Here is a 72,089-nt window from a genome sequence, read left to right on the forward strand (position 1 = left end):
GCAGATGTTCCTTTTACTAAAATAGTTTAATATGATATGAATATAAGTTCCACAACGCGGATATGAAAGTTGAATGACTGTAATTTTGTATGATTTGTGACACCAGAGTGGATGAACTTGCGTGAGAACATCTCAGAAGATGGTAGCGTGTTAGTGAAACTTATCTTACATATGAAGTAACAACAGTGACTAAATTCTTCTTGTAGTTGTACCAAGAATATGAACTCTCTATCTATATGGCGTCGCCTGGCGCCCCTGATTACTTCACTACTTCTTGGAGTAGAGTCTGGCTCACGGTGAGCTCTTTAATGATACATATTTACCTTGTTGCCTTCACCTGTAGGAGTCAATGGTTCATGGTTATGGCTCATCCTGTTGTCTATGTCACACAGACCTGAAACTCTTCTCGAATATATGTGAAAGTTCCAAAGATGACAGTGGTGTTATTCATTGCCCGTGTTATAATTAGCAATAATTAACGTTACTTCTGACAGGTTGCAGTCAACTGTCATGAAACAAGAAACATGTCTCAGCCGCACGAATGTGTACTGCCTGGGTTATATTCTGTGTACTGAACATGTGGTCACCTCCTTAGATTTTTAATTTCACGTGGGGATACATTACTTAGATAATTATCACTTGATATAGACCCTCGTCTCGGTTATCCATCCGTGACAATAAATACATTCATGAGCACAGTATCACCACATAAGGTACTGTATTTTCTCTTGCCTCACTGTTTGTACTGTATCGTTTTCTTCAATGGTATGGTTTAATGGCGTGACAAAGAGAGTGGTCACAGCGTTTTCGGACCATCGAAAAGTGATCATCAAAAGGTTTGGAACAGATGAGTGGGAAAAACCACAGGGAGGTGTGCAGCCCTGTGAACCCAACATAGCTTAAATACTTCCGTTAAATGGCAGCTTGGTCAGTGCACATGGGAAGAATATTGGAACCCCCAATGTGGGAAGCCCGTTAGTCCACAACAGTCAAGATTATTACCATTGATAGCAAATTTCAAGTACTTTTGCGATCAAAACGATTTTATGATCTCACAAGTCCGTGCGTAGCTTTCACGAGCTATGGATGACTTGCGACTACTGCCCGTCTGAGCCGTCTTCTTGTTTATGGTTGGACAGGTGACGCTGACAATACTACAATGAAGTATTAACTTCTCGTCATGGTAGAGGCGAATGTGGTTCCCTTCGCTGCTCTTAGAAAGTTAATATAACTATAAATAAACTTTCCTGCTCTTTTATGAATTGTAGCTGACAGGTATATGAATGGAGTCGAAGAAACAGTGAGACAGTTTAACAAAAGTCACCCTCTTCTCTCAAATTTATACTTTTTTCTCCATTTACCATCTTACTAGTCGTTGGGGCGATCGGTCAATGCTTTTGTTATTTTGTTTCGACTTTCATTTTCTAGTATTAATTATATCACTATCATCTATGTTAATATTGTAAATTATTACGGTTCTTATGATATTGCTTATGTTTATGTTTTGTTGTTAACATATGGGGTTCTGTTTCATCATTTTCCTCGTTGTCTGTGATGTTGGTTCTGTAACAACACAAACCTTCACTGCTCCATAAATCGACTGTTTTCACATCGTGGACGATTTATGAGACACTGTGGGGCGACATTTAACCAGACTGGACCAGCTTCTCCGGTACCAAGGAGGTGTCGTGATATATAGTAAATAACAGTAAATTATATGTCTACACTCTCAACAATATCACCAAGGATCCTGTATATCAGCGTTTATTATTTTATGTTTTTTTTGCACGACGTTACTGTTTCAGTTATATTAATGTAGACTATAATAAGTATAGTTATCAAGAGTACAATGTATGCCTTCTTTAATGTGTGCTCTGATTTGTACAATAGAAAGTATTTCACATAATTTCGAAAGGTGTCAGGAATTAAACTGTACAGTAGTATCAGTAATTCGTATCATTTATTATCACTGAAAAAAGACAGATTTTCATTATTGAAATGGCTTAAAAAATATTATGTAGATTTAGATAAAAACTCTATTTCAGTGCAGTGTGACGAATCTGTTGTTTCACCAGATTCTGTTGAGTCACAATTGGCGCTGTTATGAAGTTGCGCAAACACAACTTTCTTTTACGATTTCTCTCTCTCTCTCTCTCTCTCTCTCTCTCTCTCTCTCTCTCTCTCTCTCTCTCTCTCTCTCTCTCTCTCTCTCACATCATAAGATCTGGGTTGGTTAATGGTAGACTGGATCCAAACCTTTCTCATAAATGGGGTCACCAATCACCATTGCCTTGACATGACGAAACAATGACAAAGACACCTGTTTGTGTTCATCTGTGACCATACTCTGCCCTAAGTTGGTGACGTGTGCCAACCTTCACACACATACACACACACACACACACACACACACACACACACACACACCTCTCCTCGTCTATACATCCCTCACTCACCCACATGTACTCTCACTCTCCTGCGTACCCAAGCCCCCTTCACTCACTCTCGTTACCCACACCCGAACCACTACCCACACCTGCACCACTACCCACACCTGCACCACTACCCACACCTGCACCACTACCCACACCCGAACCACTACCCACACCTGCACCACTACCCACACCTGCACCACTACCCACACCTGTACAAACAGATAAATTAACGGACACACACATAGACCCACTGACGGACGTACTGATAAAAAGTTAAACAGCTGATGTTCAATATATCTCGATTTATCCTTAAACAAACTGGCGGTGCACATGGCCTTAGCGACAGACCCACGTAAACCCAACACAAAAAGAAAGAAAACTCACGAACCAGGGATCAACTTTCATCCACCACCCCGACAGTGAGTGAGAAGGAGAGGGTGGGGTGTGAGGGTGAGGTAGTGGGCGGGATGGGTGTATAGTATATTCGGGTGAGGGTGGTGGGATGGAAAGGAGTTTGTCACTGGCGAGTTTGCAGGTGGATGTGTTGGGAGTATGGGTGGAATGAATGTCTGGATAAGTGATGTGGATAGTGTGTGTGTGTGTGTGCGAACATACACCATAATAAGAATGGGTATACCTTGAAAGAGCTCTCATGAAAGACAGAAAGCGTGTCAAATCAATGCCTGTGTCTCAGCCTAAGGCCTGTCACGGGCGGCTGGCGACATGACCATCCCCTTGTTCACACTCCAGAGGTAATCACCATCTAATTTAGCGCAAAATTGCTACTTCTACACCAGTTAAAGACTAAACTATTGAGAACCTGATTCATGTTGTCTTTAGCTACGATGACCGAACGAACTCATGTCCTCATTGTTCTATTACCCGAGAATATCTTTATCATGCTAAACTAAACCCGACTTCACCATTCACCAATATTTTGAAATGTCATCCTCTTTTGCGAATTAAGCAGTGAGTTATAGGTGTATAAATTGAATACCTGAGTAAGAAAGCCTTTAGGAACGCCGGAAAATATTCACACATAACTCAGTGAACAGCATCAGCTATGGTGACCCTTTACGATAAATGTGAGACTCTTCTGCCATTAATGTGTCTTGGGACCTCACCACCACCAAGTTACCCTCTTCTGATTGTCATGCCTAGGTAATGAGATTTGCTGAATGAACAACAGATGAACCTTATCAAATCTAATTAAAGATAGTACAGTAAGTAGGTTGGCAAGTATATGGCTCTCCTGCCAGTGGAGGTCTTGTTGAAGGTTAAAGAAGACAAAGGAAAACTATTTAATTATTCTTCACTTTCTATGAATCTATTATGGTTCAGTTCAAAGGAGTGAATCCATGAACTTTCTGTGTGGAGGGAAAGTTTTGAGAAAATATTGACGAACCACCCACTCCTCCTGACGAGCCACCCACTCCTCCTGACGAGCCACCCACTCCTCCTGACGAGCCACCCACTCCTCCTGACAGCCACCCCTCCTCCTGACCAGCCACCCCTCCTCCTGACCAGCCACCCCTCCTCCTGACCAGCCACCCCACCCAGCCACCCTCCTCTGACCAGCCACCCCTCCCTCCTCCTGACAGAGCCACCCACTCCTCTGAGCCACCCACTCCTCCTGACGAGCCACCACTCCTCCTGACGAGCCACCCACTCCTCCTGACAGAGCCACCCACTCCTCCTGACGAGCCACCCACTCCTCCTGACAGCCACCACTCCTCCTGACCAGCCACCCACTCCTCCCAGCCACCTCCTCCTGACCAGCCATCCACTCCTCCTGACAGCCACCCACTCCTCCTGACCAGCCACCCACCCGCTTTACCAACAGTGATCACTTATTCATCCAGATACTGTACCCGGCAGCTGTCATGGTCACCACTAACAAGGCCTTACGGGTGTATGACTCGTACCTGACACCAACCTGTCCTGCGCACACTGTCTTGCACCGGAAAGGATGACAGGTGTTGGGGGGTGAAAATGACAGGTGTTGGGGGTGTAGAGGACAGTTATTACTTAGCAACCTACATACACACACACACACGCTCATTCAGAAGACAATGTATTAATCATGTCAACAATGTGTCCCCTGGTTTATGCTGGTGGTTAGGTTGCGACACAGGTGTATTGATCATTTAGAAGTTCATCGAAACAGATAATTTTTTGATGGGTTGTACACAGGTGCTCTGATATCTCACTTTCTGCCTCACGTGTACAGTAGAGTCAGTCAGGGGTGAGGTATAGAAATTTGCCTCATAGTTTGCCATATTTCGTCTCAATCTTCTTCTCTTGCTCTCTCTCTCTCATTGCCACGTGCTTTTTCTTTCTCACTCTCACTTGTTGTCTCTCTCTCTCGCACTGTTACGTGCTCTCTCTCTCTCTCTCTCTCTCTCTCTCCTACCTGCTCTCTCTCTCTCTTCCTCTTCCTCCGTTGTTTTATGATGTTTATTTACTTTCTCTTCTTTACTTAGTTGCCCCACTTACTCACGCTTTCACTTGCTTCCTCTTCCTTACACTTACTCCCCCTCCCCCCACCCACAACACCTGGATGAAGCTCTTGAGAAGTTTCTGTTGTTTACAAGTTAACTCAGCCACGATGGTTCTCCGGGTACAGTAAACACACTTTCCTACATTAACATACAGCCAGTAATGTTCTGCCTCGTTGCTCGTTTTTTTTTCACTTCTCTCTTTTGTCTATATGATTAAGTTTACTTTGGTCTGCGTTAACTTAAATGAGAATTTTCGACTGATTTGTAGATTAGCTTTGACCCCCCTGGCATCCCTCTCTTGCTAATTTCATCTGAAGACTAACCTACCTAACCTAACCTAACCTAACCTAACCTACCTAACCTAACCTCACTTGACTTGACCTACCCAAGCCTAATTTCCCCAGGAAGCGTTAGGGTGGTTAATCATCAGGTGAAATAAGCTGGGGTGTGTTTAAACTTCAAGTGCTCCGGATTTTCTATCTTCAAAGATACTGGGACTCGTGAGTGTCTACCTAACCTAACCTAACCTAACCTAACCTAATCTAAACAATACTCGTATATAGTTTTTTCTACGTGTCCGTTTTCACATGTAATTTATTTTGTTATTCTCGGAGAAAAATCTGAAATATTAATAGGCTTAAAGTATTCAATCTTTAATATGAATAAAAAAAAGTCAAGTACACGATATAATTTTTTTTACTAATTCCTGATGACTTTCGTCTATAGAAGATTTACAAAACAGTAGTTATGTGTGTGTGTGTGTGTGTAATAATATAATAATAATAATAATAATTAACGGTTTATTGAAGAGCTTGGCAGCCAGAAGGCTGAAAATATACAGTTACATATTTGGGGAATGGGTTCAATTACAAATAATATACAAGTAACATAGTGACAGTGTAAGGAGCAGTGTTTACTGGGAGTGAATACACTGGTTTATTACAAGTTATTGATAATTTTACAATGGTTGGGACTGGGCTGTTCTTATAGCGATTAGTTCGTGCACGTATGGGCTGGATGCGGTTGTGGTGTCGAACAGCAATTCTCGGACAAGGATCTCAGGTGGTAGTAGGCCGGTGTCGGGGATGGTGTAGAAGCTTCTTACCAAATTTGCAGATGAGGTCGTGGTGATGGTCAGTGAGAGTCGAAAGGGTCAGTGTGTTGAGCGCTTCTTGATATGTGTGTGTGTGTGTGTGTGTGTGTGTGTGTGTGTGCGTGTGTGTGTGCGCGTGTGTGTGCGTGTGTGTGTGTGTGTCTGTGTGTGTGTTCTCCCCAACCTTGTGTATAGGTCAACAAGAACAACAACACACTCACCACTGATCCCAAGAATTAAGTGCCAATATTTGCTTGACTCCTCAACTGGTCTGCGGTGTATGGGGGCTGGATGTTAAGGGGAGGGGGGGGGAAAGAGCGGTGCCACACTGACCGAGAGAAAGAACGACCACCTTGGAGGCAGGCCAGTCACTCGCTACTCTCCGTTCTCTTCACACGTTCTCGCGGTGTCCCTCTCCTAGCCAACACAAACCCAGCTGACTGGAGATAAACGTCGTTATTCATTTACTGGGATTGTTTAGTGTTTGCTGAAGAAATATCGTAATTAATCTAATGTAAGAGGTGGTATTTTACTGTGACCTGAAGGAGTTAGTGTGAAGTGACAAGTGTGTGTGTGTAATGATGAGCAGCGTGGCCAGGTTGACAGGCCTCCTCCTCCCACCTGTAGTGTACTCTTGATTTTTACTATTGTTGTAGTGCCACCTGTTGACCAAACACCTGCCTCCCACACGCCACATCTGCCGCCCACAACCGCACCTGCCGCCCATACACCACACCTGCCTCCTATGTGTCTAATCTGCTCACCTACCAAGCCGACCAACACATCTGTGCACACTTGACCGAATATCTCTGACTTCAGACGAGGACCATAGGCAGTGTTTATACAATGTGTGTGAGTAGTTGACGGTATCACAGGGCCAGAAGAAACCCGTGAGTGTGATGGTGCAGGTGAGGTGTCTCAGGTAAGGCCCAGACAGAGATGAAGGCAGGCACTGTATTCACCTGCCCAGAGTGTTGCCCCAAGTGCAGGTACCACGTTTCCTCCCACTTCACAGGTGTGTGTAAACAAGACCTATGAATTCAGTAAAAAAAAAAAAAATTATTGGTATAAGGTGAAGTTAAGTCTGGTGGTGAGGCTACCGTATGTGGCTCTTAATAATACCGATTCAGATTCAGTTACGAGTATATTTAGAAAAAAAAATTGTATTTTAATGGGAAGAAAATGTAAGCTTAACAAACTATTAGTCTTGTATACTTAGTCTAAAAACCATTATTGTTAAGCTTTATTTTCTGAAAGTTTGGAGTCGTGTCTCTTGGAAAGTTGACGTGTTCATTGATGTGTTACCTGGTAGATTTTATTTTAGTATTCTAGATGAAGCTGATCAATACTTCATATAGGAAGGATAGACAAATCTGAGTACCGACTTTTTGTTGACAACACTAGATACATTTCGTCTTGTTAAGCCTCACGATAGCTCCGTCAGACAAGACTCAACACTGCAGGAGGAGAACGGCTTCTGCAGCTTTCCAATAAATTTTGTAGTTTACTGGTACCTCGGTGTTTGTTTTTGTTTTTTAATGGACTGCGGTGGAGGTACACTTGAACGTGTGGCCAGGCTATGATCTATGCACAAGGTAGTCCTATCTAAAACACCATAAGATTTGCGGGTCAGTGTGCGTGGGCTTGGCATTTCATACAATATGGTGTAGGCATATCTACCACTATAGTCCGGGTGTGTGTGAGCCACTTGGGTTTTTCGATTTGCCGGTTGTACCACTAGTACTGGCGCCTGGCTCACACCGAATATCAGTCACACATTCGTCAAGATTAGAATTTTCACTCACTGTATACCTTTGGAGTGTTGAAACTCGTACTTTTGACAAGAGACAAAATAATTCTGTTACATTCTCAGACGGTAACGGATTTAACTACTGTAACAAAACACTGCCATCAAAGGCACGAGCTGCCCCTCCCCCAGCTGTCCCTCCCCCAGCTGTCCCTCCCCCAGCTGTCCCTCCCCCAGCTGTCCCTCCCTCAACTGCCCCTCTGGTGGTCATCCTATGCTCAGCAATAACTTCCAGGTTGTGAAGCCACTTTGTTTTGTTAAGAGTTACCTGAGGTCCTTCAACTCTAACAAGAACTCACGACTGTGGGTCCAGTACTCGCCAGTGTGTCACAAAGGGATCAGTGATACTTGAGAGAGAGCGGTGCCGTCTGCCTGTACAAGTTCTTCTCGGTTCCACTCAGGTTTAACTTGCTTTATGAGTTTCTTAGTGTTCTTGCATGAACTATTGGCTTCCCTGAATTAAGGTATTTTACATTTCTAGTAGCTAGGTTAAGGATGATTTCTTCGGGTGTGGCCGGTAGGGGTTACTGCTCTGCTGCCTTAGATCAAGTTGCTTCCTGAACCTTGGGAAAACTGTATTTTACCCGAGATTTAATTTTTCATTAAATTTGTTAGAATGAATATTGCCGACCGTTCCCCCGCCCAGTGTTGGCGAGGAACGTTTATATCTTGTTCTTGTGATTTATGTCTTAAGTCCTTATAACCCTCGTCCTACCGTCTGGTCTAATGTATGTTAGGGAATTATAACAATCTATCGTTACCTGACAGGTGTTGTTTGGGTGAGTTTGTGATGGTAAACATAAAGCTAAATCTAATTGGCGAAAACCTCAGTTGTGTTTTAAGTCTTAACCTGTTAATTATCACAATTTAGCGTGACACACACACACACACACACACACACACACACATACACACACATATATATATATATATATATATATATATATATATATATATATATATATATATATATATATATATATATATATATATATATATATATATATATATATATATATATATATATTCCTTGTGCCAATTTTCGTTCTCACGCTCCATAAATGTTGTACTCCAGCCACTGGCTACGTGTAATTAGTCAACACAGGTACACACAGGTACACACACTGTGTACTTCAGCCTTATACGATGTCCATGTAGGTCACAGTGTACAGCTTAATGTGCTGTATGTACTAAATTGAGACCTAGATAATATATGTACTGTACGCTGGTTGTCCTGTTGTTTTACTTGTGTTATCTTTAATAGACATTACCTAGAGGGCCTGAAGCTCCCAACACAATAACGAGACGATGTGAGGAAAGACCGGGAAGACTTGTCAGCTGCACACCTCTGGGTGCAGTTTTTATTTTATTTTAATTTAATTTGTTTTGACAACGATGAAATAATATTTCTGATTATTTTATTTATATTTTGTGCGTATACACGGTGTGTATTGTACGTATGTCTGTGTGAGTTGAAATACTTGTGCGTGCTCATTGGACCTCATCTATAACCACATCATTAGTGCACTAATAACATTCGTACCTACACAAGCACCACCTGGTAGCGGGTCAGCGGACTGCACCACCAATTAAACCTCTCCAACACTTCTCTCACACCTGGATTTGAAATGCGTAACGGCGTTGTCCCCAGCACCATTACACACCTGGCCTCCCAAACACCTACACCTGGCTAATTATGTGAAAACTCGAGTCTCCAGTGAGTGTGATCGCGTAGGAGAGAGAAAGCGTTCTCAAAGGTGTCAGAATTTCTCTCCTTCAGCGAGTTAGATTCATGAAAAGGGGATGACGGCTTCTTCATCCAGATGTTGTTAAGAAGTTATCCCCCAGGTGTGTCAGGTGTTGTGTAGGTTAGGTTAGGTTAAAGGGTATACGGAAAAGTAACGGGGTTTATTTCATACTTGTACACGTCAGCAACTGGTAGTTTGACGCCTCCTTTTTCTGCATATAATGTATTATATTATGAGATGTGAACTACATGTCCCTAAAAATATTAGTTATACAGTACATGTAAAATAACAGACTAGTAAGTAGGAACACTTTCAAATACTGTGATGAGAATAGGATTTAGATAAAGATGAGAAACAAAACCAAAACAGAGGGATTGTTGGCATAATCACTTCTCATAGGTCGCTGGTATGAAAAATAAGTACTAGCTAATAGAGACAAAGAATAGAGCTTTACAATGACATTAGGCAACCTATCTTATAATGGTAAACAACGTCTGAAATGAAGAGTAAATTTTATTATATAAGAATTAATTTCCATATGGGTTCTTATTTAAACTTATTGGCGACCATCCTTATACACACACATGTCAGTTCAGCCCTGTGTTTGCCTTCCACCCATCAGATTCACTTGTCATCATAGATCGATCTCATGTATGTACAGTATATCTTGGTGCATACTTCACCACATGATAACACTCACTCCTTCGTGCATTACTATAACAGATATAGCCAATTATAAATTATTCAATCACCTTTAACTCCCATACCTTAATAACTCACCATAACAGTTGCTACAATACCTACGAATTTGTTATTTTTTTATACAGTTAAGAAGAGACCTATAGATTATAACTGTACCTTGGGCTGCTGGACAACTATCCACTAGGGCGTTGAAGTTTCCCACCAGACTCGGAAATCCTTGCCATTGTTTCCGTGGATCTCAGGTTTTCTAAAGGCGTCACAACACCGCCCGCCATCTCCACTCAGGCGTACACGAGAGTTTTAGTAACAGTTTCATTGAGTAATAACTTTAGTTTCTATGTCCAAAATATTGTTTGTGTGCGTATTTTATTATCGTTTATGAGTCAAAAAAACATTATTATTATTATTATTATAAGTGGTCGTGGTAGTAGCGTTGTTAGTTGCCAGTATTAGTACGAATGATAATGGTTGTAGCAGCAGAGGTGATACTAATAAATGTAATAGTAGTAATGGGTTCTGGAGAAGAGAAAGAGTAAGAAAGTAGGAAGAAACACCGGCAGGCAGTAGAGTAGTAGCGACGGTAGCAGTCAAGGTGGAGAAATTATAGTGACGAAAGAAAGTCCTAACACTAAAGTAGTCTGAGGTGTACTCCTGTATGGTATTTACTTCGTCTCTTCCGACCATACCTCACTTATTAACCTCAGTGTAAATCCACAATAGCCGAATTCTTCAAGACTAATTAATACATAATTTTTCTCGTTAGTGATACTCGAAGTGCTCTCATAACTCACTCACTTTATATACAACACAAAGAGAGCAACAGTTTGTCTTAAGAATTACACGTAGATTGTTCATGTAAGTAATAAGAATCCTGACCGAGGTATGTGGCAGGGTTAAGCTATCCTGTAACACACTGACTCCATAAAGTGAGGGGATAATGAATGATGTTTGTCGTAAGAAAAAGTAAAGAGGAAGACAAACAGTAGAGGAAAGACTTCATAAGCCACAGTAGCCGCGTTGCTCGCTTGTTTTATCTCTCAATGTTATTCCTGATTACAGTATTACTTGTATTTTGTGTTTGCTTGTATGGTGATGTGGTAGAGGCGTAAAACAAAGGACAGGCCCAATAGGAAGCACGGAGGAGTTACAGTTCGTTAACCCATGCACGCTGCCCCAGAAACAAAAGCTCAACAAACACTGGGAGTTAGCCGGGTCGCTGATCTCTTTGTGCAGTTCCACAGACTTAAGCGGCTCCTCGGTCGCTTTGCACTTACAAGCAAAGACGGATTAATATGCGGTGTGTATGTAAATATATAAGCTGTAGCTAATAATAACTATGATTACCTGACTGACCACTCACACTAACAATTACTTTGATTTTTTTTTCACTGGCGTTTTTGTAAATTATGATTTTTGTCAGCGTGAAATTTATCTTGGTATTTATATCTTGACTACAGCCTTTGGAGTCAACTGTCACTGTTGTGCTCACCTGCCTGCACTGACACTAAATATATCGTGTGATTTTTATTTCCAGAGGTGTTGAATATCCTTACTATGAATTTTATTCAGGCTGTGGGATTCATTTAACCCTTGACGAACACTTCTGGAATGAGCGTCTTGGATATCTTATCACGGAAACAGTCCCGTGAGAGGCGTTTGATTTCCAGGGAGAAGAGGAGAAACGACAGACGAACTAGGTATCAGAGAGCGACACATTTGTACAGAGAAGAGGAGGAGGAAGTTAGAGATGCCAGATACCCGAGTATAATACGTCGTGAGGGAAAGAGCTTGAATGCTTGGCTACAGCATTACTGGCCATCCTACTTCCAAGAACTTAAGGAAAAAAGATCAGGTGGAAATCCAGTGTCAGAAGCTGATCTTCAGAGGAAGTTCCTGGACTGGTTGGAAATATACTTGGCTCGTTCTTACAGAACTCGCACGAAACGCTCCAATCTTAAGGATAACAAGGGAACTCAGAGCTTGTATAGAAAACGGGGGTTCAACTATAGAGGATTAGTATCAAAGAAAATGTTGGAAAAAATGAATCGACGCCAGACTGATGTAAACCCGATTGAGATGCACTTAAGACCGATATACCTCGATGGAAGGAGAGACACATTTCAAGATTCAAATAACATAAAAGTAAACAAATGTGAGATAGGAAAATCATGCGATACACATGATGCAAAAAGAAGTGTTAAAGATAAATGGGGTACTGCAGAGAGAAGCGAATACCATTCACTCTCCAGACATACTTCGGCTGACAGGGAAGAACACTTCGATGTAGAGAATTACACTAAAACTACCACAGCTTCGGAACATGATGGGCGTCACGCAAACCGTAGCCTCTTCCCGCGCAGCGCCTCGTTTAAGAATGTGCCGGGTGTGGGTACTGGCAGATGGCAGAGGTCTTCAGCCCCAAAGAACCCTACCATAGACAAAGTTGACACACCAGTCCAGATACTGGAGCCCCACTATGCTAATATCACACGTAAATTACCTGAACGACAGAATCTCTTCACACAAGAAATAGCAGAGAAAGCCATGGAGGTACAGCTGCAGAAGGTGATGAAGCAAGAAGACCCGAAGGTGCCTCAGGCAAGCGATGCCTCACAAGATACTGCAACTTGCAGATTCCGAAGGTTTTCAGAGTCAGACTGGAGTGCTTTGTTTGGCAACGCTGAACCCCTGCTCAAGCTGCCGGTCCCGGTGTTGCCGCCTCAGGTGAACTCTCCTGCCGGTGCTGCCTCCACCTCTGCCAACCACAACGATGATGAGGGTTGGGTTATGGTAGGAGACGTGATGCCAACTTCAGGTGTCCTCAATACAACTTCTGATAAAGCCATAGATGTTAGGTCTGCTGCTTCTGTCTTGTCTTCTTCTAGTCGGGATAAAGTAGCAGCTGAGGAAGACACGGAATCTGTCTTACCAGAGAAGCCAACAGTGAATGAAAATCAAGTTAATCATGGAATCGGTGATAATAAAAGACAACAGCAACAGGAGTTTAGTTTCTACCCATCCCTCACCACCTCCCCCAGGGACCCTCAGCCAACCAGAGAGGAAAGTCTTACTCTTAGTTGTGATCAGCCACCAGTCCCAGGCTCTCAGGCCACCACTTCATACTTTAAGGAAGCAACAACACCAGATGTAACTCAACCCTTCACTTCAGTTCCTCAGCGATCAACGAGACTATTGTCCACGTGGGGCCATAAACAGGGAGCACCTTATCCCTCCACGTCAGGGTTCAGGGCACCAGAGTCTCAGCCATCTACGTCTGGCCTTAACAGAGTAACATTATGTGCACCTCAGCCATCCGCATCCACCCCCCAAGAAGGTGTGAGGGAACAGTCACTCTCATCTGTCGAGGATCTGACGCAAGACGGAATAAATCGCAGACGTAGGTTAACTGACGAAGGAATTCAAGCTGATTGGGCTCCCATAGAAGACCTCAGCTGTGGTCAAGGCAATAAGAGTTTATCCTATAACCACAAATATCATTCAAGGTTTCCTCAGAGACGTCCAAGTAGGAGTACGATCTACCAGAGTAAACGGAGGACGTGTGATGATCCGTTGAGTTCCTTGGATGTTGATGACTTTCTTGTAGAAGACATTAAAAACGCGTTGTCTGACGTCACGAGACCAAAAAGACTCCGTAGAGTTAAATCATTTGGACATTTAGATTTCAGGCATCGAACGCGTCCCAGATACGTCAGCATAGTCCCTAAACACCAGACAGTTGATGTTCCAATGAAGTACCAGAGAGGCAGCAACTACGGAAGAAATCTTGGCGCCGAGGCTCCGCTGAGTTACCAGAATGTTGACAGTTATCTAAGGAACAAACTTGCTAACGTTCACCCGCACAGGAGTCAAAGTTTTACGTCTGAAGCCTCACACTTTGGTAAAAGGTTTCCGTACGAAAAGAAACCTTCAAATATAACACAAACTGATGCACAAAATGTAAACAATATGTACTTCATAGAACCAGACATTTATACTGCGATGAGCTCTACGTCCATGAATACGACGCCACCTCGACGCAGTCGATACAACCCCGATACTTCTTGTGAGATAGACATAGACAATTCTGATCCCTTTAGTGACCCGTGGGAGGAGACTGAACTGCCGGGAATATCGCGTCGTGCTGCCGCTATGTTACTCAGTAAGCGCAGAGGGAGAAGTGGATCTCTCGGTCGTTATGCTACTGGCAAAAAGTCTGTCAGCTTTACATACAACGAGACATCGTCAGACTCAGAGATGAGTGAGGTCCCTCAACCTTACTTCATGCTACGGACAGCCACCAGCGTGCCTAGTGAGTTGTGGCGTCCAACACCCAACGACCAGGGACCTGTCCCACGAACTTCTTCGCCTCGTCTTTTCAGAGGCCATGAAAATATCGTTGATGCTCCTTTCTGCAGGGAATACCTTGACGATACTCTTAAACCCCCCGGTCGGTCCAGGAGCCACGAGTGTTTTGTAGGTACGGCCGCCCCCTCCAGGGAACACCTGCACCTCGAGGATTCGGTGTCAAATGTTAACAGTCAAAACATGGCCTCGACCTCGAACTACCCTCTCAAAATAGGCATCCGAGAAAATTTTCAAAGAACTGAACTCATAAAACTTCAAAAACTTCATCAAAAGGTGAGAAAAAATAGGAAAAAAGAGGCCGAAAAGTCTAGTATTCTGCTGAACTCTCACCTGATCAGTACACAGACTGGAGTTCAGCAACAAGATACTCCACCCTCAAACATCCCCAGCCCGCCGCGACGGACACGAAGACCTGAACCAGTCGTAAGAGCAGCCCCTGAAGGTGTTCCCGACGAAGACTGCCGCCACGGGGACCTGCTGGAGGCGGGGGACAAAGACTCAGGACCAGGTCAGTACCTAAAGCCCTCGGCGCAGTAGAGACGGATGCTCCTGGATAAGGTGTGTATTTACTATCTGTTGTTCACCGTTCATCTTCTGTTGTGCACCGTTCATATTCTGTTGTTCACCGTTCATCTTCTGTTGTTCACCGTTCATCTTCTGTTGTGCACCGTTCATCTTCTGTTGTGCACCGTTCATCTTCTGTTGTGCACCGTTCATCATCTGTTGTTCACAGTTCATCTTCTGTTGTGCACCGTTCATCTTCTATTGTTCACAGTTCATCTTCTGTTGTGTACCGTTCATCTTCTGTTGTGTACCGTTCATCTTCTGTTGTGTACCGTTCATCTTCTGTTGTTCACCGTTCATCTTCTGTTGTGCACCGTTCATCTTCTGTTGTTCACCGTTCATCTTCTGTTGTGCACAGTTCATCTTCTGTTGTGTACCGTTCATATTCTGTTGTGCACCGTTCATCTTCTGTTGTTCACCGTTCATCTTCTGTTGTTCTTCGTTCATCTTCTGTTGTTCACCGTTCATCTTCTGTTGTTCTTCGTTCATATTCTGTTGTTCACCGTTCATCTTCTGTTGTTCACCGTTCATCTTCTGTTGTTCACCGTTCATCTTCTGTTGTGTCACCGTTCATCTTCTGTTGTTCACCGTTCATCTTCTGTTGTTCACCGTTCATCTTCTGTTCCTATTTTCACTACTTGGGATCTTATGTGGTATGATGTTCTTCTCTCTTATGTTCTTTTCTTCCCATTTGTTCTTTACCAAAATACTGAAGGTTCACGTCGACTCCCATCTACCGAGTTAACTAATCCAGACCTCACTACCATAATATCTCCCCCATAACTTCTCCCTACACCACTATGACCTCTCGGACACCACCATGACCTCTCGGACACCACCATAACCTTTCCTACACCTCCATAACCTTCCTACACCACCATAACCTCAACCTACACCACCATAACCTCTCCCTACATCACCATAACCTCTCCCATACCAACACAACCTCAACCCCACACCACACCACATAACCCTCTCCCACACCACCATAAACCCTCAACCCACACACCCCACCATAACCTATCCTACACCACCATAACCTCTCCTACACCTCCATAACCTCCCTACACCACCATAACCCTCCCTACACCACCATAACCTCTCCCCACACCACCACATAACCTCTCCCACCACCATAACCTCTCCTACACCACCATAACCTCCCTTATACCACCATAACCTCCTACACCACCATAACCTCTCCCTACACCACCATAACCTCCCTACACCACCATAACCTCTCCTACACCACCATAACCTCTCCCCTACACCAACATAACTCTCTCTCCCCACACCACCATGTCCTCCTACACCACCATAACCTCCCTACACCACCACATAACCCCCTCCCTACACCACCATAACCTCCCCACACCACCATAACCTCAACTTACACCACCATAACCTCAACCTACACCACCATAACCTCTCCTACACCACCATATCCCTCCTACACCACCATAACCTCCTACACCACCATAATCCCTCCAACACCACCATAACCTCTCCTACACCACCTGCTAACCTCTACACCACCATAACCCTCCACACCAATTACAATCTCCCTACACCACCATAACCTCCCTACACCACCATAACCTCTCCTACACCTATAACCTCTCCTCTTGACAATTCACCATAACCTCCCTACACCACCATAACCTCCCTGTCCTACTTCCCTTCCAGCACCCCACTTCTGTTTTAGCACCAGTGACCTGAACCTTCCCTCAATTCCTCCCTCCCTTCCCCCAATTCTCCCTCCCTCCCTCCATTACCTCAGCCATCCAACACCTGCCGCGCCGTGACCTCTTCCCTAGGCCCCCCCCTCCTTCCTCCCTGTCTCACCTCCGCATTCCCCCTTCCTTCTTCCTCCTCCCTTCCCTATTCGTCCTTCTTTCTTCTTCCCTCCCGTCCTCATTCCTTCTCCTCCTTTCCTTCCATCCGTTCCCCATTCCTCCTCCTCCTCTCCCCCATCACCATCTCACCTCCCTCCCCCTCCCAGGAATAACGGTGTCATCGGTGTTTTTCAGTGAACAGAATTAGTCAACAGAAATATGTGTGAGTATAATGTTTGACTTGATGTTTAATCTTGCGTAGTGTCTTAATAAAAATACAAAACATTGAAAAATAACACCTTTAGTTTATGATCATTTTAGAATAGCAAAGGTGAAGTTACAGGTACAAACGCAAGTACAGGTAAGGATGTAAGTATACTCAAGGGTATACATACAAATGGATATGCACGGAGTTGAATTAATACATATGTTACTCAAGGTTAATGTATAGTATTATGGAGCCTAAACTTGTACGGGTAGGAAGAACGTGAGCTAATGGTCTCAGTCATTAGCTGATTGATAAGGTGAACTTTATATAACACTCTATCATAGTATACGCGCTTATGAAACACGCACACACACACACACACACACACACACACACACACACACACACACACTTGCAGGTGAGAGTCAGTGTGTGTGTGTGTGTTATGTCACCAGGTGTAGTAATCCTGTGCTCGGAACACTAGAGTTACCTTTGGTATTTATTCCTTTAAAGCAATAACTCAACCTCCAGCTTCTGTTACTTCACGTTATTTAAATATCATCGCCGTGTTTCTTTGACATACACTATTGAATTATATATAAACCCCTTGAGTACGATGACTTAACCCCTTGAGTACGATGACTTAACCCCCTGAGTACGATGATAACCCCCTGAGTATAGTGTCATCGTAGTTAAGGGGTTTAGTCATCTTACTCAGGGGGGTTAAGGCATCGTACTCAGGGGGTTAAGTCATCGTACTCAAGGGGTTAAATGCCTTAAACTGAAACTGTATCGCTAATGTCGACGTCTGGTGAGTGGATAACGTTACTTAAGTGTGACGCGTCCACACCATTTAGTCACCTCATGAAGGAAGACAGTGTTATGTTACTTAGTATGGCCGGACCTCGTTACGTCTCACTCATGGACCTCTTATGAACAACACATAACTGAGCGGTGTGTGTTGTACATCGTCGCCTTCTTTATTGAGTGGTTCTCTGTTGCTATGTCCAGCTGTGTATCTCAAAGTTCAAACGAATATTTTAAACGAGATTCTGCACAACCATGGGAGGATGTCCTATAACACAGACACATCAAGGTAAGAAGTATGAACATGTGTTTGGTGCCAGGATAAGTTTAAGGTCGCGTAACGGGGACAATGGGAGCGAGACGTGCAGGTAACGGTGTGTGTTCCTCTGTCACGGTAAGAGGATACAGTTCTTAAGCCACAAGTGCGTTATGTATTTATCATTCTCAACCCAGATTTTCTGACAGTAATCACGTATAAAGTTTTTGTGTGTGCGTGTGAAGTCCCAACTTCCTGTAGGTAATACCTCTTACCCCAGCAGCGCCCCCGTCTGTCTTATGTTATTTAGCTTCTTGTGGTGGTGTTGTGGTGCTGCCGGCGACCTCAAGCTTCGGTTACACAAGTATAGTATTAAGATTTACGTCTTTATTGTGAAGGTTTACAAGGGCGAGAGTAGCGGTAGCCTCCGTGGCTGCCCCTCGCCTTGCCATCTGTTTCCATACCTGTACAGAAAGAATGATTAACATATCGGAACTGTGGTTGTGTTGTATTATGCCAGGTGAACTGACGACAGTATTTAGATCGTATGTAGATATAATTTGTCTGTCTGTCTGCGAGTCTCTATATATACACGTACAGTACATCCTAAAGCGTACTCTCTCTCTCTCTCTCTCTCTCTCTCTCATATATATATATATATATATATATATATATATATATATATATATATATATATATATATATATATATATATATATATATATATATATATATATATATATATATATATATGTATGATTGCTTTCTTGTCTGTCGGTCTGCCTGTTAGTCTGTCGAGTGGGTTTGTCTGTACTCAAGATTTCCACGACTTCTTACACGGAAATTAAGAAAAAAAAATTACTCACCAAGCTTGGTGTAGATGTAGAATATAAGAAAACAAGAGGATAAATGTTTACTTGATAATTTATATATTTATTTCCGTTACTCTTCGTCCCACAGAAACTACTGGACGGCTCTTCACCAAACATTGTGTGGGTTGTGAGGACAAGAAAATATTGTACATTAAAATATGTTTGTTAACATAAAAGATGGTTGACTGGAGGACATTTAATTCCTAATATTTTTTTCAATAACGACCGGAGACCTTACAGACTTACCAAACTTGGCTTGAATTCAGAACATTCTAAGAATTTGTACACTCTTGTGAGGTACACCACAACTTATTGACAAGCTTCATTTTTCTTATTAATAAACTCTTTTCATGTTAGTTAATATCAGGGTGTGGAGTTGACTGCACCAGTGGTTGTATTATACCGCTTATCACTTAGTTAACCTAACCCAACTTAACTTGAACAACACTTAATTATATAAATGTTAACCTGATATCTCACCCCTAGGTAAGGTGGTCGAGTTGATTTAGTAGTTAAGGGACTGGGAAGACACCAGAAAAATGTGTGTGTGTGTGTGTGTGTGTGTGTGTGTGTGTGTGTGTGTGTGTGTGTGTGCGTGTGTGTGTGTGTGTGTGTGTGTGTGTGTGTGTGTGTGTGTGTGTGTGTGTGTGTGTGTGCGTGCGTGTGCGTGCGTGCGCGTGTGCGTGTGTGTGTGCGTGTGTTTCACTTGAATGACAAATAATATACAAGTAACATAAGTGATACAAATACAATGTGTGTGTGACAGACAGACAGACAGCTGTGGCTGATGAAATTCCCGTAGTGACAAGTGGGCGCCACAAACACTCACACCTCTCACACCTCACTATGATATCAATCTGTTTGACCAGATGTTGTGTGTTATTCCCACCAACAAACACTCACACCTCTCACACCTCACTATGATATCAATCTGTTTGACCAGATGTTGTGTGTTATTCCCACCAAATCCCACCCACCCCCCCTCCCACACACACACACCCCCCGTCCCATCTTCCTTCTCATACACTCCGTCCTCCTGTCTCTCCCTCCCACCCTCCTACCCACCCACATAAGGCAGATCAAAGCATAGAATCTCCTCTTGTTTTCTATGATTCTCCATCCTCACCACACTCGTGCCAATATTCACTTGTATGCTTTCCCCCTCCCCTAACGCACTCACTTACCCTCCAACACACTTATCCTCCCACACACTTATCCTCCCACACACTTATCCTCCCACACACTTATCCTCCCACACACTTATCCTCCCACACACTTATCCTCCCACACACTTATCCTCCCACACACTTATCCCCACACACTTATCCTCCCACACACTTATCCTCCCACACTTCCCCACACTTATCCTTCCACACACTTATCCTCCACACTTATCCTCCCACACACTATCTTCCCACACACTTATCCTCCCACACACACATATCTTCCCACACACTTATCCTCCCACACACTCTATCCTCCCACACACTCATCCTCCCACACACTTATCCTCCCACACTTATCCTCCCACACACTTATCTTCCTGCCACACACTTATCCTCCCACATACTTATCTTCCCCCACACTTATCCTCCCCCACCTCTATCCTCCCACACACGTATCCTCACGATCCCACACACTGATCCTCCCACACACTTACCCTCCCACACACTTACCCTCTCCCCCCCCCTCCCACAGTCATTATGGTCGTCGTAACTCAAGTACAGAGCCGCGAGAGTTGGTGTATGGATTCAGCTTGCAACGTTAGGTGAAAGGGTCAGTGAAAGAAGTTTTATATCAATTAGCTAAAGCATAATACACTACAGCTAGATACAAAGAGTGAGATAAAGCTAGATACGTACCGCTAATTTGCAGCTAAATATAAACAAGCTTACATTTGACCTTTTTCTTAGTGATGTGTGTGTGTGTGTGTGTGTGTGTGTGTGTGTGTGTGTGTGTGTGTGTGTGTGTGACGCTACACCACGACTAGTGGCCTTTGTCCAGGTGGTCGCCTCGTGTGTGGTGGATATTCCTTAATGAGGCAAAGATTTATAAAAACGGGCGTTGTCAGTAAGGCTGTTTATCCCCCCCACACACACACCTCGCAGGCTGGACAGATGGTTGAAGATCATAACATCAGGTGGGATTATGTCCTCTACGAACTCACAGTATGAGGTGGAAATTTATCGCCTCCATCAGCTATCAGACCACTAAGAGGACTTTTGAATCTCTCTTCCTTCGTGTAGCCTTCTGTGGATGTGTTGTTTACTTCTGACGAAGGAAGTTTTCTCGTGTGCACCTTCTGCTCGAATTCGTACTGTGTTGTGGTTGTTGGGAGCAGAACCAAGGAGTGGCAGGAGAAGGCTGGGAAGGTCAGTCCGACGTTGTTTTCAAAAGCATCAGTGTGTTGGGGGATGCTGGTGATGTTGAGAGTCCATCATGCTGTCCTTATATTATGTTACAGACGCTATGTCCCGGGGTTGAACGGCGGCCCCAGAGAGCATTGTTAGAAATGTCAGTCATCATGACGTGCAGAAGTTGACCAGTTTGCCATAGTATTGTTCCCGGAGCGCCTCTATTCTCACGCGGTGGAGACAACCTCAAGGGTGATCTGTAGGATTTGATGTATAACGTTTGTTTCCAGACGCCTGTGAGGTGACAGTAATAATATGAACCAATGACACAGCACTAAGATCCAGTATGAGACATAAATTCACTTGACCTCCAAGGGCTCCAAGTTATTAAGCGTTGCAAGGAGACAGACTAAAAATATCAAGAGGAGGAAGTGGCCTTTAAGAGGACGTAAACAAGCACGGAAGATGAGGACGACACATCCATAGTGGGAGCGGAAGTGTTGTGGTGGAGGAGGAGAAACATATGGCCAGGGTGAGGTCGACCAGACTCATGTTAATGAAGACCAAGTAAGATGCCGCTACCAGGCTGACTATACTGCTGCCGCCACCACCACCACTTACACCACCCACACCACCACCACCACCACCACCACCCACACCACCACCACCACCACCACTTACACCACCACCACCACTTACACCACCACCACCACCACCCACACCACCACCACCCACACCACCACCACCACATCACAATTACTATTGTTTTGACTAAGATAATCATTATCACGATCACTACGACTGTTATCACCTCTCGTAGAGTAAAACATCACCATCACTACAACCAAAACCACCGTCACTCATCACCACCACTATCTATACGACCACAACCTCTCTCGTTCCCACCAGATGGGCGGAAGTATGAGGGACAAGAGGTGGGTGGGCACGGAAGAGTCGGGGGTGTTGTGGGCGGCATGGCCACAACACTGGTAGCACCGCCCCTCCTCACCGCCCCGGACACCATCTGACTCTTCGCCTTCAGTCTGTGGTGCACCCCGCCACGCTCCTGTCGCGTCTCCCGCTTCCCCGTTCTCACACTACTGCGCGACCACTGTTCCCCTCACACGTCCTCAACACTCTCGTCGCAACAGAGGACTATGAAATATCGTTGTGTTGTGGAAAGTCGGATACTGGAAGTACAGTATTAGGTGTTAGTCATTAGTGAAGCGTTCAGTGAAATGTTGATTTGTTACGAAAAATATTCCAGACTAGTGTCTAACTATTGTAAGGTCCTCATGGAGTTGTTAAGATGAGTGGACACGACTCAGTTGGTGCAGGGTCTTGTGGGGATTGTTGTGGGATCTTGCCCACAGTCCACCTCCTGCACAGCCATGGTGCACGTGTTCTGCTGACTGTAGAGCACTACAGCGGGTCCCGAGGAGTCTTGACAAGGTTGCCTTTCTATCGAAGTTAGTTTCGAGAGGTGAAAGATTACGCTTGTCACTATGGCGGTGTCAGATCAAGAGATTGACCAGCTGTATGCAGCGCGATACCGTCTTGACCAACTGTTCCAGAACAGTCCTGAATTTCAGGACAGCCTTGAGAACAGCAGTGCTGCCAATTCCCCGTCCGGACAGTCCCGTAAATCACAAAGATCTGAAAAATCTCACAGATCTCATAGGTCTCATGATCAGACCAGGACGTCCAGACAGAAAGGTGATCATCACTCTTCTAGACATGACAGCGGTCATTCTCCCAGGGGATCACCACACCGCAGGGAAGACAGTAGAAGACACAAGCACTCGCCGGCAGCTTCATCCCCCCGATGGCCCCAGCAAGACGGTGTACCTAAGAGTAACAGCGGCAGCAACACGCCTAAGGACGAGACCGTCCTCGTCCGGCGACCTCAGCCCCTGATGCAACCTGGTTTTTCCTATTTATACCCCAACGTTGACGGCAATGCACCCATCGAGAAAATCCCAGTTCGACGCTACTCATTCCTCGGACCATCGACGAAGCACATCACCGACACAGCACTACCCTTTAAAGGAAAATTGGAATACTTCGATCGTCTCTCGAGGGGGTCGACGCCAGAGCCCACTACTCCGTTTTCTTATGGTCACAAAAAGGTTAGTTCTCCCCTCAGACCAACCCCCCTCATTCATCATATCGAGAATAAGAGCACACAACATACAGAGGGAAATTCCACGAGATTCGAGCCAGCTAGACCAACGTCGCTTGCTAAGCTCCAGCTCAAACATCCGGACTCTCTTGCGTCAAGACACAGTCAAGCTTTAGAAAGGAACATTCAACAATCAGGTAACACACCTAATAGAAGCCCGGCCGATCTCCATGTTATCAGATCTGCGACTCCTCCGCAGATGCTGTCCGAGGAAAGACTTTCACGGAAAAATAGGAGTCCATCAGAGCCCAGGAAAATAGAATCTTCACCAAGCGAGCCTTTGCCCGTTCATCGGCGTCACTCGGCGTTGCAGTCAAGTGACAAGGAGAACAGAGGGATATCATACATGAGCCCAGTTCCATTCGCCAAATTGACAGTCTACAAAGACTACTTTGGGGAGGACCAGGCTAGTGACGGCACAGGTAACATGAGTAGAATAAGCAGCTTTGCGGAAATAAAGAAAAATGAACAAATGAATTCTAGACACCAAGAAGATGATGATATGAGTCGAAGTTTCAGCGCCTCTATAGAAATTGACCCTGAAACTGGGAGGAGACATTTAGAGAGGATGGCGAGTGGGTCCTCGGAGGGAAACTCGCCGTCAGTGTCTAAAAGTAAACTACAGCGTCATGTAAGCAGTCCCGCCATTCACATTAGCCGAAAAAGTCTTGCAGTTGGTCAGTCTAAAATCAGCGATTCAGTGAACCAAATTACAGACTCCATGTCTCAGTTGAGGAGGAGCTTAAGTAAGAGAGTCGGCAGGTCAGTTAGTCGGTCTATTAGTAAGTCTATCAGCAGATCTCTGGCCAAGAAGTACAAACGACAGTACAACGACGAGCTTAACGACGATGACCAGGAGACTTCATCACACGAGGAACAGAAAAAGAAACCAACACGACCAAGTCTCTCCGACACTTTCAGCACTTTGAAGAGGAGTCACGCATTCAACCACAGCGGGAAGCACTACCAGATGCTCTTTGGCGACACGGGAGACAAGGATCAAAGAGGCGGTAAAGATCAAGGATCCAAAAACTTATCAGATATTCATCGATTTTTTCATAGTCAGGATACCGAGGGAGACTCAAAGTCCCAGAAGTCACATAAATCATCCTCGCTGCCGCACCCCATCGACGCCTCCGTCAGGGAGGAGGTGTCCCTGCGTGAGAAACACCCCGAAAAGTTCTGGACCTTTACCACCAGTGTTGTGCTTCCTGACTATGAACCCAAGCAAGGTAGGGTCGTATGAAACGGCAACTTCCTGGTTTATTATCTACATACGTGCAGCCACACATAAGACTTAACTATGTGGCAGAAACACAAACTTCTCTCTCACCATTGTTACCTTCCCACAAGACCTTCCTTGTGTAGTTTGGTACACTACTGCTTCAGGTTTAAGGTTTTCTAAAACGAAGATAAATTTATCAACTCTCTACCTGTATGTTCACCTTCACAATTTTATAAACAGCAGCATATTTTAGTTAAAGACGCATATAAATAAATAAATAAATAAATAAATAAATAAATAAATAAATAAATAAATAAATAAATAAATATAATATTATTATTTTTTTTTGGGGTTATCTTAAAAGCAAACGTTAAACGTTTCGAAAAAATATAATGTAAATTAAATACTTCCAAATAACATAATTAGAACACTTATTAATCTAAAACTTTATTTAAGCTTTCAAATACTCTGCCAAGTTATTCAACCGCTTAGTTTAAAGTAAAACTCGGGACTTAACCTCACGTTGCCACCTGAACCAAGACACACCAGCCAGCGAGTACATAGTCTCCCGCACGAGTGACTGACTGTTGGGTAAATAACGCTTTTAAGTACCAGCCGCCAGCCTGTACAATGACCGCCTCAACCCTTGAATATGATAATAACGTGCTGGACGGGACTCCCTTGGTGCTCTGTGGTGAAGGTACTTCCCAGGTGCTATATATTGTGAGACCACTCCTAATTCTGTGCACTGTAGAATCACTTTCCTTTTGCTGTAAGGTTGCTGTATTATGAATTCACTTTCCTAATGCTGTGGGTTATCAGGGAACTTTCCTTCAGGTTAATGATTATGAATTGCCACGATACTTCCCCAGTGCGGGATATAGCGGTAGGAGTGGATATAGCAATAACATCCTTTCTAAGAACTGTTGGTTCGATCCCGGGGCTTTCCCAGTCCACCCAGCTGTATTTGGATACCTAACTACAGGTATGTGAAGTTAAGTGCCGGCCACGTTACCTCCATGCCTACCAAAGGCTTAGTATACTGTGTGGTGAAATCCACATTGTCCTTATTGGGACCCAATCTTACATGCTCTACGGTCACTTCGCTTGACCCGTGGTACTGGTAGACAGTGACCAAGCAGTTGCCCTCTCCATCAACACCGCCGCCACTTCCTGCTGCATCACTACCCGGGAATATAACCCAGTAAGGCTTGATTTTTTTTTACCCTCAATATTAACCTATGGGGCGATATCATACCCCCTTTAACTGTGAATAATGGAGTGTTGGTGACGGGTGTTGGACACTTTTATCACTTTAGGACCTGTTTAGAATCCTTATTTTAGGGGGATTCTTTTACGACAGACCTCCATAAAATATCACGGTGTGAAGGTGTGGAACAACTTACCCCCACGCATACGAGCAAAGACTACGCTCCCTTCCTTTAAATCATCTCCTAAAAATATCTATTGTCCAAGTATTAATATTTCTTGTAATACCTACAGTACCTGCTTTTATTGTACCATCAAAACCGCAAAACCGTTTTATCAGAAATTATCATGTAAATAGATAAGAAATTACCATTGCAATAAATATATTTGCCAACTAGACATAATCCTGACAGCTCTGTCCTCTTGTTCAACCTTAATACTGTACAACCCATGTTGTACTGCTTCCCCATTATATTTATGTTTTTTAATTCCACTGTAATTTATTTATAAACTTATAATAAAAAAAAATAAATAAATAAATAAAAAAAATATATATCTCAGTGATAACCGTGGTAACATCGCTATGTTCTTATTACCACCATGCTATCGTACTATTCCAGTTGTTACTAAATGTTACATAATACTTCCTCGAGATAAATGTACAATATAAATCAGGTACCTTCAAGAGAGCTCAGGTTCTCAACTGGCTCAGCCATGTTAATATTGTTATTATTATCCACTCTGTAAGGGTATTTTTCTGGCTAAAAAACTGTTTCAATTAAATTTAATTCAACATTTGCGACATCTAAGACATTATAAACACCTCTTGGACATTTTGTAAGTTACTTTTAGAAGATTTTTAAGGGAAACATGAACTATTATAGTTATTGTATTCTTAAGACATTCTTGGGCCATTGTAAAGTCATTGTATCTCCACAGCATGAGAAAGTTTGAATTTTATGCTTGAGAGAGAGAGAGAGAGAGAGAGACTATGATTGTATAATGTCTACAGTAAGATTACCAACATTGTCTGGTCAATATGTCTCAGAGGCTATATTACGCACATGGCCCATCAGCAGTAGTTGCATCTCTATTATACACAGTCTGACAAAATTAGAGTCACCACAGTATGTAAGACCTCAAGTTTCTGGCAAGTTGTACCAGTATTTATTAACTAAACCAACCTGGACTTAGAAACACCTGTCTTCCTGATTGCATGTCACATTTTGCCATCGTCATATAAAAGCATAAACGAGGACATCCAGATACCTGTCAAAGCCAAGCCTCATTGAGTGGCTGTTTGACATGTGTTCTGGGAGCTTATTCATTGTATATGTTAATCATAGTTTTCTGTTTATTGTTTTATACATAAGATATAATGCAAACAATGATATTTAAAACCAAACATCTTACACTTCTGAACATAAAACTCAGGTTACCAGTATCTCCCATGCCATATGCGTTATATAAATTACCAATGTTAATAGCAGGTTCCTCTTTATCAGTGTTTACCAAAATGAAATCTTAAACTTAAAGGGCTGTTGTGATATTTGTTTTTGCTAAATGTACACTACAGCCACATACTCCACGTCCTACACCTACAGGCTCTACACCCACCTACACCACACCCACCTACACCACACCCACCTACACCACACCCACCTACACCACACCCACCTACCACACTACACCCACCTACACTCACACCCACCTACACCACACCCACCTACACCACACCCACCTACACCACACCCACCTACACTACACCCACCTACACTACACCCACCTACACCACACCCACCTACACCACACCCACCTACACCACACCCACCTACACCACACCCACCTACACCACACCCACGTACACCACACCCACCTACACCACACCCACCTACACTACACCAACCTACATCTCACATAGTACACTGTGGGAGCGATGGTAAACGTCTCCACACAAACAATAGATCCTCTTGTGTCCACATGTAGAAGCCTGGGTGGTGCTAGGAGGGTGCCAGGCCTGCTCATGTTGGTGAAGAAAGTGAGATAGAGAAATGGAGGGAAAGTTAAATGTATAGGTAGCTAACAAGAAAGACGCAGGTAGATACATTGACAACCACTGTCACTGCTGCTCCACACCGGCGACCAGGTCATAAAAGTCACGTTCTTCCGAGACATTTTTTCCCCCCTGTGTGTTCTTCTTTTCTTTTCTGCACAAGTCATTGTTTATCTTCTCTATACAGACATTACGGTGTTGGGGTGGCCACAGGACGCGTCAGCTGCGGCTTGTATACCACGATACATTAACTACACCCGTGATTTGTATAAACCCGTTGTCTCAGCCGCTCGCATTTCCATGTTGTTACTTCTTATCATCCTTTCAAAACTGTTTACGATGTTCATTCAGGGTTTATATGAAGTAAACTTAGAATTTATTTGTTCCTTGATGTTCACTTGGTATCCTTGTGCTACCTGTCTTGTGCAGTGTATAGGTATTAACAGCTACTGGACTCTAGTCTTAAATTGGCTTCGGTCATGGATATTGAGGGTTAGAAAGTCCTTATGTCAGGTCTTCGTTGTGTCTTGTAAATGTGAAATCCGTACTAAGGTTAATACTCCTTAAACCTGTGCTTGGTGTTCTCTCGCTGGCTCTTGTGTAGTATTTACATTTAATAGCTACTTAACATCTACACACTGACTTGTGTATACCGGGGTGCTGAACCATGACGCAGCTCTCGCCACTGTAATCATCTCATTTTGTTCTCAGTTAGCTACACCATATGGCAGGTATCCGTTTTCTCTCACTCGGGGACGGTATGAGAGAAAATGGGAAGCCTAGCAGGGGCCGTTGGCTTGTGTGTGAGGCGTCAGCTGCATAAGTATCGGCTAACTGTATCAGATATCTTCCTGACAGGTTTAATGAACTGGGGAATTACTGTCACACGCCCACCTTACCTGTATAACGGTACTGGCATACTTTAATTACACTCGCAAATTGATTTCCCAGTGAAGCGTGTATAGTTGTAATTCATCGGTATTTTGGGAAACAGAAATATAGTGTATTGATGCCATCGTGGTCACAAACATGAGGGCCGGTTGAGGTACAGTTTGGAGGGTGCGGCCGTACGGGAATTGTGTTTGTGGCCACAAGAGGCCATTATACGACCCCAGGTGTCACCTGGTAGACGAACTCTGAATTTATCCTTCAGAAGGCCTGGGATATATTTGTGTACAAGCATGATAGTAGATTGTTGCACTTTAGATTTAAGATAAATTTCGACCATTCTTAATCGGCTATTGACACATAACTGTCCTCCAGGGGGCACCGTGGCTACCACTCACGACTCTCCGTACTTTTTTGTCTACCTAGACACTCCTTGATACAAGACCTCTAATGACATACTGTACAGTCATCTTGGCTTTAATGGCATATTATTATACATTCACACACACACACACACACACACACACACATACATACATATATATATATATATATATATATATATATATATATATATATATATATATATATATATATATATATATATATATATATATATATATATAACAGTAAACATGCACTCAAGCGCGCACAGCATCACCAAGAACAAGTTTATTCATCATCAAACATTGAAGTGTTTCCGGTAATTACGTTGGGCATTTTAATATCACAGCAAGACTGACTAATGAATCTGATATTAAATGTTGTAAACAATAACCATATCTATTAATACGAGAAATAAGGAAACAATGTCTGTATGTACAGTATGTATGTATACATACATACAGTACATACAGACATACACACTGAACATGGTGATTCTCAAAGCTTTCATAAATTTCAGGGTGTATCTTGAGAAAAAAAAGGGAAATGTCGATATGACAAAATGTGGAGCCCCCCCCCCCCTCTCATAGCTCTTGAAAGTTAATGTTTGTGAGAGTGGAGTGAGACAACCATATAATTATGTACCCAGTTCACCATAAAAGAGCTCAAGCGCTTAATCCGTCTGACTATCCCCGACGAATTGACTTTTGTCGGTAGGTTTTGCATTACTGTGTTGATGGTCGCCTGTTTGCAAGCAAGTAAGGTTATATTTACAGACGAAACAATCTTACACGGCACGGAGTTTTTAGCACCCACAGATTGCAAACATGAACAAAAGATAATTATTACTCAACAGTTAGCTCAGCACATCAGGAGATTATTGGGGATAATGTTATCGGCCGTATCTTTTATCATACGGGTGATTGGAGATTTGTAATGGCATTCCTTGAGCAGACTTTGCCAGTGCTACTAGAAGATGTGCATATTAGAAGTCAACGTCAATTGTGGTTCATGCATGATGGTGCATCAGCCCATTTCACCTGTGTGACAATAGCGAGGGAAATGGGCATACTGCAGGTATGTTGGAGCGCTTCAGGCAATCAGTGGTGCGACTTGCTGACACATTCATTGAAGAAGAGGGAAGGAATTTTGAACATTTACTATTATAGTCCAAATATATGTCACTGTGGTATGATGGGGATAGATTTAAACAAATATACGGCTGTTTCACTCCACGCTCACCCACATAAACGCGAGATCTTTCAAGTACTGTAACTAGGAAACTATGGAGGCTACGACATTTGGTCACACCGACGTTGTCATTCATATTTGTCTAAAGAATACATCTGCATTTTATGAAAAATCTTGAGCAAGGTGAGTGAGGGAGGAAAGTGAATGAGTGAGGAAGGTAGGTGGATGTGAGTAAATGAGGGAGATGGTGTGTGAGTGAGGGAGGGAGATGGGTGTGGGATGGAGGGAGGGAGATGGATGTGGGTGAGGGATTGAGGGAGGAAGATGGGTGTGGGATGGAGGGAGGGAGATGGATACTGGTGAGGGACGGAGGGACGGAGGGAGGGAGGGAGGTGGATGTGGATGAGGGAGATGGATGTGGGTGAGTGAGGGAGGGAGGTAGATGTGGGTGAGTGAGTGAGGAAGATGGATGTGGGTGAGTGAGGGAGGTAGATGGATGTGGGTGAGTGTGGGGCGGATGGATGGATGGATGGAGGTGGGCGTGGGAGAAGGAGTGAGGGAATTCTGGTAATTTTCCTCAAATTTCTTTGTAATCATGAGAATCAGTTTGGTTCCTGGGAGTGAGAGAAAAGGGGATAGTAGGTTAGTAAGTGGAAGTGACAATGGTTAAGAGGAGATAATTTTCTCTCTCTCTCTCTCTCTATCTCTCTCTCTCTCTCTCTCTCTCTCTCTCTCTCTCTCTCTCTCTCTCATATATACATCACCCGTGTATTATCGTACTTGACAACGCAGCAACAATGAGATAAGGAAAAAGTAAATGTTTTTATATTGTTATTCAGCTATAATAAAAAAAAAGCACAGGAAAGTGAATCTTTAACTTAAATCAACCAGCAGAATTGACAATGACTAATATTTTTTATATAAATTCTTTCGGATCACCTGAATATTAGACACCCCCAGCTTATTTCACCACCCCCAGCTTATTTCACCACCCCAACGCTACATGGGGGAAAGGGGGTTAGGTTAGGTTATGTAAGTGTGATTAAGTTTAAGTGAAGTTAGCTGGGGTGTCTAATATTCAGGTGAAATAAGCTGTGGCGTCTAATATTCAGGTGAAATAAGCTGGGGTGTCTAATCTTCAGTTGAAATAAGCTGGGGTGTCTAATCTTCAGTTGAAATAAGCTGTGGCGTCTAATATTCAGATGAAATAAGCTGGGGTGTCTAATCTTTAGTTGAAATAAGCTGGGGTGTCTAATCTTCAGTTGATCCATTTTTTTTTCTATAGTTTCTTAAATTATTTCGTGTTTGTTCTTCCACCCAGAGAGAACGAGGGTGTAGCGTGGTGGTGTTGTGTACGAGTATACTGTATATAGAAGACTGAAGGTGTTTTAGTGTTTACAAGGCTGGGTGTATCTGTGTAAGGTTGATAGACGAATAGATCAAGATAGACAAGTGGATAGATGATAGAAAGGTGGATCAGGGGATATGTATTTATAGTCTTTTGTATAGAGTGATGAATTGATGGATAAGTTGATGGATGTATTGGAAATTACATTGACAGAAATACTGGTGGATATATTTAGTGGTGAAAATGGAAGTAAATGGATAGAACCTGTGAGGGTTACACAAGTAGATGAACACATTATTACAGTATATTATTACAATGTCACCTGAACAGTGTGGGTTCGGGTCTTGCTCATGACTGTGGGTTGCCGATTAAGCATTAAAAATGAACTAACGTTTTTTGCCAAACAGATATAACTTTTTGGACACGAAATGGGGGGAAAGAGGACGATTTACAGTCATTCTCATTAGTAATCTCATTGTTAATTAATATTGTCATTATTACTAATGTATCACAATGTGTGTGAAGGAGGGGTGTCTGTTGCCGTAGACTTGTTCAAGTGGTCGGTAGATCACTTGTTACTGTCCACACCAAGTTACTGCTGGTGAGGACACACACACACACACACACACACACGGGCGCATGAACAAGCACGCACACTTGTTGTCTTGGTTCTCCGGTTTGCTGAACGTATGACTAGATTTTTTGTTTTGTAAACTGTTTGTGTAAGATACAGGCGGCAGAGCACATACACCCGTTAAGGTCTGAACCATCTGCTCTTGTGTTTGTGTTTTGTGGATGTATTGTGTATGCGTGTATGCAGTATGTATGTATTGTGTGCTGTGTATTGTGTGTGTGTGTGTGTGTGTGTGTGTGTGTGTGTGTGTATTGTATGTGTGTGTATTGTGTGTGTGTGTATTGTGTGTGTGTGTATGTGTGTGTGTATGTATGTGTGTGTGTATGTATATATGTGTGTGTGTGTGTGTGTGTGTTTGTGAGCACTGAAGGTACACAGCCAATCCCCTATCTAGAGGGTCCAGGTGCACACGCTGGGAACTGTTGTTGTTTTCTGGCGGCGTCTGAAAATATTTGTCTCATCGCTGTTCATTTGGAAGATTTGCGGGAGAGTAAAACAGGAAACTCTTTGGCATTTTTCTTTTAGTGATATATTGTCACAATCAAGCCACAATTTTAAGCCCTCCACAAACGTTTCAGCTGGACTTAATATATTTTGTTCTAGAGTTTTGCTTTTTGTTGTAAAATGTTCCTCACTAGAGCGGCCAAAATTTGTGTTACTATATTCAGGATTTATTTCAATACATGACCCAATACAGTGCTTTAATTACTCTAAATATGCATTGTGTGCTTGGGGTAGTTGAACTAGTCACTGTTTTTTCGCTGGTGTTTTGAGAGCTCTGGCACACGTCCAAGTTTACAAGATAAATACCACCGTGAATTGTTTGTTTCTGGTTTGTTCCATCACTTTTGTCTCGTGTATTGTTTTACAAAATAAGAAGAAAAACAGATTAATTATAAAACCTAAAGTTGACTTAACAGGTAGCTGGGAAGAGCTAAGTGGAACTATCTGACAAGGCCTTTGTGTAGACTTATCGTTTGTTTATGCATTATTATATTCTCTGCTTGACGGTAATATGTATCCAATATCGTTTCGTTTGTGTACGGTAGCCAGGCAGAAGCACACCTGGCTTGTAACACCTGGTCTGTCACACATCTGGGAAAGCGTATTATTTTTATTCGAGCGTGGAAAAACACGTACTCGTGAACTCTTATTACGCAAACGTAAGTGTGTGTGTGTGGATAAAGATAGAAGTTCTTATATACAATATGTGTAATTAGAATACTTACACAAGAACTTCAACCACCTAAGTGTTGCGAGGTGCCCTTGTTGTCTGGAAATAGGTGGTGATGGTGTGTGTGTGGTGAAGACACTCAAGACAGGCTCAGTGGGGGCGTGAGGCCGCTCACAGACGGAGGTGTGACGGCTAACCCGCCAACAACTCTTAAATGCTCTTCCAAACTTATTTTTGTTGACTGTTCTTAGAAGATAAGAAGGTGCAAACAGTGTCAACGTTGTGGTTAAGTGCATATAATGATATATAATAGACACAGAAAAATAAGGTTTTAGTGTCGTATAGAGAGGAACTTTTAAGTCAGTGCCTTAAGGTGAAGTTCGATCAGCCGAGTGCTAAGGAATGGACGCCATAAGAACTGTGACCAGGTGTACCTAGAGAAAACCTACAGATCTTGTTACCTTACTGTAATCACGAAACTGTTGTAAAATTGGGTGTTTTATAACGTGACGTTCATTGTGACAAGCTGGTTGTTCATCCAATTCTTAACCTTCAACGGGAAACACCCATGACCGAGAAACCAGTGTGAGTGAAATTAAATATTAACGTAAGAAACTTGATTTTCGTTTCTCTAAGCATGAACATAGAGTAACACCGCAGGACGTTTGTCAGGTGAAACAACAGCAGTTCTTGAAGTTTCGTTATGGGTAAGCATTAGCTTCACAACAGTGGATATTATGATCTAAAAAGAAAGGGACAGAATCCTCATTTCTTACGTTCATTATAGATTTCCTGATGTTCTAAGATGGAGAAAAAGGCAAGAGCTTTTCATTATGCAAGTGTGTCTTACTAGCGAGTGCTGAGGAGAAGTACACATTGCGAGTCTAGTTCACTGAAGAAATTTACAAAATTATAAACATTATATGACACTATCTACGTTACCGCTCTAGGAGAATGGAAAGCTCCTTGTCACCCCTTGACATTATCTCCTACACGTAAATGATAACAAGGACCACAATCAAGATGCGACTCCTACACTGGTCATCCCTGGCCAGGATGCCTCCTAAGGAGAGTAAGTGTAACTGTAAACACCACCGCCACCAGCGTGAGTTAGCGCAGCAGAAGCAACATGAGCAGGAGTTCAGGGCAGGAGACTTCAGGGCCCTGGCCGACACTGACTCTCAGCCACCTCTCAGCGACCCCCTCCTAGGTATATTCCTGTGGAAGTGATACTGCTTGTTGCAACCACCTCTTGACCACCTTTCTGCACCAGTAATCTAACCACTGACGGGCGAACACATGACACACACTCAAATTAACAGTAGGGAGAGCACTTACACCATCCTCATATTGTATACCAAAACATCATAATTTTACGTATCGAAACACCATGTGGCAGATCTTGCTTCTAAGTTATGTTGATGCTTCGTAAATTTTGATCTTTAATGTTGTTTGTCTGGTGTGGGGATTAGTGGATGTCATCATTTTGACCTGACCTCATGTTTTTAGGTCACCCTGTATATTTAAGCTCTCTCTGTCCATGTAATCCAGTTGCCTCTGAAGATGTCTTGAATAAAGACGAAAGCTAAAATTCGTTGTTTCCATTTTCCGTGTGATTTTATCAAGATATTATATATATATATATATATATATATATATATATATATATATATATATTTATATATATATATATATATATATATATATATATATATATATATATATATATATATATTTGTATATATATATATATATATATATATATATATATATATATATATATATATATATATATATATATATATATATATATATACATATATATATATATATATATATATATATATATATATATATATATATATATATATATATATATATATATATATATATATATACTATATATATATATATTAGAGCAGATTTGTGTGGACACTTGCTATATACTCCCAAAACATCATTACCAACATCATCCCTACCACCATTACTACTAAAACGGTATCTCTGAAAAAAAATCGACATAAGTGATTTTTCTAACCCTCCAGGAAGTCGTGCACCAGCGTCGTGAGTAGCCATTGTGTGTCAGGTACCGCCTCATGCAGCCCTCCCAGCTGACCGCTTCAGACAACACTGCTCAGAGCACTCACACAGTGGCCATCCACAGCTGACATTATTACATACGATAATATGCCCAGACAAGGGTTCTCATTGCTGACTTTACTATAGACGATAATATGCTCAGACAGGGGCCCTTATAGTTGACTTTATTACATACGATAATATGCCCAGACAAGGGTTCTCATTGCTGACTTTATTATAGACCAGTGGTTCTCAACCTTGTTTGCCCCATGCACCCCTTTCACCATATGTCAGAATGTCATTCCCCCCTCCTTTCCAAGATTGTCTGCCTCAAAAAGTGCATTCCAAATAATATGCATATAATACTGAAAATCCTTTATTTTTCCATATTAGTACATATACATTCCCCTGAAAACCTGAATTCCCCCTGAAATAATTCCCCTGGTTGAGAACCCCTGTTATAGACGATAATATGCTCAGACAGGAGCCCTTCACAGCTGACTTTGTTTATTAAAAATATACGATTATGCGCTTAGTCGGGATCGCCTCAAACCCAATGTTCTGTACACATACTGTCTTTCTGTTTCTCGTGTGTGTGTGTGTGTGGGGATGGGGTGAGAATTAAACCGTATACCACAACACAGACGAAGAAAAGGGGACCACCGTACGCACCACAGTCAACCCGCTACATAGATCCGTTAACGTCATGATAATTGTAGGGTACTCACAGTTACGCTACTGCACGCACCTTACAATAAACAACATATAGTGTTCTGTGCACCACTAACACACACACACGGGAGACGATAACTGATGCCAGGTGGTGATCTCATCTCACTTTACACGGTTTTTATCAGTGGAGTGGAGTTGATTGTGGCATACGCAGGCACATACATACATTGACCCACACTACCAAGCGTCCAATAGTTAAACCTCCCAAATGAAGGTAGAAGAAAAGTCTATTCACAACAGCCAAGAATATTGTCTCAGAAGCGTCCTGCAATTCAAATATTCCTTCTCCTTTAAAATATTCTTGATAATATTCGTTATTCGGTATACAAATACAAGCTATTGATAAACTAGATAAACCTCAATTAGTTATTGTTTCAGTCCCAGTGTAGTACTGGAGCCAAACTCGTGACCTTTGAGGTGAACAAGTCGACACCTGGCAGCTGGTTCATCCTCACACACACACACTACCTGGCAGCTGTCTCACCATTACACACTACCTGGCAGACGGTTCACCATTACAGTACCTGACAGCTGGTTCATCTTCATACAGTACCTGACAGCTGGTTCACCTTCACAGTACCTGACATGTGGCTCATCATCACACTACCTGACAGATGGTTCACCATCACACACTACCTGGCAGCTGGTTCACCATCACACTCATAACATTCTTGTATTTAATTTAGCGCCACCGATGTCACTCAGATATTAGGTTCAGTATGTATGTATGTATGTATGTACTGTATGTATGTATGTATATAATAATAATAATACTAATAATAATAATAATAATTAACGGTTTATTGAAAGAGCATGGCAGCCAGAAGGCTGAAAATATAGTTACATAAGGGGGAATGGGTCACTTGATTGACAAATAATATACAAATAACATAAGTGATACAAATATGATATATAATAACTAGTGGGGAGAAGGTAATACTACAGGGCATTTCAACATAGTAAATATGAATTCTTATGGAAATGTATGTTCATATTGTACAGTATGTGTGGTATTACATATATGTTATAATATTTAATGACTTACTGTATGTAAATGTGTTTAGTTATGCAAACAACGGATATATATATATATATATATATATATATATATATATATATATATATATATATATATATATATATATATATATATATATATATATATATATATATATATATATATATATATATATATATATATATATATATATTTATTTGAGGCAGACATTGATGTGTGTATTTCCTTTGAAATATATCAAAATCTATGAAACTGTTTCTATGAACTACACCAAACACGTTTTACTTGTCTTCATAACCCAAGCACTCAGACCGGGGCCCTCCTTAGAGTACTTCCTCAAGCGCCGAACACGAGCGGTGTTTATATGGGGTAATTAGAGTGTACAAATTCTTATTGTTTTTATAAAAATCTTATATATTACAGTAAACAAAAGTGTTAAGCTGTTGGAGATTATAACCCAATACTTACTAATGACGCACACAAAGGTGGTATTAGTAACACCTTATAATTATTTAAGTAATTAGTCACACCAAAGAGGGGAGGATACAGGAAGGAAGAATGGAAGGAGATAGAATAGGGCAAAGAGGCGGAAGTGACAGGAGTAGGAGCCAGGATGAAGAGTCAAAGGGAAGGGAAGGAGACAAGAGGGAAGAGAGAGAATGGTTGGGGAGTGATGTGGTCCAGTCACTCATAATAAGAGTGGCAGGTAACGGTAATAATAGGGACCGCTCACTCCTCTTTGGTCCATTTATTACTAATATCGGCATTTACTACCGTCATCACGGCTCTTTCATCAAATTACTTTATGGTTGGTTGTGTGAATGAGGGAGGGAGGGAGGGAGGGAGGGAGAGAGGGAGGAAGGGAGGGAGGGAGCAAGAGAGGGATTAGGGTTGTGTTAGGCGGAGGTGTGAGAGAAAGCGATTGAGATGTTATTGATACAGTGTAGATAAGAGATAGATGGGCAGACTAGGAAGGATACCGATTGATACACAGGGCCCGTGTGTGATATATGGAGGAGTCGATGCACACCTGACTCGTGGCTGTAATTACAGTACTAGTATCAGGTGAGGCGTCACATGGGTGTATTTTACACTGACGTCGTTGATGGTGTGTGAAGCAGATGTGTTTTCTTCATACACCTTGATAATGAAACAAGGTGTATCGCTTAAAATGTGTACTTTATCTAGTTTTTTTTACCCCCATTTTGTGACTTACAGTAAGTGGAAATTATATATTCCTATAAGAAACTTTTACACTTTTTTTTCAAGCTCAGTTTAACACAGAGTGACAAATTCTTCGTTACTCTTGATTATCTACGTGAAACATATACAGTAGTTAAGACCCCTTTAGATATCGGCCTATCTCAACTAGAGTTGGTTCTCTCTCTCTCTCTCTCTATCTCTCTCTCTCTATCTCTCTCTCTCTCTCTCTTTTAAGATTGTTTATCTTTCTACACTAAGGAATTTCCTCCAGGGTTGTCAGTTGATGTTTGTGTTGCATTGTTCACGTATGTGGTAAAACGTTTGGTACACACGTCGCCTCCCCGCCAGTGTGTACGCAGAGGGTCATTGTTCTGAGGAACTTACTCTAAGGACTGGTGTGTTTTCGATCTATTATCAGACCAAAAATTTCATATAATCACCATTATTTTTTCAATGATTAACTTTAACTTCCAAACTTCAAATTTCCTCGTCTTGGTCTTTTAACGTGTACAGATATCTTCTTAATAACGGTGTCGCCTTTATTTCAATCTCTAAAATTAACTTGAATATCTTGCTAACTTCTTCTAAACCCATAGAAGCTCTAACATGTAACAATAGCCAATAGGAATCTTGCTAACCTTCTACCTCTTTTACAGCGTACCCGGACCACCCAGAAAGGGACTCTCTTGACGGTCACCTGCCGGGGTCCTCCCACGGCACCGGTAACCCCCCGCCACCCCCCTCCCCGCCCACCCCACCAGCCGCCTCAACTAAGCCAGGTATCTCCTATGATGTTTGTGGAATTTGGAACGGTGGTGGTAGTAGTAACAGTAGTAGTCGTCGTACAATAATGGTTGTTGGATTTTCGGTTTTTGTTGTAATAGTTGCAATAGTTGTAGTAACATTAACCGCTAGTAGTAATAGTAAATGTATATATATAATAGTAGTAGTAGTATTAATGCTAAGTCGTAAAGTGGAGCTAGTAGTAGTAGTATAGAAAGCAACAGTGAATATAAGTAGAGGTAAAACACTAATCGAATAATAAAAAAGAGCAAAAAAAATCACCGTAGAAACTACATCATACAATTCCTACTGGATTACAGAAAAGCACAGACTCAAAATAACATAATCCTCAACTAATAAAAATTTATATAACCTATTTACCACTTATCTTTTGTACTATTATGATAATCACGATCTTAATATATTTCACAGATACCTATATTGCTCTCTCTAACTAATAAATTTTCTCAAACATACGCTCCGGAATATATGTAACCTAACCTAACCAAACCTAACCTAATAGTTCACAAGATGCCTACTCTTCCTCCAGTGGTATTTTTATTGTTGGTCACACTCGTAATAATGTTGCCACTTTTCTCCGTGGCAGGTAACGGTTTCACTAAAGGCCCTAATGCCAAGAACAAGAAACATAAGAAGCTGAAGAACGAGACTGATGAGCCGCCGGCCGCTGGTGATCTTCCGGAGAAAGAGAAGAAGAAGGACAAGCTCGAGAAGAACAAGGACAGAGACATGGAGGCGGGAGGAGGCTACAGGCCCAAGACGGAGCCTTAGTGAGTAAATCTGATGTTTCAGTCCTTTTTTCAATTTTTTTTGTGTTGAGGAATGTTAGTCAGGCACATCTGTCTTTGATATACAAGTATTTTCTCTTACCCGTTATTCTTAATGTACGCGGTGTGTATATATACATATTTGGCAGGTTAAGATTCGGTAGAGGATGAATGCGGAACTTTATATTGATATTTATAAAGGGACTCTGGAACTGCTGAATAAATACTTCAAATTTTGAGTGGACAATGTAGGACCTTTATCTGTCCATGTAATAAATTGAGAACGAACAATGAAATGGCGTCACGGGGGCCTGGGGAGAGGTGTGCCATCTCTTATTACCTAGTGTATGAAGAAAATACAATGATTATGATGGTCCAGTATACCGCTTGTGGTCCATGTAAAGGTCGACATAATAACAGGGCAATTTTAAGACCGTGATGCTCTTGTGTCGGCCGTGATGCTCTTGTGTCGGCCGTGATGCTCTTGTGTCGGCCGTGATGCTCTTGTGTCGGCAGCATTAGTCGCTTTAAACCTTGGTTTCTCGTCTTCCGTGTTTGTTGTTTGCAGTGAAGAGAAAGGGAATAATACGAGGCTGGTGTACCGTCACGCTCTGCCGACAGACGGTTAGCCACTTGTATGTTATTTTACGGGCGATGATTTTTTTATAACTGCATTAATTCATCTTAATTGTCTATCATATGATGTATTAGCATACGAGGAAGTATTACATTCCAGTTAGATAAATTACAAAGGAGGAACTTGAGGAATTTATATGATGACTCGTTCAGTTGCCAGTTATAATTTACCCGGGTAACACACACAGAAGTAACAATTGATTTATATACATGATAGAAATTTGATTCAGTGGTCAGAGGAATGACTTTCACCGTGATGTTATAGATGTAAAGTTTAAAGCCGAAGAAACGAAAGCACCTGCCAGAGCGTGGGGCTGTATCCTTTACTTTCACTGGGAGAACAGCGTATGGTGGGGTCTAGGCGAGGTAGCCACGATCTCCTCGACACATGTTTAAGGACAGACATTACACTCCTACCTATTAACTCTCGTTTATCTTCATACTTTTCGTCGACACACACACACAGGTTATAACACATACTGCTACTGATATTAATGTGGCCGTAGTAGTAGTAGTATATTTATTTTTTGAAGCTTTCTTTATAGTATATCTGATATTAAAACCTCCACTAGTTACCACTCTTACCACTGTTTCTCTGTAACGCATTTGTCAACAGTCACTTTGAAGTCATTAACAGAACCAAAGTTGAATTAATTTTCACAATGATGATGATTCACAACCTGGCTACCGTCCTCCTCAGTATTCTCTCACCATAATAGACTTTCCATCCTTCACGGGCTGGTTCCTGGTGCAGAAAGCGGGCGCGTGGCGGGTCTTGATAAACACAATGGTAGGTATGTTCTCAAGGTGTGAAAACATCGACCATTAAGAGATTTCCCCTTTGCTATGTGTTATAATGAGTGTAGTGATTGTATGGTGGGTGGTGACTGTTGGGTGTACATAAGATTGGTAGCTGTGTCGTGGATGTTATGTGTTTGCGATATAATGATGTATAGTGAATATGGTGCCTATCTAGTGAGTGTAAGTGGGATATTCTGAATGATGGATATGATGACTTAGAGTTTTATGTCTTTGGTGGATTAGTTAAATATAGTGGATGTATAGTGGATATGTAATACGTATGGTGGTTGTATTGTGGGGATGAAGTCAATATTGCAGGGAATACATTTAGTATGGTGGATGTATATTTACTATGGTTGGTGTATTGCAAAGAGAGAGAGCATTTGATCTTACGAGTCATCAAAATCCCACAAAGACGCAGACATAGCCGGCGGTGGTGGTCGTGACGGGCACACAGAGAGGCTCTTATAACCTCCTTCCAGTCAGTGTCGAGGGGAGGCATCGCCTGGGAAAACACTGTACCTCCGTTTATTGCCCTGGGTATAAAAAAGAGGGGGTAGTTCAATGCCTTGGGTATAAAGGGAAATATCTCTCTCTCTCTTTCTCTTTCTCTTTTGCGTTTTTCTCCTCTCCTCTATTCTCCTCTCTCCCTATTCTCCTCATCTCTGTCTCTTTCTGTTTCTCTCTTTTTCTTTTTTATCCTCTCTTCTATTCTCATCTGCTCTAGTTTTCTCACTTCTCCTCTCCTCTATTCTCCTCATCTCTCTCTCTCTCTCTCTCTCTCTCTCTCTCTCTCTCTCTCTCTCTCTCTCTCTCTCTCTCTCTCTCTCTTCTTATCGTCACCTTAACATTTTTAAGGACGATAAATAATTTAGTGTCATTCAGCCTTGTGCATCATGACTTGCTCTGAGGCCGTCAATACAGGAGATGACGTGGCGTGTGTAGCTATTTAATGATGCATTGTTGTGCACTTGAGCAAACGAGGAGCCGAGTGGGGTGTGGGAAGGGGGAGAACTGGGGGAGATGGTAGAGGGAACTGGGAAGATAGATGGTAGTAGTGTAGTGTGGGGAGGGGAAGGTGGGGGAACTGGGGAGATAGATGGTAGTAGTGGAGTGTGGGGAGGGTGAGGGCAGGGGGGGGGGATGCTGCCGGTGGAGGTGGTAACGGTGGTGTGGTCACAGGCAGACAGATGGTGACACAAGTTCTTCCTCCCACCTGCTGCTGCTGTTATTACTGCCGCGGGGTTCTTTGTCACCCCTACACCTCCCTACTTCCTTTCTTGCCTCCCTTACACCTCCCTACCCCCTTCTTACACCTTCCTACCCCCTCCTTACACCTCCCTACCCCCTCCTTACACCTCCCTACCCCCTCCTTACACCTCCCTACGCTCCTCCCTGCCTTCCATCTTCTTCACTTCCATCCCTGCTTATCTGCTTCTAGCTTATAGGTTCAAAAGAAGATGCTTCCCTTGATTGACCATGACCAACACCGCCTCGTCACCTCCGACTCAGGACAGGCGGCACTCGATGGGACACTTATTGACGTTTACTTAATGAACATTATTTGCCCGTGTCACTGGTCAATGTTCAGGTCTACGTAGTTGAAGTTCTTAAGCAAAAATGTTGGTTTCAGTTGTATGGTGTGACAGAAGTCTGTTTGAGCTAATGTCGGAATATTAACATAATCCCTCATGGTTCACATATACCACAATAAACTACGGATTTATTTATTGTCGTACGTGACTCTCTGGGTTGACTATATCAATTAATCTTTCATTCGTTACTCGAGCTCCACATGGCGGGTTAACAATTTTTCTCAGTCCTCGGTTGTGTAGGTAAGACTGATCATTAGGGATAGTGTGAATACAGTACACTAAGGTTAAGTTGGGTTAGGTTGGGTTGAGTGGAGTTGAATCGAATTGGGTTAAATTTGGTTAGGTTGGGTTGAGTGGAGATGAATCGAATTGGGTTAAGTTTGGTTAGGTTGGGTTGAATCGAATCGAGTCTGGTTAAATTAGGTTGAATTAATCCAAAATGAGTCATACATAGCAAAATCCTCTAATTATCATCTGGTGGTGAAAGTCACAACCACACACAAGTGATCAGCAGACAACTGACACATGAACAATTATCACGTCACAGGATGTTTATATCACTCTTCCTTTTATCTTGTGTAGTATTTCCCTTCAATCAGTTCTCTCTCTTTTTCTCTCTCTCTCTTCCTTCATCTTTCTCATGTTCCTGGACTCCCTTTCTTTCTAGTTGTCGGACTAGGTTGAAACTTGGCAGGCAGCAATTCGAAAAATCATTCAAGGGTGAAATAATTGGAGGCCCGTGAATTGGCGTCTGTGAGATGGCTTTACATTTTCAAACAAAAGGAGAGAGAGAGAGAGAGAGAGAGAGAGAGAGAGAGAGAGATTGGTTGATTTACCTGTTTTGGGTCTGTTGACTCCCCTGGTCGTCTGGAGTCATGAGGACGCTGCCAGGGTCTTATGTATCAACCATGTCTGGGGGAGAGACTTAACTTTCTTTAGTAGCCACACACACACACACACACACAGAACTTGGGTGTCACTAAGCCGTAACTCGCCCAAAGAGAGTGATGGTTCACACACGATGATAAGTGACTTGTTTAACATCCACATTCGTTCTGCCTCACGGAGTCGCTGTTCCCGCCACCAACCACATATTCGCATTGCAATTATTTGAGAGAAATTTGCAACGCACACAGGTGTCGACAGGGGCAGTGCACGTAATACTGTATATATTATAAAAGTGGTCAAGGTTGGGAGCACCCAAGCTTGCTTGTCATACAGTCCAGAGTTCGATCTCAACTCGACCATATAGCTGTAATATATATACTGTATGTCTTGCGTTTAAGGTATAATTGGTAAATAACGATGGTACAAAATTATAACTTTATACAATAATTACTATCCTTTCCATACTTTACATAACTCAATGTCGATATAGTTTGGTTGTAGTTGTTAACGATGTTTTTAATAAATCATCGCATATAAACTAATTTCCAATACATTATAGCAGTAAAAACAAAAAGTTATCCCGATTTGTCAAAACCGTCAGTTGTACCTTAAGGCTTATATACACGATTAACTCTAACAAAGCGTGACATAATACACCGGGTATATTACCTGATGACTCAGAGTAAGACATGCAGTACCTGCACCTGGGCTGGTGAGCTCAGCTGACCCCATGGGAAGTGCGACACACACAATAACCCTCTTTATTATACTTCATTCTGGAGCCACGTCATAATGACAATATTTTCCGAGCCACTGGTTGACGACGTCTGACCACTAACGTAGGTGACGCTCTGTACTAGCCCAGACGTTCTCAGCGCCTCCTAGTGTTAACCATCTTAATAATTTAACATTATTTCCTCTTCTCGGACCACAATCTTATGTTAGCCTTCGATTATATTCTGTTCATTGGGTTCATGGCTTCGTCAGTAGGTAAGAAGTGTTCAGTAGCAAGAACATTCCTCGGTGTATCGTGTGGTAAAGATATTGTTTTAGCGTGACTCGTGATGGGGAAACGCCAATCTGCTCCCCAGATGGCGTGAGACAGGGAGCGCTACCGGTCAAAATCATTGGGAATATTTTCCACGCTGCGCGCTCCTGCCGTTCACTCACTCTTCATGGGAGACCCACTGACAGCAGTGGCAGAGGCAGTATTTTCAGTGAGTGGTGCAGTGTGGTGGACGCGAGGCAGGCCGCGCTGGTGGCTCTGTGGTTTCTGCACCCAACACTATTAACACCACCTTCGCAACCACGCTCACCATCAGATCGATTGAAATATTTTCAAGTCGTCCAAAAGTGTAACAAGACTGGTTACTGTACCACTACTAAGGTCTTGCTCGGGAACACATCTGTGCATTTCTACAAACCGTTTACTAGTGCAGCAACAAGAGTGGAGAAAGGCTGTACTGGCTCCATTTTCCCCTTGACACACCTCGTCTCTACATCAATAATACTAGACTGGATTTCCAAATCGTCTTACTTCTCCACAGACATCCACCTTGCAATCCTCACAAGTCGTCAACCAACATGGGAATACATACAGTGTGAGCCACAGCACATGTTCCGTCACCTTCACCGTAACTTTAGAGTTACAATCGGAATAGTTAACGATATATCGGTCATTGAAGACATAGATACCACACACCTGAATTTCTTTGTTTCGTTTTCCGAGAAGCCCAGTGTTGTGGTCTAGTGGTGGTGAAGGTGGCAGCCGAGACTCGCCTGCATAAAACTTCCTATACAAAATTTGCACTAATATTGGATGCTCTTATATTGCTGTTAATAGTGAAGTGTTGAAGCGGTGTCACATGTATAGATTGAAGACGATACACTGACTGTAGTGATCAGTTTGTTGACCTTGTGTCTTTGGATATTGTGCTCAGACATCTAAGGCGAGATGTTTTGCAGGAAATAATTATATAAAAGAAGCTAATCTGTGTATGAAACTTTTTGAACAATTAAAAATAAGTGACTATTTATGCTTGGTCCAAACCATGAGGTCTTTGCCACAAAATGAGTTACTCCAATGGTTTTACTACTGAGTGAGTCCAGAACCATAGACGAAGTTTCTTTCATCCCCGCTAAGTGAGGCCGTGCATCCCCCCCTCCTCCCTTCCCTGTCAACAGTGGTCTTGTCACCACCACATCATGGCTACCAAGTTTTGCCCGGAGGCCTTTCGGGGCCTCAGTGTGTCGCAGCTGGGCAAAGTGTTGGCCCCTTCTGACCCCTACGATCTGTACAGCGAGTATGAGTCAGGGGCGCTCTACGTCTCCACCGAGGACCTGCGACTACTTGAGTGTGAAGCGAAGTGAGTGTTGTGTACCCAGGGGACACCTTCCCTTGTATGGTTACTGTCGTGTAGGGCAGGAGATCGTACTGGAATAGTTATGGTCGTTGGTTCTCTCATTTTTACCCCTAAAATAGTGTGAAGTGATTCAAGCCTTATGTGCAGTACCTAAACTGCGTAACAGTTAAGTGCCCACTACAGTAGAGGCTGAAAACTATAATATTAACAAAAAAAGTCATTAAATATTTTGTCAGTTCGAGTGTTGAGAATGATTCTTTTGTAGTGTTGAGTTAATGTGATGTGACGACTTGTTGATGATGTATATGCTGAAGGTGGTGATCCACTTGTTCTCTCCCACAACACAAATTTCTTGCAGAATTTATTCGTTGACTTTTCGCTCTCTACTCGGTGAGGATTCCTGCAGTGACACCGCCCAGGTTCAACCTTGCCTCTCTCACTCGTCCTCCGTCACACACACACACACACGCGAATCTTTTACATCTGCTTTACACCTTTCTGCCTCGTCCCTTTCACTCCATCTACTTCTCAAACTTAAACTTGTACTCTCTCCAAGTGTAAACTCTTGTTCGCTTCGTCATTGTCTGATCATCGGCCTGCGAGTGACCCACATACCGATCCCGATCAGATGTCTCTTCTTATATCCAACTTTTACAGTTATCTGAATAATATACACACAGGGGTCACGTCTAATTTCAGGTTGATGGCCGTTAGCTTCGTGCGGGCTGCTTGTCGTGGAGGAAGGAACAGGTTGACTGACTGGAGAGAGATCGGTGATTGAAGAAATTAGTGCTATTAGAATTGAATATGTTAACGGTCAGCCTCGTGCGGTTATGGGGGGGGGGTGGGTGACGCAACTTCAGAGGATTTACGTATTTTTAATTTTCAAGGTCTAGAATATAATGGACCGACTAAAACAGTAACAGAGGTTCTTAAAATCAGAGACTGTAGGAAAATAAACATTGAATTAAATTTAAACACTACGACAATATACTGTACATGAGGCAATAGGTAAAGTGTTATGAGTTACACCACATCAAATAACTACCTCACCTAGATCACATTGTTAGTAAAGATTCATTTGGATTCGTAAATTTACCAAACATTTTTAACGGAATCATTTGTGTCATTAATTTTTATTTTTTTTTGCTTTTTGTTTTTGCTCAAACTCCTCATTTTCCTTCAACAGAGCTTTAGAAGTTTAAAGAAAAGTTATGAGGTTTGGTGCGCCCACATTTATATCCCGGCCCACACAGTCAGTTTATACATTTGGTAACAACTAAGGTCTCCACATCAAGCAAAGTACAGTCATGATGATATTAGCTAATGTTAACAATGACTTGTTTAAATAAGTAAACCAGTGTAATGCAACATGTGACTCGGCGTTATGTTGTCTGTCGTGACAATATCCGAAATTAAAACAATCCAGCGTAAACTAACTTAATGAAAACTAAAGTAAATTTATGTAAGTTGAGGTAACCTTCTTTGACATATTGTAACTGAACGTAATATAATGTAACAGTGTAACTTGATCTATTGTAACTTGATGCAACACAAGTTTACATTCGTGTTATTTTACGCAGATATTTAAACCTGGTAAAATATATTGTAACGCATCGCAGCCTTGTATAAAATAACCGAGCGTCATTTAATCTAAGGCAGGCAACAAGATCATTAATACAGGTGTGATGGGATTGTGAACTTACCTGCTTCTCTGATGTACTAGTAATTGTACCTGTATAATTGTTTCTAGTTTGATAAGATAATGACAAATTTAATCTTAACTCCCTCCACCTCTACAGCACGCACCTGTGGGTGGTGATGTCGGGGATGTACGGGAAGTTGGTGGTGTTGCTCATGCTCGCCTTCTGCCTCACCGAGGTTCTTGACAACAGGGTCCTCCCCTTCACCTTCCAGGTATTTGCCACCTGATGTTGGTTATCTCCAGTAGGTAGGTAATATTCTCTCACCTCTAAACAGATAATATTAAGACTAAAAACATGTGCCGGTGTTTTGAACAACAACAACAACTTTCCATTGTTTCAGCCCTACACAACTGCTCACCAGGACTTGGCCTTCCTCCTCTACTATTGTTTTATAATGAAACAATTTTATGTAGTTATATGATGTAATAAACCTGGTATTGGTAATATCAACAATATATGTATACATGCATAAAATAAATGAGCGTATAGAAGACATGGTAGGGGAGCAGTCTACTATCTCAGATACAATTGTATTTACCTGCAGGGAGTCTTCCCCATATTATTGTTTACCTGTAGGGAGTCTCCTTCATGTACTTATAGTATTGTTTACCTGCAGGGAGTCTTCCTCATGTACCTGTATGTGGGGTCCATCGTGGCCATTATGTGCATCTATGTGTCGGTCATCATCGACAACTGTCCGTCCATCACCGCCAGCAAGGAGAACCTCACCAAGCACGAGGATCCAGAGGTCGGCTCCATCACCTCCTTCGGCACTCTCAAGAGAGCACACATCTCTCGATCGAAAACCTCCAGGACCTCCTTCTACCTCAGAGTTGGTGCCCTAGGTGAGCTCCACACGTTCAGGGTTGTAGGTGGGAGTGTCCTAGTTAAATCTTAGCTCTGGCATGCGGTGCAAGTACTGTAGGCTATGAAAGGGAAGGGTGGGGAGGCGGTATCGGCTAGTTTTACTTCTAATCTAGATAATACAGTATAGTTTCGTAGATTTGTACTCTACGAAAGGCAAAGGCGTCTGAAAAACAGTTGTAGTTTACAAATGGTCGTTTAATATTACAAGAGGGCTATATAGATCACAACATATTTGAACAAAACTGTTTAATGCATTTTTGTGGATAATTAAAGCTTGTTAGTATCTATGATGTAATGTAATCGTTTGAAGATTAAAGTCACAGTAGCAGTTAGTGGTCAATGTGGTTCCTTTCAGTTTATCTTACAAAAGTTAGCAGCAGTCGAAACAACGCCAAGGGCCCTCGTGACGGTCGCTAGTCACTGAGACATGTAATGATAACTTATTTACTGGTGTACTGTAAGTATTATCTGTATCTCCATCAAAGAAAACCTTTGTCCTGCCCCGCAGTGTTCGGGCTGGGCACTCTTATCTTCAACGGCCTGGAGATCGCCATGCACTCCACCATGAAGAGCGAATGTGTCAAGGACATCGTGTTCGCCCACCCGATCCTGCAGGCGCTCTTTACTTTCCTCCAGATGCACTTCCTCTTCGTCAACTCGGAGGTGAGCCATGTTTACACTACCCTCTCACCCTGTATAGTAGAGTTCCTCACTCTTCCCCGCTACATACAACTTTCAATCCCATAAATGTTATATATATATTGTCATCTTATATTAGTAAATTAACGTTCTTTCCTATAAGGTGGGAGGTAAGATGTAGGAGTTTAGAGCAGTGTCGTCTGAGGCACTTTTTGTGTGGGTGTTTTCTTGGGTATGTTATTTTGCTCTTTCCTAAAGTGAAAATAACTCAAGAAGTAATGCTGTTGTTTATTTAATTTATATAGAAAAACTCCAAAAGATGTGGTGGGCAGATATACATGATACTGATATAATGTTGTGAATGTATCTTGTAGACTGTGGACTTCATGTATCCTGATGTTGTCCCTTTTATCGTCTCGCCCTCACTACCACACCTGTCATTGTCTCACCTGCCACCTCTCACTCCCCACACTTGTCGTTGTCTCACCTGCCACCCCTCACTACCGTACATGTCATCGTTTCACTTAACACTCCTCACTCCCGCAGGTGATCGTTGAAAAGTTCGGGCAGGTGGCGAGGTTCGGCTTCATGCACCTGGTGGCTACAAACATCGCCATCTGGATCAGGATGGTGGTTTGGGAGTCTGCCACTGTCTGGATTGAGGACACTTATGCCAACAGTAAGTTGTGGAGAAGTTCAGGAGGGATACAGTGAGCTGTGGAGGTGCACACTGAACACTTTACGCTCATATTATGTTGTAGAGGTGTTCTGGAGGGACACGATGAACATTTATGTTCACTGTCAGTTCTGGAAGGACGCAGATAGCAACGATGACAACACCCTTGTCCCAAAGAACTTTTGTTAAAATTGATTTTGTTAACTGGCAGCAGATTACCACACTGACATTATGCACCACATAGCAGATAGAGGGAGAGAGCACACAGCTCTATAACATACTGATGTTCTTCAGAGCCGCTGACGGAGGTCCCAGAACAAGCGGTGCAGGTGCTGCGTCTGTACTCCTGCTTCCAGAATAACACGCTGGGCAGGCTGTGGACCGACGCCCAACCCTACCTCTTCCCCTTCCTGGTGGAGTACAGGTGAGCTGCCCATCCTATACGCCTTGCTGCTTTACCTGTCCCGACGCCTTGTCCCTCCCTAGTCCCTCGCTCTTGTGTCTTCCCCTCTCCCTTACCGTATTCCCGTGCTACTTCTTCCCCTCCCCTCCTCTTCCTCTCTTCCTCCTTCTCTCCCATTTCCATCATAATGGAGAGTAGGAGAACTGATCAGCCTCCTCCCCCTTCCCCTCAGACCTTCTTCCCTTTCCTGGCGGAGTTTTGGTAAGGTGGAGGGACAGTCACATACCGTTTGGTCAGTGTTCTAGTACATTGATTGTTATCGTTACTAATATATCTTGAACTAGACGTTTCAGTATCAATGTTGTCAAATGGGGATTAATTTATTTACAAAGGGATGAAAATTGGCTCAATGTCTTAAAGTTGATGTAAAACGTTTAATTTATATCTGCTAAAATTTCAACTGAATGTTTTATTAATTTATTAGGTGTCCGATATATGTACAGTGCAATTTAATATTAGTTTGAAGTGGAATGAAAATTTAATCAGATACTTTGATATATATTTTGTAAAATAATTTTTGAGAGATTTTAGTTAAAGAATACAAATATTTAAACACATAATCTAGATACAAAGTTATTTTGTAGATTAATGTCAGTAATGTAACAGATGGACATTACTGTTTGACTGGACAGGGCCAGACCGATACGTAGTGTGTTTTTAATGAGACCAACGAAGTGAAACTAAGACTCAACCTCACAACTTTATTGTTTATATAAGGACCTGACTTACCTGGGGTTCTGACCTGACAGGTTTAATCATGTACAGTATTACTTGGACGACTTGGTTATCGACATCGTCTAAGAATCCAAACTTGGATCAAACGTCACTGGGAAGACGGCCTTTCTGTAGACCACTAAAACCTTCAAGTTTGATTTTCATTGTTGTAGTATTTAGCGAAGATCAATAAAAAACACGGATTTATAGATCTAGAAGAGTGTTCATGATATTGAATATTGTAGTGATATATATTGAGATTCATCATGGTAGTCGGTACTCGTCTGCGTGGGAAAAATATTAAGAGTCGCTGTTTCAAAGTTTACAATTTCTCGCTCTGTCTTTTATTGCAACTTTTCATGGTAAGTAACTTTGGGGTTGGGGAAGCACTAAAAGCAGTCTTTTAAGATACAACAAATGAGATACTGAAGTAAAAAATATCGTTTAAAGAGAATTCGGTTTGAAATTTTCTGAGGGTAAGTGTTTCAACATGAGGCTTGGATGACCTACTGGTAAAATGATTCTCACCCAACGACGACAGATACAACAACAGCAACAATAATAATAATAATAATATTAATAATATTAGGAAGAAAAACAAAGAATTGCACTCATTAATTACTGAGAAAGTTATTACATTATATGGATAATATTGTAGGCCGGGTGACTGCGGTCATCAACTGGAGGCAACTAACCAAATTGGTCAGTTATAATCATTTTAACCTGAAGAATGATGATCATTAGTCAGTGGGAAAATAACCAAATTGAACTAATGAATATTGAGACGACAATCTCACAAAATCGGCACGTAATTCATCCACAGGTAACTTGCCCAAGTGAGCTGTGTGTTCCTCAAGTGACGGTTACTCAGTGATCATCGCCAGTTAATAATATATTTATCTCTATTATTTTAACTCAAGTGGTTAATAGTCATGTATAGTAAAACCTAGTTGCTTTTCTTTTTGTTTGCACCAGTGACAATGACTGTTGAAACATATTACCCGAATATCGAGTGATTGTGTCTGCTAACCGAGTTTACCTATGGACCGTCGACGATTGAGACAAGATACACAGACCAGACCAGACAAGACTCGCCTTTCGTTTCTCGAGTCATTTTGCAGATTGTTCAGGCTGGTAGTGTGTCTACCTGACTGGGAGTGGCGGGGAGGTCAGCGAGGCGATGGTGGCGCCATACGGGTTGTAGTGGACGGAGGGAGAACCTCATCTGGTTTTCAAGTCTAGCATGGCTGTAAAGAATGTGCCGGAATAAGTGTTCACGCAGTCGTCACCTATCGTTGACTCGTCTGTATACAGTACTCGTGATTCATTTGTAATTCCCTGCTTTTACTTCCATCCCACTTAAGAATGTAACAAGTAACCAGTAAATAATTTTTCACCTTGGTAGTGTCTCTCTTAGCCGTGCACCAGACGCCATGAGGCTTCACCTACCAAGATTGAGTGAACTTTTAACTTTTCTTTCTATATCTAATCCACTTTTTTGGCTTTCCCCTTCTTCCGTAATAACTGCATTATGTTTTTCTTTGTCCAGTTTTCTAATTTCCACAGTTTATTCCTTCTTTTTATATTTTTATGTAAACATCACTTACACAAATTAGTTGAGCTTGGTAGACGCAGTCAGCAGCCCTGGTAACATACAATTGGTGTTTCAGCCTGATAGCTGCGGCCGTCACGTACATCATGTGGTGTAATGTGGGTAAAGAGAAGCTCAAGAAACTCGGCCAGATTGGCAAGCCGGTCATGGAGGACTCGGCCACTCTGGACAAGAGGGGTGTCAGGAAAGGTTACTGGAAGGTATGTGCCGTAAGATGTTCTCCTTGGTACACTGTCCCCCAGAACACTGTCCCCCAGAACACTGTCCCCCAGAACACTGTCCCCCAGAACACTGTCCCCCAGAACACTGTCCCCCAGAACACTGTCCTCAGAACACTGTACCAAGGACTCTGTCCCCAGGACACTGTCCCCAGGACACTTTCTCCCGAACACTGTCCTCACAACACTGTCCTTAGAACCTTGTCCCCAGAACACTGTTCACACAACACTGTCCATGGAACACTGTTCACACAACACTGTCCATGGAACACTGTTCACACAACACTGTCCATGGAACACTGTTCACACAACACTGTCCATGGAACACTGTTCACACAACACTGTCCATGGAACACTGTTCACACAACACTGTCCATAGAACACTGTTCACACAACACTGTCCATGGAACACTGTTCACACAACACTGTCCATGGAACACTGTTCACACAACACTGTCCAAAGAACACTGTTCACACAACACTGTTCATAGAACACTGTTCACACAACACTGACCATAGAACACTGTTCACACAACACTGTCCATAGAACACTGTTCACACAACACTATCCATGGAACACTGTTCACACAACACTGTCCAAAGAACACTGTTCCACTGGAACACTGTTCACACAACACTGTCCAAAGAACACTGTTCACACAACACTGTTCATAGAACACTGTTCACACAACACTGACCATAGAACACTGTTCACACAACACTGTCCATAGAACACTGTTCACACAACACTATCAACAATGTCCATAGAACACTGTTCACACAACACTGTCCATGGAACACTTCACACAACACTGTTCATAGAACACTGTTCGCACAACACTGTCCATGGAACACTTCACACAACACTGTTCATAGAACACTGTTCGCACAACACTGTCCATAGAACACTGTTCACACAACACTATCCATGGAACACTGTTCACAAAACACTGTCCATAGAACACTGTTCACACAACACTGTCCATAGAACACTGTTCACACAACACTGTCCATGGAACACTTCACACAACACTGTTCACACAACACTGTCCATAGAACACTGTTCACACAACATTGTTCGCACACTGTCCATGGAACACTTCACACAACACTGTTCATAGCACTGTTCGCACAACACTGTCCATAGAACACTGTTCACACAGCACTATCCATGGAACACTGTTCACAAAACCTGTCCATAGAACACTGTTCACACAACACTGTCCATAGAACACTGTTCACACAACACTGTCCATGGAAAACTTCACACAACACTGTTCACACAACACTGTCCATAGAACACTGTTACAACACTGTCCAAAGAACACTGTTCACACAACACTGTTCATAGAACACTGTTCACACAACACTGACCATAGAACACTGTTCCAACACTGTCCATAGAACACTGTTCACACAACACTATCCATGGAACACTGTTCACAAAACACTGTCCATAGAACACTGTTCACACAACACTGTCCATAGAACGCTGTTCACACAACACTGTTCATGTAACACTTCACAACACTGTTCACCAACACCGTCCATAGAACACTTTCACACAACACTGTCCATGGAACACTGTTCACACAACACTGTTCATAGAACACTGTTTCACAACACTGACCATAGAACACTGTTCACACAACAATGTCCATAGAACACTGTTCACACAACACTGTCCATGGAACACTACACAACACTGTTCATAGAACACTGTTCACACAACACTGTCCATGGAACACTTCCCACATCACTGTTCATAGAACACTGTTCGCACAACACTGTCCATAGAACACTGTTCACACAACACTATCCATGGAACACTGTTCACAAAACACTGTCCATAGAACACTGTTCACACAACACTGTCCATAGAACACTGTTCACACAACACTGTCCATGGAACACTTCACACAACACTGTTCACGCAACACTGTCCATAGAACACTGTTCACACAACATTGTCCAAAGAACACTGTCATTGCAATACTAATTTTTCGAGAAATATATGAAGGGATGAACAGCGATGCGAATACAGAGTAATATTGGTATAAAGTTACAATACAGAGTAATATTGGTATAAAGTTACAATGTTGACATACATTGGTATAAAGTTGCAATATAGACTTACAGAGTAATATTGGTATAAAGTTACAATGTTGACATACATTGGTATAAAGTTACAATACAGAGTAATATTGGTATAAAGTTACAATACAGAGTAATATTGGTATAAAGTTACAATGTTGACATACATTGGTATAAAGTTGCAATATAGACTTACAGAGTAATATTGGTATAAAGTTACAATACAAAGTAATATTGGTATAAAGTTACAGTACAGACATGCAGAGTAATATTGGTATAAAGTTACAATATAGACATACAGAGTAATACTTGTATGAAGTTACAATACAGAGTAATATTGGCATAAAGTTACAATATAGATATATATGTATAAATGTCAGGTAAAGTTATGGATGACTGGATGATAAATGAAAAAGGAAATATATATGTGTTTATGGTTTGAGAAAACGTTGAGTGGATCGCTACTCGGAATTAGAAGCATAATTATGTAAAATTTATGCGAAAAAGGTGACGCCCATCTTGTTTGTGCCAGGTTGACTGCAGGTCTGCCTCCAAGGGGCTGTTTTTGGGCCTCCTCTGTCTGGTGGGTGGCGTCGTCATCCTCATCATCTTCTTCGTCATGAAGGACCAAAACGAGTTTAAAACAAAGATGTTCTGGATCTGCAATGGCACCCAGATGATCATTCTCTCGCTCTCAATCATCGGTACCATCATTGGATTCTTACAAATCCCCAAACTCTCCGTGTCTACCTCCAAGCCGCTGGATCTGGACCGCCTTCTGCTCTCCTCAACTATCATCGGTGTGTATATCTTCGCCGTCTTCGGGATGATCGTAGGAGGCATCAATTACACCGAATCAGAGTACCTGGCCACTTTCTGTGTCCACGCCTTGTTGCTACTGCAGGTAAGTCATGGCTCAGGACGTTGTAAAGCACACATCGTTAATATCTTTGAAATTCGTGGTACTAACACGCAGTGATTAACATTAGTGTTAAATGTTATACAAGTACTGTTATTTGTCTCCGATATGGAACCTGAAAAAAACTAAGTAATTATCCAATTAGTTACGGGTATTCGACAAACTTCGCAATGAGTGTATCTGTATGCTAATTATGATATAAAATAAATTTTAAGCCAGATTTTTTAACTGATATGTTATCAGTTCACCTGATGCATCATCGTCTTCTCATTATCTATTACAGGTATCGCTGCAGGATATGCTGGTGGCTGAGGCGAGTCGTCGCACCTGCACCTCCCGGTACCAGATGTTGACTAAGCCGGGCCGGCAGGTTATCACCTTCCTATTGTTTGCCAACATCACCTTGTGGATCCTAGACACGTTCATGACGCATACCAGCGTCTCACAACAGTTTCAGTTCGGGTTTTACGGAGTGCTGGCGTGGGGTATCATCTCCCGCATATCCCTACCTCTCCTAATCCTTTATCGTTTCCACTCTGCCGTTATCCTAGTGGAGATCTGGAAGAACACTTACAGGACCAAGGCTGACTAGGATGCGACACCTACAGCCAGCCTAGAACTAAGCGGCCAGGCCCATCTTAACCATAAAGCACGAAATATTAATCGTCGTGTTGTAAAATCCCCTTTTCACAGAACACGCATTCATTCTATTCCTCAGATGATACATTCCGAATCTTATAGTTCTGCTTCTCAGTCAGCTATTCCCGACACACTTCGTTCACACCATTTTCTCTCCAAGCCTGTCTCCCTCGGCGTTCCTCTTCCACTTCTCATTTCCCCTCATCGCCCAGCTAACAGCCCCTTCTCACCTTTTTCCTCAGAGTCTTCTTCAGCTACCTCTCAGATTTCTGCCTCCGTCCCTGTTCGGACTCGAGTAATAAGGTTTACCTCTGACTCTGTGACTCCAACACGACTTCATGACCAATTTGACCTGTACAACTTTTCTCAGGACTCGCTTGTACAGTCTAGTGTACAGAAAATGACAAATATCAACAATCATGACACACCACACATGACACTTGTCTCTCCAGCTGCTGGTAATAATGAAAAGAAAGACAGAGTGAAGCGTAGAGATGTTAAGCTCAGGAGACTCCTGTTTGGGAATAACCAAACACTACAAAGACAACGTAGCTTAGTAATAAAGGAACTGATGGTGGGTCATGGCCATCAGGGGTGCCTCATGACCTCAAAATCCATTCAGACTGAACTTAAGAAACTGCTGCATAAGACCACGAAACTTGAGTCTAAGGACAGACATAGGAAAGCACCCTCAATTGAGAAAATTCGTAGGTGGGTGACAAAGCACCGGCGTAGAAGTGCTCACTTAGAATGTATCTCAGACTCATGCACAGTTAGTGACGTGTGGAGCCGCGGTGATGCGGCCAGCCGGGATTTGGTATGTAACCCGGGGAATCTACACCATACCGGGTTGAGTAGCGACTCTTACCTGACACCTATACCTCTGACTCCGACTCGACTTGCTCCTCGACACCCTAGACACTGGACCCCTCTCAGACGATCACAATCTGGACGAAGCAGCCGAGGGAGGCCTAGCAGGTTAGATGAAAACATTGAAGATGAAATATCACCAAATCGAATAAGATTTAGACACAGTGGAAGGCGGCGGCACTTAAGCAGAGACAGAGCTCAAAATTTTAGTGACGGGATGTCGTGCCCTTCAGATCCCAACTCTATAGTACGGAGGTCTGTTAGAATGAGTCAACGGGAAAAATGCTCTCTAATTAGTCGAGACAGACCCAATCAGACAAGTTGCAAAATCAATCCTGGTTTTTCCTTTTACCATAAGCGTCCGGGAGAGGGTAGGTTAAAGAGACGACATAGTGAACGACAACGTCAAACGTTGCCCCCAGAATGCAACTCCTATTCCAGCAAGTGTAGATCGTCGTCTTTGTCACCTCCGAGAAGTACATTCGAGTTAGAGAGTGGTCGAGCTTCCCGCTACGAGTCACCACGCCCTGAGTCTCGGCTGGAGCGGGTACGACGGGCATGGCAGGATGACGATGATTACACACTCAATCCCTTCGACCCTTGGCGTCTTCGTTACCAACCAACAGGCATCTCACCCTCTCCGCCACCCCTTAGACACTCGCCTGACAGAACTGCAGATGATTTTAGGGATTTTCGAAGTAGGCAAGCGCCTGGACATGACCGATATGGTACATATTTTGTTGATCAAAAACCCATAAGGCAAAGAATTCGAAACTTCTGGAGAATGGAGACACACACACCATTACCTCCCCAAACTCGTCGAAAAATGGACAGAGAGACGCGGTCCTCTGCTCCAAGACATCATCAGTATAATGACCTTGAATCTCCCCCGCTGACCCCAACACCAAGGTTCGCTCACCTCTTCCCTCACCCTGCCGACGTGTTCTTTCGTTCACATCCAGATGATCCTTTTTCCCGCCCTCACCTGTCAGGGCCGTTAGACCCCTCCCACTCAGAGGCCTCGCCCCTCGTCCTGGGCTGGCTGCAGGTGCCCCCAAACGGTGGTAAGCCCACAAACAACACCACCTTCCGCAAGGCACCGTGGCTCCACAATCTGCACTTCCTAAGAAGGTAACTCCTAATTTGTATATATGACCTGTACTCTAGTGTCACGTTGATTTCCACTCCTGGTGAGAATGCTCCTCTCCCATCCCTTACTCCCATAAACCATAGTGGGAAAAGGGAAACCCTTCCCTTCCCTCCCACCTTGGTACACACTCTGGGCAGACATTCATCTCACCAGTCTAGGCAACACGTTGTTACTGTTTGTATACAAATGTCCAGCGTTATGCTTTATGCAGCGCCGACTGTTGATTGGCAACTGTTTTACTGTAATTGTTTGACTATAATTGTTATCTATATGTAAGATAAAGCCATAGGGAATTTGTTACGTACAGCTGCCCATACAACAAAGAATCATGCATACCATGATGAGCATTATACCATAATTTTCATGGTGCCTAGATGTACACATTGTTAGATATATAAGATTATAAAGGCTTCATTTGTGAAAAATATTTTAAGGTTTTGTATGTATGTGTGTCTGCCATATTGAAAGCGTCCAGCATTTTTATAATTGTATACTGTAGATATTACGTCCACAAACCAAATTTTGTTAATTTTTCTTTGTATTGGATAGTAAGAGGTATTGGTTGACTTTTATAATGTATATTTTTATGTTGTTTGTAAGGTATACGGGCCTAATATGTACATAGGCTACTTATTTATTGCTTTATTGAAATAAATAGTATTATACCATGTGCATTTTTATTGTCTTTTATTGTTTGATGTCACATTTACTCTGAAAACATTACGAACATATATAAAAGACTATTTATCCAAAATTTCTGAAAATTTCCCACACCCCTAATTCTAAAAACTTTCCAATAATTTATGTAAGTTTTTCGAAAATCTCTCAAAATTATCCCAAACTTAAAAGACCTAAAAAAAATTGCAAAAATTCAAATACAAATTTCAAGTATTAAAAAAAATCCTACAAATATTCCCTCAAAATTAAATTTTTCCCCCAAATTTGCCAAAATATTAAAAACTGCCAAAAAAACCTCATTATTCCTAAAATTTCTTAACCACGAAAAATATTGTCCAAAATTCTCAAAACTTTAAATTATCAAAATGAACAGAAATCTTAAAAAAATATATCCCAAAATCAGAGAATTACAAAAATATTGAAAATTATTTAAAAAATAAAAAAAATTGAAAAAAAGCAAAAATATTCAGAATTTTTTTTAAATTTTCAGAAATGTTCAGAAATATTTTCAAAATGTAAGGTATTTTTAATAGATTAAAAAAGTATAGAAATTTTCAGACAAAATTATTAATTTTTTTTATAATTTATGAAAACAACATTTTATTAGATAATTTTTAAAAAGTTTATATATTTTATAGAATATTTTCAAATTATTTTGTTGACATTACACGTTATATCTGAAAAATCAGATATTGCATTTTTAGGTGTATATATGTAGGTGAACAATTTCAGTCGTGAAATGGTATACATGTTCATGTATTGAAGGCTAGAGGTACAGTATGGTGTCACTCTGTGTACGTACACAAGGTTGACATATCCATTACGCTGAAGTTTATGACATTTTTATCTTTCGCTCTACGTGTTACATGAAGGCTACTTTAAATGTCTATGTAAATGCAGGTTACAGCCTCGTATACCCGAGAGAGTTTATACATACCAATGCTGTTTGGCAATCACGATTATTTTGTTGGTGACTAAAAAATATTTACATGTGTGGAGAAACCGTGAATTAGAGCAAAGAAAAATATGACTTGACTGTTACACCTGCAAGCTTTTATTAGCTTGTAGGTGTTTCTCTAGAACTAAACATTGTTATATGTGCTAAGATACCTCGACAACAAAAACGACCCCAGCGAGGAAAAAGACCCGAAGGAAAACCACGAGGGGTCCTGCATGTGTGTGACGGTGAGGGGCTATAATGCTCTTGTCAGGCTCTGAGGTCTCGTCTACCACCTGCTGTCCCTGCCAGCTGCTGTGCCAAGTGCTCGCGCTGACGCCATGGCTTCTCCGGCAGGTTTGACTCAAACTGTCATCACTCCACTTTTTCATACAGGCCAGCCTGGGTAACTCTATTTATAACAAGGACTGACGTGGCTATATACTCACAATACTCTATTTCTAAATAATGACTACGCAGCAGTTTCCTGTGTCAGTGATACTGCCACATTCTCGAACTTCACATTTTCTTACGTATAATCTTTTTTCCATTCATTTTCCCATTACCTCATTCTAACATCACTTACTGTCTGGGCAAAGAACCTTCTGTCAGAGCAAGTAACACGTTACGGTCAGCTCATAAAACATGCATATAATTTAGCGTACAGTTCACTTCAACCCTATAGAGAAAAATAGGACAATGGATATCCCAATAACCGCTAAACAATTAAAAGACTAAACAAAATATAAGTCACACATTCTTCACAGGGTGACCCACTAGACGGCAGAACTGTCGCCGAAAGACTCTGTCGAACGATATGTGTTTGTCAGGGCTGATTACAAGTCATTATTCATACAAGTGGATCAGGACAGAATGTGAGCCTATCTTAAGGGTTTCAACCCAATGGATATGAATAGCCGGCTCTTAAAGTAACCACGGAGCTATGTTTGAATGTTTGCTTCGATTTTTGTTCACTGTGCAATGAGCTGCTATGTAGTTGCAATAATTCACCGGATGATGTAGTTTGCCGTTAGAACAATTAAGCCTCCTTATTAAAGGTAGGTGCTATATAAAAGGAAATATCACGCACAAGTCACTATTAACGACCTGTAGACAAAAGAATTGTGCCATGAAGGCATCGCTCCTTATGACTTACTTCAATAATGGCCATGAGGCAACGGTCGAGCTGGGGTTGGTATGGGGCGTCATGAGGATCAAGACTGCTTGACCTTCCAGGAAGGCAGACGTTCCTCCCTGGCCAGGTAGAGGCGGGTGGTGCCATCTGCCTCGGTGAAGTGTTCCAAGATCATATTTGACAGGTACCGTCGAGCTGCCATGTTTGCTGTACTGTGGCAGATTATATTTGTGTCATTAAAAACGTAAAGGAAACAATTATAAATATGGTAACAGTTAATATTATTGCGTATCACTGACCAGTGTCCAAATTATATGGAAGAAGACCATTATACAAGGAACAGTGTTATGACCCCAGTACTAAAGTGTCTCTTCTCAGTCACGAGTATACCTCAATTACCTGGCGGCTAACTTTACCAAGTAGTGGTCGCCATGGTGGGGAAGGGGGGGCCGATGGCCTGTGTAAGATCCCCAGTTAACTGTAACAGTCTTGTTAAGGGCTGTTTTGAAACTGAATGGGAAGATTTGCCTGTTTATTTTATTTCAGAGAGTCGTGAAATGCTGAAGAGTTTTGAGTTTGTTGTCTATTCTAAAAAAAAATTCTAATCATATTCTGCGTTTTTAGACTTTTACGAGTATATACCAGAACAAGAAGAAGAATGGAAATTGAAAAAAAAAGAACAAAAGGAATAACTCCAAAGAAACCGACTCAACAAAAACCAAACAAAACAAAAACAGCAGGCCGGAATAGCCGAAAGGCGAAGTGGCCAGTAATCTCCAAGCAAGCCAAGCCAGCCTAGACTCGTTAGTCGACAGTTTCTGCTCAGAGAGTGAAGTACAAGCCTTGTAGGAAAATTGAAAATACGTATTGTGGCGTGTGGAATTGGTTTGGCAATAAGAGTGGATGAGGTGTACACAGAAACAATGTGCTTACTATATACAGCACGTGATTCAGCAAAAGAATACGGTAAATTGGAGGTTGAAATCTTTTGGATAATTCTAAGCCTCAATGTCTCTATGGTAAAATGTCGAGATTCTGTATGGTTTCCATGTTACAATACATTTAGATCTTTAGCAATATCAGGGATTGGAGAGTGAGACCCTGGCAGGTTTTGGTAATCATTTATTCACAGATCTCTACAGGGTGCCATGACCGCTCTTTGTTGCAACCTAAAGGGAAATGCTCAGAATTGCCCCTTCTGCCTCAATACGAGCCTGTACACGTCGTACCATTGATTAATATCTGACGCCTTCCAGTATGCCCTAGACTATGTTTAATTTGCTCACCTGTCACGAACACGTAGGCATATGCGAATTCTGACATCTTACCACAGAGACATTGTGGTTTAGAATTATCCAAGGATGTACTCTTTGCTGAATCACCACTTATATTCAAGTAAAGTCCCGTGAACACTGTTGTGAAGTTAGTGATTATTAAAGGAGAATACAGTGCACAAGTGTGTTTCTGTGACCTGGTGGAAATCTACCTGTTTGTTGGTTGTCTATACACTGATGCCGATCGTCGGTAATTTGGCGGCTTACTTGTAGGCATATCTGCTGCTTCTGCGCCACGGATCTGGCCTTTTCGAAAGTAAATATATTTAAATCTACTTGGCTGTGTTGACAATGAGGTCTTGCCTACCATTTCAATGGCCATCTGTAGTCCCTCCTGTGGTGGGTGGTCCTAACATCATCATCCTGGCCAATTTCTTGTAAACCTCTGAGTTGGAAGCCGCAAGAATTTTGCCACCGTTCTCCCAAATGGCGGCATGGTCACCTGAATAGAAAGACGCAATGAAGCAATGTTTGGGAATTAAATTTTACAAAAGGGTAGAGGAACACTTGGTATATATACTACAAATTATATCCACCTGAACGGCACCTACCCAGAGACTGCCATGGCTAAATGCAGCCTTGACATCTTGAATTTGCAACATACTGCTAAACGCCTTTCCCTGACTTTTGACATATTCATACCATGGAAGGATTTGTTCTCTGTCCAGTTTTGAGGTTCTCTGAAAGACTAGACAAATATAACTACAGATCTCTAGATGTACAGTACTTGACCTCCTTACATGACGTTCACTTATACATTTGATCTATGGGTTAATTGTTTTGTAAACGCTGCCGGGTTTATTTGATAAATTAATTCCAACCATATCTATCACGTGACTGTGGTTGGATATATACTGTCACTAGTGTGAACAGAATTTCTGATGTGTTAGTGAATATTGGTGTAACTCCTACCGAGTGTTACTCAAGGTTCACCTCAAACTGAGGCAATAATTGAAACTGCTTCTTATTACAAGTAATCTGTAGTGAAGCGTAGAATATCAAACACCCTCAGCCCTCCGACCTCGACTAGGCCTACCTCACTGGGCCTGGCAGACTCACCAGTGTGGCCTGGGTTAAGGATCTATTATTCTTCACACGTTGTCACAACTTACCACTAGTTGAAAACGACTCCCAGTAGTGCCAGCACCTCTCCCCCACACTTGATCAAGCAAGACTTTATCCCTACGTCGGTGTGTGTGTGTCAAACCTAGTGATTGTTGGAGATAATGACCATTCCTGTTCCCTTAATGTATAATTCCGAGCCTGATAAAGCCCCGTGTCACCCCACCCCACCCCGTTTGTAAACAACTCCGCTCATTAACATAGTTTTGCCACTCGGATACCACTAGCCAACCTGTCACCCCTTTCTGCCCCAGTGCATAAGACCACGGTTCCCTCTAACTTAATCATTGCAACGGGCACCACGCACTTGGCGGGATGTTCTAAACAGAAAGACAGGGAGGACAGTCAGCAAGGACACTGAAGCTAGCTTTCAAGAGACTGTGACGTGTCGGAAGAAACGCAAAATAGAAACGCACTGCTGAAAGGACCCATGGAGGACCCTCCGATGGAAGATGCACGACGAGGACTACATGGAAAGGAAGCAGAGAAGAGCCAATAGGTGCATCCCTCCCATCACCCCCTCCGGGCTAAATATATGCGTCTTGCCTTTCCTGAGGACACTACTAGTTGGATGAAGGTTAAGTGGTTGAGAGCCCTGAATGAGGAATATCGCACGACTATGCTGAGTTTTGTCATCCCAGGTAGCACCCTTCATTTGGTCTAGCATAATAAGCAGAGAGGAACTGATAGCTATCCAACACATCATTGGTGGAAAAGTCGACTCCACTACATCTCATTAAGCGAGATGAGCCTGTCCGACCAAAAGGAATGACAGGATACCTTGTCACCCAACTCCCCAAGATATTCCCATCAGTGACGCTTATTTACTTCCAGGCGTCCTAGAGCAAGAAGGATTTACAAGGATAATGTACCAGTTAATAGGATCACCATTTTACGGAATGGGAAGGAACCCCCACCCCCCAGCAACAATACTGTTCTCAAATTGAAAATCGCCAGTAATATCAGACAGTGGTTCCTCCTTCTACCTCCTCGCAGCATGGTGTGCTACAACTGTTTCGGGGACAACCATGTGGTGAAGTACTGTCACAAGCCAACCACCTGCGGTATCTGCGCAGGAATGCATAACATGAGCAGGTGGCCAACAAGACAACTGCCTCTCAGGAGGGAGGAGAGCTGAGCCGCCTCTTGTGGGATGCAGTGTCCCAGATATTAAGGAGGATGATGTGACCTGGCACTCTGGTTGTCCTGGGGCGCGTCCCGCACAGCAGTGTGGTGACACTCAGTGGCAGCAGACTCCAACGCTGAGGTCAGCACCAGCCACGGTGGTTCCTTCTGACTGAACAACGCAGGGCGGGAGGTTAAACCCCACCAAACAAGTGTTTCGATGGTTTTGGTAAAGATAGTGTCATTGGAAGGCTTCTTGCGTGGCGGTGCCCCCTCCTCATGATAGTGAAGTAGCGATGTGAGTATGAGTGAGTCCCATGTGGAAGTGAGGTGTGAGGCGAGGAGGTGGGGCCAGTGCAAGTTAGTGGCGCTGTACCCATAACGTAAGACTCAGCATGTAAACTTTGTGCTAAACATTTAAAACATACACTTGAGCATTACTGCATTATTTGTGACACTGTGAAGACTTCCAGGCCACTTGACATTATTGTATCATGAACTATGTAAATACTACATTGGATAAGGGTCCTTGAGGACATTCCTGCTGTCTCTCCAAGATTTAACAGCCCTTGGTTAGTCCTCCAAATAGAATATGACTTCTACTGTATATGGTCTCTGTCTGCGTGGCAGTGAATATTGATATCACCCACAGTGTCAACACCAGACGCTAGATACTCAGAATAGGAAAAATTGGACTTATAATAATTTTGACGATAAGATACATTGAAAAACATTAGCTTTTGTCAACAGATACAGTAATTATTTATTTATGTGGGCTATTCATAAGTATTAACTATATAATGTACACGGCCCTAGTAACTAGATAAACTACAATATAAGCATAGCTTATCAATTCCTCCTCATGTGCTGGTAGTATTCCTATGTCCTCCACGCACCTCTGATTTACTTTTAAGGTCATCTCCAAGCGCCCAGCTCTCAATGGACTTGTACGCTGTATATCAGACTTGACAGACGTGTTAAAGGATCTCTTTAAATTATATCCTACATTTCTATAAAACGACATTTGCCATCAGTTGATTTGTCATGTAATATTGTGTGCTCCATTTTGGTCAGAAAAATAGAAGACAGATAATATTGTGTGAAAAGAGATAACAACGATAATCCAACAAACTACAAAGTAACTACAAAAGATACAAGGTACCAGCTGGAAGGCAGCTAGTACAGGGTGACTAGTAGAAGGGATTACTTGACATTCCACGTGTAGTACCGCACGATACTTTTGAAGAATCAATATATAGTGACTATTATTTCCACCGTTGTTTGAATTTTTGGCCCCGATCACCCTCAAGATAATTACCAAGACTTAGTCCTACGAAAGTGTGTTTCCAGGATCTAGCCAACAAAATTCTCACTCAAATTGAGTTTCCTTAATATAATTGCATTTAATGACTCCAATTGGGACTGTGTGCAGGAGCGATTACATAGGTAATATAATCTAATACAGTTAGAAATAGATGTCACACTTAAGAGTATGAAAAAATATAAAAAATAATAATCCAAAAGTGTTGGGGTGCGATAATCTCTGTGTTTATTTAAGGTATTATTGTGTCCAGGGTGTGTGTGTTTGTTGGAGTAGCTTGTGTGTTGGAGTACCGTGTGTGTTGGAGTATCATGTGTTTGTTAGAATATCTTATGTGTTAGAATACCGTATTATTATTAGAATTACCGTTGCGTTTGAAGTACCATATGTGTGTACCGTATGCTTAAGTGCAAGTGTCCTGAACTACCATGTGTTGAAGAACAACTGTGCGTGTGTTTTGGAAAACTTGTGTGTTGAAGTACAGTTTGTGCTGAAGTACAATGTTGGAATACATTATGTGTTGGAGTACCATGTGTGTCAGAGTACCTTGTGTGTTGGAGAACTTGTGTGTAGGAGCACTTGTGTGTGGGAGTACCGTGTGTGTCGGAGTATTGTGTGTTGAGTACCTTGTATGTAGGAGTACCGTGTGTGTGTGGGGTACCGTGTGTGTGGGAGTACCGTGTGTGTCGAATTGCAGCGTGTGTCAGGTACCTTGTGTGTCAGGAATTGGGAGTGCCGTGTGTGTTGGAGTGCCGTGTGTGTTTGACTACCATGTGTTTAAGTGCCGTTTGTGTTAGAGAACAGTTTCTGTTGGAGTACTGCGTGTGTTGGAGTATCAAGTATGTCGGAGTGTCTTGTGTGCTGGAGTATCTTGTGTGCTGGAGTATCTTGTGTGCGCAGATACCGCGCGTGTGTTTGGGTGCCGTATGTGGTGGGTGCCATGTTTGTGTTGGGTACGGATTTGTGCTGGAGTACCGTGTGGTGTTGGAGTACAGCGGTGTTGGAGTACCTTGTGTGTTGGAATTACCGTGTGTGCTGGGGACGCGTGTGTTGGGTATTGCTGGAGTAGTGTGTGTGTCGGAGTACTGTGTGTTGGGACCTTGTGTGTTGGAGTACCTTGTGTGTTGGAGTGTCGTGTGTTGGAGTACCGTGTGTGCTGGAGTACCGTGTGTTGAAGAATCGTGTGTGTGTGCGCGCGCACAGGGTGGTGTGTCGTCTGGTGTGGGCAAATTGTGTTCAGTGCTAGGAGTGTAAGCTCTGGCGTTTCCTCTCTGTTTCTGCTTATCGCTGTTGGCGACCACCGTGGTGAGGACAACTTGCATAGTCTTCCGCGCGGTACAAAGCCTCTTCACCATAAGACTCCTGCTGGTAGCCCAATCGTGGTAACACGGTAACTGGGTGCCTCATTGGGTGGCCCATGTGAACCAGCAGGGGATCTCCAGCGGAAGTAGCAGTGGGCCCCAGACGGACAACACATAGACACTGGCATGTGGACATGGTCTAGCGCCTACCAACCACTGCCCCTGCTGCCTCAATTTCCTCGGTTAGCGGTTTTCGTAATTATCGCGTATAATTTCTATATTGTACTGGAAATGGAAATAGGACATGATTTCTTTGAGATAATCATGGTGGCAATCACGATCATATGATGTGTCTTGGTTTGTATTTAATTATATTATTTTTATGGTAATCGTAATACAAGGTGTAACATGTCGATTACATACCCACTGGCTCTTTATGCCTGCTGGCGGGTAGGTTTTCACGTGGAATACCTACCAATGAACGGTAGTATTTCAACTGTTCCCGCAAGTCTCAAGCCCGGGGCAGGTACTTGAGCAGCGTAGAGGGCGGCTTTCAATGAAGGTTACCACAGTAGAGCCGTCAGTATTAAGGGCGAACACCTTACCACCAGGAGGCGGCCGGAGGTGATGAGTGGGGAGCTGCTGCAGCTGGCAGGTTCTGGCCTACTAGGATCCCCATCACCTCAGCACCTCAGCTCCCACCCGCGGCCGTCCACCTGATTCTCTCTTCACTCTGCTGACCTGCGACATTATATAACATGTTAGACAGTCTAATGAATTGCTATATAGTAGCTATTAAGCCCTAAAAATAACTTGTGCAGTATGAAAAAATAGAAACAAATATAAGCAGCTAAGGAAGTAAGGCAGCAGGGTTGAGGAGGTCACTGCTGAACAGTTAAGAATGGGAAGAAGGTTAGTGACACAAGAGTACAGGCTATGACATAGCGGGGGAAGGTAATAACATTGGAGCATCTTAAAGGATTCTCCGTATGGTGGACGATATAAGAATGGATATCATATTATATAGGAAAAAGAGCGCTAAGGCAGACTTATCATTAAGAAATTGACAAAAACAATACACTTATCAGGGTAAAAGAACAATATGAAGATTGAAGAGGAAAAATATATGTCGATCAAAGTGTTTAGTCGAGAACCTGAAAGCAGAAAGTTTCGGAGAAGACAGGTAAGGTAAGGTTATCGACAATACGTCCCTACACTGCACACAGCAATTCTCAAAATGGAACTATTGATATTGCCGATTGCAAATTGACGGCATTATTTAACTATTGCCCTGCGAACGCCAATGCATACCACGCATAAAATGGGCGGAGCATGAGGAGGAAGACGACCAACACCCCAGCCCACACTTCGTTGGTGAGCGGGTAGTAGAGCTCTCCAAGGAAGGCGGGGCTTCAGGCGGAAAGCAGCTGAAACAAATGACATTTGATTAAACTCGAAGATGTAAGTGAAGTCATTATTAAACATATTGCTCTCTCAGAGCCTACGTGGAATATGCCGCGATGAATGACTCTCGCTCGTCCGTAGCTTCTGGATCACCTGTGCATAATACCTTGTAAGACATCTCGTTGGACCACATCTCAATATAACGAAGGATTAAATCGACCCTAGTTTTAGGAATTAACAACTTTAAAATTGACAGCTTACGCTTTGGACTAAATGCACTAGATGAGTTGGAAGCATGTGAGACATTGACCCTTGGGATGTAAGAACAGTTTAAAGTGTGCCTATTCATTTTATATTATGTTCTTTAAATGATAATCAGTTTGTTAGATTTGCAGGCAGGTCTACAGTATATATCACTGTCAAACTAACACACTGGCGCAGCGTTGTCTATCCTCTCGGTTGATGATACATTTCACAACAAAATATAGTACTTATCATTTATTATACATGCGCTTCTCCAAAATAGATATTCATGGACTATAAACAAATATTTACATGCAAAATAGTAATTCTATTCCTCGTCTCCCCTCCTTAGGGGGATCTGCATTGCTCAGGTTACTTTTGATCCTCCATATCACCTACCCGTTTCAAATCGGGGACAACGTGTGAAAATATTTATGTAATATAATTCCTGAACTCGAGTTAGAACACTAATTTCCTTACTCTTCCCCGAAATGTAGGAATGATATTAAATAAGTAGAGACGAGGGTGTAGGAGATAGTCTCGGCGAGAGGATGCGTCTAGCCTATTAGATGGTGACGGGCTCCCGTCAGCCGCCTCCTGCTGCTCCTCACCCAGTATGGCGGCCAGGGCTTCCCGTCACGTTCACCTCCAGCACCATGGAAACTGAGAACAAGGACAATATATTGTGAATACTGTAGAATCGTAGATACTAGGAAAGAAATCTATTTAAATTCTTAAATGAATGGCAGGAGTATGTGTTGAGCAAGAAAATTAATGAAGAAACTGAAGATGAGAACAATAAGCCCATGAATAAAGTCAGCTTAATAACCCATATCCTACACATAACATCACTGTCACATACTTGGAGAACTTCTCAGGGAAGTGGCAGGGCTGTGAGAGCAGAGGCAAATGTCTTAGTGTCCACACAGCTACCCCGCAACACCTGGGCGCCTTCTGGACTGTGCAGTAGGTGGTACTGCACACACTGTGCCTGTATAGATGATTTTACATCCAACTACATGAACTTCTGTTTTTCTGACTACACCCGCATAGCGGGTTATTATTACATTCTCATGCTTCACAGACAGGAATGCGACAAGGAGAACCAGACTGAAATTTTAAGCCGTGATATGGATGGTGGAAGCGGCATTTTTAAAAAGCTTCAGTTCAAAAGTCATGATGGGGGGTCTAAAGTTGCTTTCTGACTTCGGTCATCCTACATCCAAATAGAAAAGCTTGGAAAGAAGTAAAAATATCTGCATTGTTATATCGACATAATAGAATATGCGTCAGCAAAATATGTTACATGATATTAAAAAGGTGTTGCTTCACAATATCGTAATGAAATTAAACTATGCATACCTGGCTAAACACGTGGACTGTGTGGCAGGCCACTGATTAATTTCAATTGAGATAAGTGTAAAATGAACCAGTTTTATCACTCAGCAATGTAAGAGACTGAGGTTGGTTTGGAGGAAGACATTACACACTGGTGGACGATGTGGCCAGAAAAAAGAAAAGGGATGAATCTGTGAACCCACGTTGTGAGTCAGTAACAAGTGAGACTCTTACACGAAAGATCTGTAAAATTCAGATCCTATTCTGCCTTGCCGAAGATGATAACCCCAAGACCTCGGGAAATTTGCGTTTTGTGTAAAAGTCTGTTGGGGAGGAGAGAGCTGTTTACAGGACCCTGGTTTTGTCATTCAAGTGGATTACGGGTTCTAGCACTAAAGGCATGAAATGCTTTGCAACATCCTGTGCATGAACATTTAGTTTTAAATGAGAATGCATTGCGTTTCTATGTTTTAAAAACATACAATAACGTGTAATTCTTGTCACAAGGAAGCATATAAATAATGCGTAACATTTTGCTTAATAATAAATTTTCATTTTGTTTACTAAACTCGATGCTGAACAAGATGGTGTTCATTGTGGATATTGCCAGAGGTAGGGTGGGTGACCTCCAGGTTGAACAAGATGGTGTTCATCATGTATATTACCTGAGAGTTGGATAGTGTGTCCTCAGGTTGAACAAAATAAGGTGTTCATCGTGTATATTACCTGAGGTTGGAGTGATGTGTCTCTAGGTTGAGCAAGATGGGTGTTCATCATGGAGAAGAAGGTCCAGTGGGAGGTAGGAGAGTGGAGCTGTGGGAGTGGGAGGCTGGTGACCTGCATCAGCAGTGGCCCACACACCA

General features: G+C 42.4%; 1 protein-coding gene across 1 annotated transcript; it reads left to right on the plus strand.

Moving 5' to 3' along the window:
- The first annotated feature begins 22,612 nt into the window (after positions 1-22,612).
- Positions 22,613-57,336, plus strand: LOC121867560. Its single transcript, XM_042367563.1, has 11 exons — positions 22,613-24,961; positions 39,524-39,646; positions 40,258-40,441; positions 48,524-48,638; positions 49,044-49,272; positions 49,803-49,957; positions 50,480-50,612; positions 50,904-51,033; positions 53,457-53,598; positions 56,243-56,614; positions 56,913-57,336. The coding sequence occupies exons 1-11, from the start codon at positions 23,053-23,055 to the stop codon at positions 57,219-57,221; spliced, it is 3,801 nt and encodes a 1,266-aa protein (XP_042223497.1). The 5' UTR covers positions 22,613-23,052; the 3' UTR covers positions 57,222-57,336.
- The last annotated feature ends 14,753 nt before the right edge of the window (positions 57,337-72,089 follow it).

The sequence above is a fragment of the Homarus americanus genome, unplaced genomic scaffold (assembly GCF_018991925.1).
Source record: "Homarus americanus isolate GMGI-L3 unplaced genomic scaffold, GMGI_Hamer_2.0 scaffold11214, whole genome shotgun sequence".
In the NCBI taxonomy this organism is placed as follows: Eukaryota; Metazoa; Arthropoda; class Malacostraca; order Decapoda; family Nephropidae; genus Homarus; species Homarus americanus.

Coding starts and splice junctions, on each gene's coding strand:
- LOC121867560 (XM_042367563.1), top strand. CDS start 23,053: ATGGCGGTGTCAGATCAAGAGATTGACCAGCTGTATGCAGCGCGATAC. Junction 40,442..48,523: donor AGGCCCAAGACGGAGCCTTA/GTGAGTAAATCT, acceptor CCACCTCTACAG/CACGCACCTGTGGGTGGTGA. Junction 56,615..56,912: donor ACGCCTTGTTGCTACTGCAG/GTAAGTCATGGC, acceptor TATCTATTACAG/GTATCGCTGCAGGATATGCT.